This window comes from Juglans regia, chromosome 6 (assembly GCF_001411555.2).
Source record: "Juglans regia cultivar Chandler chromosome 6, Walnut 2.0, whole genome shotgun sequence".
Taxonomy (NCBI): Eukaryota; Viridiplantae; Streptophyta; class Magnoliopsida; order Fagales; family Juglandaceae; genus Juglans; species Juglans regia.
In genome coordinates, this window is record NC_049906.1 from 8,814,772 (window position 1) to 8,886,860 (window position 72,089).

General features: G+C 35.6%; 2 protein-coding genes, 1 long non-coding RNA gene and 3 pseudogenes across 7 annotated transcripts in view; 4 read left to right on the plus strand and 2 right to left on the minus strand.

Moving 5' to 3' along the window:
• Positions 1-12,256: 12,256 nt before the first annotated feature.
• On the plus strand, positions 12,257-15,019 carry LOC108983768 (annotated as a pseudogene).
• An 805-nt stretch (positions 15,020-15,824) lies between these two features.
• Positions 15,825-18,951, minus strand: LOC108983765 (annotated as a pseudogene).
• Positions 18,952-25,367: 6,416 nt separating this feature from the next.
• LOC108983766 lies at positions 25,368-26,852 on the plus strand (annotated as a pseudogene).
• Positions 26,853-29,167: 2,315 nt separating this feature from the next.
• On the plus strand, positions 29,168-41,134 carry LOC118348718 (NAD-dependent malic enzyme 62 kDa isoform, mitochondrial-like). 3 transcript variants are annotated; one of them, XR_004801694.1, is made up of 4 exons: positions 29,168-29,617; positions 39,544-39,602; positions 40,330-40,390; positions 40,727-41,134. XR_004801694.1 is itself a non-coding variant. In XM_035690907.1 (3 exons), exons 1-3 carry the CDS (start codon positions 29,600-29,602, stop codon positions 40,933-40,935), a joined length of 288 nt encoding a protein of 95 aa, XP_035546800.1. In that variant the 5' UTR covers positions 29,190-29,599; the 3' UTR covers positions 40,936-41,134. The 3 variants fall into 3 exon arrangements, 1 of the variants encoding a protein (XP_035546800.1); XM_035690907.1 differs by lacking the exon at positions 39,544-39,602 and having other exon boundaries at positions 29,190-29,617; XR_004801693.1 differs by lacking the exon at positions 29,168-29,617 and having other exon boundaries at positions 39,517-39,602.
• A 5,815-nt stretch (positions 41,135-46,949) lies between these two features.
• On the plus strand, positions 46,950-48,848 carry LOC108983640 (UDP-glycosyltransferase 73C3-like). Of its 2 annotated transcripts, XM_018955343.2 has the most exons (2): positions 46,980-47,983; positions 48,068-48,794. In XM_018955343.2, exons 1-2 carry the CDS (start codon positions 47,185-47,187, stop codon positions 48,673-48,675), a joined length of 1,407 nt encoding a protein of 468 aa, XP_018810888.1. In that variant the 5' UTR covers positions 46,980-47,184; the 3' UTR covers positions 48,676-48,794. The 2 variants fall into 2 exon arrangements, with proteins under 2 accessions (XP_018810887.1, XP_018810888.1); XM_018955342.2 differs by having other exon boundaries at positions 46,950-48,848.
• A 19,124-nt stretch (positions 48,849-67,972) lies between these two features.
• Positions 67,973-72,089, minus strand: part of LOC108983645 — a 24,548-nt gene continuing 20,431 nt past the window's right edge. For both annotated transcript variants that reach the window (XR_004801695.1, XR_001994908.2), the window contains exon 6: positions 67,973-68,382. This is a non-coding gene — a long non-coding RNA (uncharacterized LOC108983645). The remainder of the gene's footprint in view (positions 68,383-72,089) is intronic.

Genomic DNA, 72,089 nt, shown 5'->3' on the forward strand with positions numbered 1-72,089 from the left:
GACAACCGCCCCTGCACAAACAAGACCTAACCGGAGAATGTGGCATAACTTATGTAAAGAAAAAGAAAAAGACAAAAGAAAACAGTAAGTATAGATGGATAGAGTCGCAGTAATAGATTTTTCCAGGCATAACTTATGTAAAGAAAAAAAAATCAAAGAAAAGCAATAATAGACTTTTCCAGGCATAGCTTATGTAAAGAAAAAGACAAAAAACAAAAGAAAACAGTAAGGCTATGTTTGGCAAATGAGGTATTCTCATTATTATTTTTTATTTATTTTTCTATTATTCATTATTTTTTATCTATTTTTTATTACTATTTAATATTTTATTATTATTTTTTTATTACTTTTTTACTACTATTCACAAACATTATCAATATTTTTCAACACTTCTCACTACCCAAACATACCCTAAGTATAGATGGATAGAGTCGCAGTCCTAGACTTTGCCATCCATAAATAATCCGAGTTCTTCTACAGTTACCAAAATTTTCACCCGAATACTTGTTTCGAATGATGTGTCATGTTACGTAATTTATTTAATATTAAAAATTAAAAAAAAAAAAGACAAAATATGATTTGAGCTGAGATGACCCCAAAACCCATTTTGCAGATGACCCCAAACCCAACCAACGGACTCCCTCTCCCTCTCTCTCTCCCTTCGTTCGGCACTGACCTCCACTCTACGCGATAGCAGCCCTCAATTTCCGACGTCATCTTGCAGCGCCCCTCCATCCGGCCTCGCTTCCCCAGAAATCCAAACGGTAAATAACATTCCTTCCCTCTTGTGGTCGCTCTAAAAAGTTATTATCAAACATACTGGTAGAATATTAAAGATAAAGATTTACGGAACCAATCCACGGCGTGGGGTTAAGGGCTTTTCTTTTCAAATGAACTTTTGAAGATGTTGCTTTTTGCATTTGAACTAGCTCTTTTAGTAAGCTTATTCTGGGTTCCATCACTAGAGGGGATCCCCCATATTTATTAACTACATAAAAAAAATATAGATTTCTTTCTTTGGAAATTGTTGTTAGAAGTACTCTTTGATAAATATATTTATTTGATATCTCTCGGGTAACATGGTATAAAGGTAACTCCAGCAGAGATTTAAGCTCTTCATGGTTCAACTCATGCGGTGTAATAAAATCATTAGATGGAACTTTGCATCCATCTGAGTTGGGATGTTCATTAATTTTTCTGATCTTTATTGCCAATACAACCTCATTTACAATCATGAAAGTTCATAAGCATTTGATAAGAAATCTTTGAAACTGCACGTACGAGAATATGAGCATTTGATAAGGTAGCATCACACCTGCGTCAATCATCTAGTTGATCATTTATGGGTGAAATGCTGCTGGTGGACTTAAATCATTTTAATCATAGCAAATATATAGTGCATTCTTCGCAATGAATTTTTATTTAACATTATCGAAAATTCTTCCATGTAAAAATTTAAATGAGTTGTAATGATTGCTTGGTTTTGTCTATGCATACTATTGTTAGGCCTTGAAAAAGATGGTCCCATGAATTTTAATCATGATACTAGCAACACAATTAATCAAGTGGCTTCCATGGAGGGCACGACAAGTAGAGTTCTGAATCCATTGGTAGTTTGGAGTAAGGAAAGACTGCCATCTAGAAGAAAAATGCACCCCATTAAAAAAAGTCTTAAGAAACCAAGCACGAGAAGGAGATTGTGCCATGGCGAAGTTGAGGTTTCCTTTTATTAATGTTGTATACAACAAATATTTAACAAATTCTTATAATTTTTTTTTAAATATAAATTATTATATTTCTTCCCATGCACGGCGAAGTAGTCTCTTACCAAATGAATGCAATGTGAGCTGGCACACAGACTGAAGCTCCTCAAACTCAGGTACTCCTTTTGTTGTCTATGATTATCTTATTTTGTATTGATCATTGTTCGGGTTAAATGGATATAGGATCAACAGAGTCAAGTTTGGACACATGCACCAACTTTTTTTACGACTCCTTCAACTGATACGGATTATTTTGGTGATGGACGAACTGCCCCTTCCTCAGTGATACTTCAAACTACATTAGTAGTTTAATAGATTTTTTAGTGTGTTGGTTTTTTTTACATATTTTTTTAATGCCACTCATAAGACACACCTGATCAAGTATATACTACAGATTATTATGGTATTGGACCGACTGCTCCATCCTCACAGGTATTTTAAACTACATTGTGGTATAACATATTTTTAGTGTGTTGGTTCTTTTAACATATTTTTTTTATGCCACTAACAGTACACACCTAATCAAGTATATGCTACAAATTATTTTGGTATTGGACGGGCTGCTCCTTCCTCACAGGTATTTTAAACGACATTATGGTTTAGGGGCATATTGGCATATTTTTAGTGTGTTGGCTTTTATAACATATATTTTTTATGTCAATCAAAGTACATACCTGATCAAGTATACACAAGGAAGGCTCTTCATATTAGACTAACTGCTCCTTCAATAAATTCTTATTTGTGGAGATTACATATTTTTTGGTGGAGATGACATGTGGCTATTGTAAATTCCAGACATTGTGGCCATGACTTTTTTTGTAATACATTTTTTGGTAGAGATGACCTGTGGCTATTGTAAATTCCAGACATTGTGGCCATGACTTTTTCTGTAATACATATTTATTAGATGACATTTTTTGGTGGAGATGACATGTGGCTATTGTGAATTACAGGATGTATATATTTGATGCACCGCTTAACTTTATCTTTCTCTAGTGATTCTAATTTAGGTGATTATATGGGTGTATGAGATTTTTTTACTTGAGCAGGTTCATATTTTGTTAATTACAGGATGTATATATTTGATGCACCGCTTAAAGTTGCTCTCCTCTTTGCTTTGCCAGCCTTATTCAGTAGTAGTAGTACTCTTACCTTTATTGATTAATTATTAATGTCATAATGGTCAGCAAATGCACTCGTCTTATTGTATATCTTTGGGAGGAAGAAAACATGCTTCTGCTTGTCTTACTTGAACCCTAGAATCAATGCATTGACAATAAGACTGTTCATCCGGGCCGGATTTTTTTCCAGCCCGGTCCGGAACCCGGATACCCGGATACCGGTTCCGGATTTCGGCCCGGATCAAATCCGGATTATAAAATCCGGACCTATACGGTCCGGATGCGGGTGTTTAAAGCGGGTTCCGGATTGGATCAAATCCGGATTATAAAATCCGGACCTATACGGTCCGGATGCGGGTGTTTAAAGCGGGTTCCGGATTTCCAATCCGGAACCCGCATTTATACGATTCTATACACTAATCGCTCTGTTTTCACTCTCTCTCTGCATTTATTCGATTTCGCTCTGTTTTCACTCTCTCTCTCAATTTCCTTAGGTCATCGACTCATCGCCGTCCCTTCTCTCTCGCTCTCTCTTCTCTTCGAGTTTCTGTTTCTCACTTGTGGCTCCGTTGTCTTCTCTTCTCTCTTTGCTTTGAGTTTCTCACTTATCGGTCGTGGCTCCGTCGTCTTCTTCTATCTCTCTCTCTCTCTCTCTCTCTCTCTCTCTCTCTCTCTCTCTCTCTCGTGCTAAAACCCTACCTCCTGTCACTCTTCCCCTGCCGATCGAATATTTGTTCCTCGTGGCCGTCGTCTTCTACTTGACAAAAACCAAATTATGTTCTCTGTGTTAGTTCTTGACAAACCGAAGGTTCGTATTTACACTTTCAAAGCTGATTTTTTTTTTTTTTTTTACAGTGTTTAGATCTGTAAGCATGTGGGATATGATTAGGGTTTTTTTTTGGGTTTGTTTTTAAACGTGGGGTTTTTATTTATTTATTTGGGTCTGTTATATGCTATTATTTTGCTAGATCTGCTATTTTTTTTTGTCTTGGCTTGATTTCTGCGATTGGGTTTTTGTTCTCGCTGTTGTTTTTGGGTTTATTTTGATGTGGATGTTTGAATGGAGTAATATTTGTGTAGTATTTTTATGGGTTATATCTGGGTTTGTGAGATCTAGATCGTGGGCATAAGTTTTCTTATAACAGAGTTGATACTAAACTCGTGTCCTAGTAAAAAGGTAGCCTTCTCAAACATTTGTTCTACTGCTGATTATATTATTTATCTATAATGGCTTCTCTTTGCTTTGATTGGATGGTGCAACATGTGGATTGGACATTGGAGAAGGCTAGCTGAGTATCAGAATATGGAAAATGAGTATATCTTTCATTTACATTTGCAGTGTTTAAATACACATACAGGATAACAAACTTGTTTGAATTTCTAATTTAAATGAACAACTATTTTGACTGAGTCTAGACTAGAGAAACTATCGGACTTATTGACTAGCTGTACAACTGTTTACATTTCCTGTGCATTGTGTTGAGGTCCTTAATTAGGTTTTGAAATTAGTTTCACATGATAAAATAATTTCAGGAAAATGGTTTGAGCAGAGAGAGAGATTGTATATAAATGATGTTGATATATACCCTATATGTATTTACATGTCGATAGCTAGGGTTGATTAGCTCATGGGTTTGCATTTTCTCCTTTATTTGTTTGTCTACTTTTTGTGTAGTAGATTAGCTCCTGAATATGAATTCATTCATGCATCTTGCAGAATCCAACTCTAGAACACTATACCTCTTACAAAGCATCAGATTTGAAGTACACAGTTCTTGCTATGCAAGATTTACAGTTGAACACTGACTGTTGTCCTCTGAGTGCTATACGCATGAAATACAGGCAACAGAAGGTATACACGGAAGAACTCATGCTTGCTTTATAAAATAGTTCCTTTGGACTTGCCTTTTTTACATAAGTATCATTGACTATGTTGAAGAATTAGCTTTAAACACATACATGGAAGAACACTTTTTGACTTGAATTTGTTTTCTTTTTTTGCAGGATCTCTCAGTCCAATAACTTGAAGTTGCTGTTTGGTTTGAGATTAAATCATTCTTACTGATTTTGTACTTCCATATATTGTAATTTTGTATTTTCCAATGTAATGTAATGTGTAAATAACAAAATAGTGTAATATATAGTGGATTGCATGCATTTTAGTTTTTCATTTTTATATATTTTTATTATTCTGGAAAATGGTAGTATTATGTTTTTTAATTACTCAGAAATTTTTTTCATAAATATATGCTTTTATAAAAAATTATGATTTTCAACACTTTTTAAAAAATGTTTTAATAAATATAGAAGAATTATGCTTTTCAACATTTTAATTATAGGCTTTTATAAAAAAAAAAAAAAAAAAAAAAAAAAAAAAAAAAAAAAAAAAAAAAATTATGCTTCTAAGCCCTTAAAAAAAAAAAAAAAAATGGGTACAACCCAGAACCCGGATTTCCGGGTTTTAAAAACCCGGATTCATCCGGGTTTCGACCCGGGTCTGACCCGGATCAACCCGGTCTGGGTTTCGGCCAGGGTTTGAAACCCGGGTTCCGGTCCGGATATACCCGGGTTCCCGGGTTGGAACCCGGATGAACACCCCTAATTGACAATGCGTTTCACATCCAAGAAAAAAAGAATTCATCAAACAACTACATGAAAGGTCAGATCTGCATAATATCATCCAGAAGACCAGCCAACTTTACAAAGAGTGACATGCGAGTAAAATTAAAAGGCTGAAAATTAAGCCAAAAAAAAAAAAAAAACTTCATACAAAATCATAAACAAATTACATCTTGGTCACATTGTTTACACAAAATTTCCCAAAATAAAATCATAAACAAAGTACCCACAATATTGAAATTACTATAAACAAGTTTTCTCTTGCGCCTCTCAGTCTCTATTTATAGTAGATGTCGAGTTGTTTCAATATCCATTGCAAGTTGTATCTCTTGAAATTCAGTTTTTAGTCGATTGATTCTCTTTTCACCATACGGTGGTATTTTCGGGTCATACCAACACCCACAAGAATGCCCAACCTGCAAAATCAAAGAACACATATTAGCAAACCAAGACATTTATAGCAGGAATTGTGGCATTTTATGCATTATAAAACTCATAGCACATACAACATGTCTAATCTCGCCCAATGGCATTGAATCCATGGTTGCAAACTGGCTAACTTTGTATAGATTGAAATCAAGTTAGCCCCAAACCAAATTCCAGAGACCAAAAGCTAGCTCAAGTTTTTCTCCACTTGATTCAATGCTAGGATTCCAGAGACCCAAACCAATTCAGTTCTATGATTCATGCTTTCCTAAATTAAACTGTTTTTCTCCATTTGAAATACATCCTAAAACTTCCTAAATGCCAAATTGCCAATGTATTTCAAGTTATATACTTTCCTAAATTTTAATCCAATTTTATAAAACTAAACTGTTTTTCTCCACTTCAAATACATTCTATAATTTCCTAAATGCCAAAATGGCACAAGTTGAATACTTTCCTAAATTTTAATCCAATTTTGATCAAATCTTAATCCAAACATTTGTTTGCCTAGACATGTTTAATTGGATTTTACTATAAACTTAATTATATACAAAGAGAAATTAGTTTAAAATTCTAATTCTAATCATAGTTATAGATGTTGATTTTGTTAGAAATTTAGACGTGAATGTGCTTAATTGATATAATTTATTTTTATACTTAAGATATAAAATTGTGTTAATCGGAAAACAATCCTTTAGATTATTTCAATCAATCTATATTAAATATGTCGAAATGGGTTGAAAATACAACCTAGAAATAGACTTCTCAGAACTATGGAAGAAATTAAAATGGAAGTGGAAGTCTGAGGAGGAGATTTGGTGGTATATATAATGAGAATGATTTGGATTAAAAGAAATGCTCTAATATTCAAGGGACAATTCATGCAAGAAAAATTAAAACAAAGAAGAAATTCCATTATAGATAGATATAGAGTAACAATCTCGGTTTTTAAGTGAGGGAACCAGACCACGGTGTTAATGGAGATCTGCACCAAAGTAACAACCAGCGGCGACGATAGGCTTTGTGGTGAGGGGGTTGGCCTCAGGCTTCGGGGAGTCCAACAGAGGGGAGGCGGCAAAGGTCTTAGGGTTTTAGGCTTTGGGATGGAGCGACAGTGGGTCAACGGTGAGGTTACAATCACGAATCTGAGATATGGAGGCGACCGTGGCAATGATTCAACTCAATGGTAATGCTCCATGTGTTCGGAAGTCAAGCGGTTTATGATTTGGGAGGGATGGTGGAATTGTGGCCTTCAGTGAGGGAGGGATGGATGGAATGGGATGTACAGAGGAAATATGAGAGGATGACATTTTATTGAAGGAGCAGAGGAGATCTACAAGAGGATGATATTTCTGGGAGAGATCTGAACGGGATGAGATAGTCTTCTACAGAGGAAATTTGATTTGGGAGGGATGGAGAAAAACGAAAGAAGACGGGAGACCCACGAAAGAGGACGTATTTTTGTTGTTTTTTGTTTTTAAATTCAAGTTGGTCTTTTTGTAATTAAAGAGCCACGTGGGTGACTCCACGTCATTCGGGATGCAAAGTTCGGGACTCTTCTTTGGGAGCTCTAGCATTTCTCATCCCTAAATTCCTTTTGATAAGAGCATCTGAATGTATTAGCTAAATGTTAAATGTCACTTGCTAGTTATAATCACTTTGACGTATCATATCGCGTATTAATATTTATTTAATTTTTTTTATTTTAAAAAAAATATCTTACACTTAACATTGATGCGTAATTTGGTACGCAAAAACAATTGTAAAAAGATTTTTCTATATTAAATTTATTGAGTATTTAGTCATTAAAAAACAAAAAAAATCACAATAAATTAGCCAAATTCCAAATAGCTACAATTACAGTTACGTTCAAAATAATTTCTAAATTTGAATGTTCTTGTACATAGACCAAATTCTTATTTTATAAATTAGGCATTTTCAATGGATTAGCCAAAATTAAAGGATATTTTTTATGAATATAAGAGAAATTTAACTTTTAGTTATTCCATTTACATAAATCTCTACATTGAAATAGCTATTTTTTTCATTATATAACAATAAAATAATATAACATGAATTTGGTTTTAGTTATTCACATCAAATCTCCACGTTGAATTATCTATTTATTCATTATATAGTAATGAGTAACTAATAATTTTAAAAATATTTAATTTTTTTAATTATTGATTTATTTAATTTTATTATATTTTACTATTCTATCTATTATATATGAATTAATAATCATATTCTAATTAAATTAATATATCACTAACTCAAATTAATATATCAATTGTGATAAAATATGTGATAGAAAGAAATTAAGAGAGAAATAATTGATAAAATATGTATTTAATGTATGTATAGTAACTTTCAAATTTAGAAAAAAAATTTAAAGTTACAGTGACTAAATTTTAATTATTTGGAATTTAGTTAATCTATTGTGAGTATATTTTGTTCTATAATAACTAAATATTCAATGAATTTAACTTTTAATTAATCCATTGAGAATGCTTTTATATCTCCCTCCAACAAACCAACATGTCCAGTTTGTAAAAATATTTGTTGAATAGATACTTTATTCAAGTGCATGAGTTCATGAGTACTCAGTTCAAATTTGGTAAGAAAAAAATATAGTTGGATGGGGTTATAGAAATTTGGTAGAAATAAGTAAAATATGATAAAATAAAAAATTAAATATTTTTGAATTATTAATTACTCATTACTATATAATGAATAAATAGATAATTTAATATAGAGATTTAATGTGAATAGTCAAAATCAAAATCATTTTATATTATTATATTGTTATATAATAAAAAAATAGTTATTATAATATAGAAACTTATATGAATAGAATAGTTTAAAGTTAAATTTATTTTACATTTATAAAAAATATACTTTAACTTTAACTAATCTATCGAGAATAATCTAATTATTCTAATTTTGAGAGAAAGCCAGAGAGGAATGACGGGACTAACACCAATTACTACCGTGAAACTCAATACAAAAGGAAGGGCGGTACCGTTTGAACTTTAAACCCGAAGAGGCAAGCGATTTTCTCCGTTTAAATCGAATAAGGGTTTTTCTTTCACTCTGTTTTTTAGAAAATTGTTTTTCTTTCTTTCATTTTTTTTCTTCACTCTCTCTCTCATATAAAATGAGCCCACGTCAGTATACTTTCTGCATTCAACTATTTTTCAGGTGTGGAGGTGCTGAAGTTTAAAGGAAAATTAAACAGGGTGAATTTATCTGTCGTATATGTGTTTATGGTATATATAGTCTATATATATATATATTATATATGCTTGTTCATAATCCTAAGAAATAAAATAACTGATACCATAAATGAATCATAAAACTTAAGGATATAAAACTTAAAAGATTCATAAAACTTAAGGGTTACATTTTTAATATTGTAAATTGACCATGAAATATTTATTGATAAAGTAAACTCTTTTATATATGCATGCTCCATTTTATATATATTTGATATACATTTTTTAATAATTGTGGTAGTGATTATGTATAATAAACTATTTAGAGCTATAAAATTCAGCATAAATAACGGTTTGTGCATTGCATGAGTTATAGACTCGTAATAATAAATTGAAAGAGATGATTTAAGGAGGAATATAAATTAAATTTGTAATCATAGAGTGCACAAGTGTCGCATGAGATCTACATAAAAAAATTATGTTTTTAATAGTGATTCCATCTTTTTCAAAATGAGTGCGCACAACTCATTATTGTATCTAACATGAACTGGTAGAGATTTTAACTGATATTTCATCTTGCATATATTGGAAGAGTCTTGGTAGGTACAAGCGAGTTCACGCACCAAACCGAGTACCAATATTTACATGACTTTTTTTATTGAAAAGAAAAGTAAAAGAAAAACAATTTTGAAAAAAGAAGAAACTTCTCAATCTTATAAAAATCGTTTTCATCTTCAATTTACATCGTTTCGTTAAACATACACCTTATATATTAACATCAGTATACAATTTGGTACACTAACTTACTTGCAATAAGATTTTTCTATATTACAAAGAGTAATATTATATACCATTTTAGAGCATTTAATCCTCGTACACTCTATTTGAAACACCATAAAACTTACCTTGAAAAAAAGTTTTTTCATGAAATTTAAATTTACTTACTTTTTTATCAAAATAAATACCTACAACTAAAAATAAATATGTACAACTACACTCAAACTGTTACATATCATCACCAATAGAAAAAAGAGAAATCACAAAAGTTTTTAATAATATTATATCTTTAATGTACTGCATGATCTTTCCTATATAATAAAGAAAAATGCTAAAGGTAATCGGCTTGGAAAAACATAGGGTAATGCCGCCCATGTGACAATAACAAAACCGATGGTGTTTCATGCAGCTTCTCCCGAACTCCTCTTTCCCCCATCCGAGCATTGCATTTTGTTCATTTTTCTCTCCCAAAATCCCCTTTCCCTCTCTTTTTGCTTTCTCCCTTTCAATTGCTCATATTCATATTCACATATCACAAGACCCATGAAGACCCACGACTGACTTCTCTCAAGATTTGTACACAAATTTTCCTTTTATTAGCAAAACACTCTGAAACATGCACTTCTTTGCAAGTTCATATTTTTTTTTCTTTGTGATTTTGTCCAAAATTGGATATCAAAACTACCTTTCTCATTTCAAATTTGAGAAAACATAAACATTGGTGAAATGACATCCATTATAATGGAAATATATAGGTATTTGTAACACTTAGACGTGCAATCTTTGGCAGATCATCATTTCCGACCTGAAATAGTCTTCTTCACAATTTCTACTGAGACTAAAAACTCAAGGGATGATAAAGTTTTCATGTCGTCTAGTCGGAGTTATTTGGGTTTTTGAAGCTGCAAAGATGATGGTCATAGTGATTGGGGAGGAAGTTTTCTTCGTGGAAGAAAATAAGAGAAGTTTAGAAGAGGAGGAGAAACAAGGTAGATGAAGTAGAGGAAAAAGAAAGTCTGTTCGTGTTTTTATTTTTTTATTTTTTTATAAAGGGTGATGCTACAAGCCCCAGCAGGAGCCCCTAGCGGGGGCTATAGTATATTTTATATGTGTTTTGTTTAAATAAATTTTTATATAAATATTTTAATATTTTAAAAAAATAAAATAAATTTAAAATATTATTAAAAAAATATTTTCTTAATCAGAAAGTAAAAATATATATATTAAAAAAAATACTTTATTAATTATGAAGTAAAATAAAAAATTATAAAAAATATTTTTTATAATTTTTTTTTACTTCATGATTAAGAAAGTATTTTTTAATAATATTATGATTTTTTTAAATATTTAAAATGGACATGCTACAGCCCCGCTGAGGGCTCCCGTTGGGCTTAGTATGTACTTTTCTGTGTATTTTTTTAATTTATTTTTTAGATAGATTTTTTTACACTTTTAAATATTTAAAAAAAAAATAAATTTAAAATATCATTAAAAACACTTCCTTAATCAGAAAGTAAAAAAAAATTATTAAAAATACTTTCTTAATCACGAAATAGAATAAATATTATTTTTTATTCTACTTCGTGATTAAGAAAGTATTTTTTAATAATATTAAAATTTTTATTTTATTTTTTAAAATATTTAAAATTATTAAAAATATTTATATAAAAAAATTAAAAAAATTAAATAAAAAAATATTACAGTCCAGCAAAAACTTCCAGCGAGAGCCCAGCTAGACATATAACATTTTCCTTTTATAAATCGTCTGACATGACATAAAAATAAATTGACAATTACGCCGCGGTTTCTCACCGTGGCTGGACGCATAAGGATCGTATAATAAACGATGTGAAGACCTTGACCTTGACCTTGACACCTAAAGTTGCGTGATCTTCTTCGCCAGTTGCCGCCAAATTTGAAAGTGCTTTCATCATTGAATCCTTGTGGTTTTTGCTGAAAGAAAAATGTTTAGAATTTTGAAAATGGGTCCTGAAAATTTTTTAATTTCTTAAAAAATATTTATCACGATTAAAACAAAACATAAAAAAAATAAAAAATAAAAAATTGAAATATACTATTCAAGACATCATTCGAGATATTATTTCCACGACTGTAGCACCGCTCAATCTGATTTGTATGTTTCAATCCATGCACCCAAAAATAAGTTACTGTATGGTTTATATTTTTGTCTAATTAACCATTTGATTAAATTCTTATCCCTTCATAAAACGATTGCTGCTAATTCTTACTACTGAAGACATCACGTGTGAAACTTTGACCCTCTTCACCTGGCCTCACTTTCTATTCGAAGACTCCTTTGCAAACGTCAAACATTCTGGCTGTCCTGTTACGGAAGACGAAGACGAAGACGCGGTGGATATGTCGTTCAGGAGAAAAGACAGGAGTAAGGTATGAAAGCCCAGAAAAGTGAGACTTCTGAACAAAATTGCTTGCACTCTATTCAAACATTCTGTGTCGGTTTGGTCTTTGCTCTCCATTTTGCTCAATCGGTATACCTCTGTTGCAAAAAATTGCCTCTCGATTAATTGTTTTCAATGCTAGCGGTGATTTCTAATCTAAGCCGAGGTCGTGAGAATCAGACGTGCTCGGGCACGAAATCATTTGTCTGCTCGAATTAAAGATTGATAGTATGTACGCCTTTTTATCTCCTCCGTTTTGTAAAGATTTGCGATAGGCTTACCCCTTTCTGTTCTCCCATTTGGATTCATGAGCATATGCTTCTTGTTCTTTTGCTAGCTAGGTTTTTCTTGTCTGGTTCTTCCTCTTAGTTAAGAGTACTCCTCACGGCCTCTGCGGGTCATAATGTAAGTGACGGTGATAGGGGGGAAATTTTACCATTAACGATTTGCAACATATCTTTATAAAAAGTGAGACTTTTGAACAAAATTGCTTGCTCTCTATTCAAAGTCAAAAAATTTATTGTCTCGCATTCTCTTCCTTTGAATTTCTTTGCCAATATTTGCTCATTCTTCCATGATCTTATTTACTTGATTTTTCTTCGTCTTTATTTCTTTAATGTCTTCCCTTGACGTCCAGAGCATCACGCGTGTAATTCCAGCACCCGGTGGAATTCCAAACCAGACGGAAGCCTCCAACTCCAACTCCAACGAAACAATATGAATCTTAAAACTTTCCTCTGCCTCCTCTGCCTCTTTATCTCTCTATGTCACTCCTTCGCAGCCCCGACCTTGCTATTTCAGGCATGGCATGCAACCCACTTTCTTTCTCTTTCTGTATTTTCTATGTAACTGCATTCACGCTTCGTAATAATTGTTTATAATCGTATGGTATGATAGGGGTTCAATTGGGAATCCAGTAGTAAAGGAGGATGGTACAATTCACTGAAGAACTCTGTTCCTGATTTAGCTAATGCTGAAATCACTCATGTCTGGCTTCCTCCTCCCTCTCAATCTGCTGATCCCCAAGGGCAAGGTATCTCCAATTTCTTGTTCTTGCCAAGTTCATTTCATAACTGGTCAGAGTTTGGCCTCACTTTTTTGGCCCAGGTTTATTTGATCACATATTGTTACAAATGATGCCATGTTTAGTTGACTCAATCTGTTTTTCTAGCTAGAAAATAGAGAGTATGTGGTCTGAATTTGGGTTGCCGGTTGCGTTAATTGCTTTTGGATTGGCCTACTTGAAGGTTTTCCAATCTGCTATGTGACTTATATCTGATTCTCATGAAAGTATGATTGTTAAAGTAAAATGCAAAGAAGAACAAATTGCATATAAATAAGATGTAGAGCTACAGACAGCCAAAAATTAAATGTTTATTTTTATCATCTATATGATCCTGTGCTTGGTTTTTTGACAATAGAGTAGCTAAGAGATGCTCAATCTAAACTTGTTATATTCTAGGATACTTGCCGGGAAGGCTATATGATCTTGATGCCTCAAAATATGGATCTAAGGATGAACTGAAAGTACTGATTGCGGCTCTACATGAGAAGGGAATTAAAGCCATTGCTGACATAGTGATAAATCATAGAACTGCTGAGAAGAAAGATGGCAGAGGATATTGGTGCATCTTTGAAGGTGGGACTCCAGATGCACGTCTTGATTGGGGCCCATCCTTCATTTGCAAGGGTGACACAATCTGTGTGGATGGTACTGGGAATCTTGACAGTGGAGAGGGCTATGACCCTGCACCTGACATTGATCATCTTAATCCACAGGTACAAAAAGAGTTGTCAGAATGAATGAATTGGCTCAAGACTGAGATTGGATATGATGGGTGGCGATTTGATTTTGTGAAGGGCTATGCCCCTAGTATTATAAAATATTATGTGGAACAAACCAAGCCAGATTTTGCAGTAGGGGAAAACTGGAATTTTAATCGTGGTGTTCTAGCTGAATGGGTTGGGTCTGCAGGTGGGGCTGTCACTGCATTTGATTTCACAACCAAAGAGATTCTGCAAGCAGCTGTGAAAGGGGAGTTATGGAAGTTAAAGGACTCCAACGGAAAGCCACCAGGATTGATTGGAATAAAGCCAGAAAGTGCTGTGACATTTATTGACAACCATGACACAGGGTCTACTCAAAATATTTCGCCATTCCCCTCTGATAAAGTCATGCAAGGATATGCTTACATTCTAACTCATCCAGGCACCCCAACCATTGTAATTTCCATCTTATTTATTCGTATAATTTTTTGTTCTGAAGATGGCTAATAATTCATCATGGTATCATACCAACTTTGTTGACTGAAAGAGATTGTTTTATGCTTTGCAGTTCTATGATCATTTCTTTGATTGGGGATTAAAGGAGGAAATAAGCAAATTGACTGCAATTAGGTCGAGGAATGGGATCAATACCAGAAGCATTGTGAACATACTAGCATCTGATGGTGATTTATATGTAGCTGGGATTGATGACAAGATCATCATGAAGATTGGACCAAAGATGGATCTTGGAAACCTCATTCCCTCAAACTTTCAGGTTTCTACCTCTGGCAAAGATTACGCTGTGTGGGAGAAAAAGTGAAGAATAGAAATGATTTTGTGCTGAATCAATGTCATAATACCCTGTTACTAATATTTTAATGTAGAATAAGGTTTGGCCGCCCATGAGCTGCTCAATCTTAAGCCCTTAAGGGGTGACCAACATCAGCCACCCCTGTAGAATTGTTGCAAATTCAATGAATATTGTTAGATAAAGAGACTATGAAGAGACAAGGGGAGGCAACATGTGTAATACATCCCTATAATAAATAGCAACTCAAAAGTAATGAAAACAATAGGATCCAAAATATGAGATAAACTTAAAACAGCCTACTACTTGTTTTTTTTTTTTTTTTTTTCATAGTTATAAAATGTAATTAAAGTTTACTAAGGGTTCACCTGCTCAGAGGTTGCACGGTTAGCTTTCTCAGTTGTTTTAGTTTTACCAATGACCATCTCTCAAGACTCAAAACACTTTCTCGAAAGGCAGCCGCGTGCCCACATTCAACCTCCCCTCCCACTCCTTAACCAGAAGATTGTGGAAAGGCTGGCTGCATTAATAAAGTACATGCGGCTCCAAATAACCTAAACTGCAAACCAACAATGTTGTAAATTAAGGTTTAACATATCCATTCATATCTTCATTGCCCACATTAGATATGTATAAAAATTACAGAACATACTAATCAAATTAAAAGGGCAAGATCCAAGAAGAAAGTATGCAAATACTCCGGTTCCAAAATTGTTCCATTTCTCATGTAATGAAAATTAAAAGTCCAAATAAATAGAACTTTGTTTTTTTTTTTTTTTTTATCGGTAAATAAAATTTTATTGATCATAAGAATAGGAAAAACCCAAGTATACGGGTCATATACAAGAGTAACGCCTTGGAGTGATATTCTAGTGATACAACTTTGTATTATAAGTTACTGCTAGCAGCTATCTAGTATTGTGAGCGTTGGCCAACTTCTTTGTTTTCTTCACAGCTTTAGGCACTTTACTCTTCCGAGCCTCCCTCTTCTCCTCTTTGACTTTCTTTTTATTCTCTTTTCTAGCAACTTTCTTATACACAGGAACCTCTAACTCAGTTTCTGAGGAGGAACTCTCTTATGTATCGCTTGAGTTCTCTTCATCACTAACTTCTTGAGACTCGATTACACTCGTGGGAGGACTAGACCGAGCAGCTGGATTAACAGAGGAGTCTTTACCAGGGTCTGCTTCCTTTTCAATGGGAGTACGCTGAGCAATTGAAAGAGCATGCTTGAGTCCCGTGAGAGTCTGATAGTACATATCTCCCGTGTCTTGGCCACTGGTTATCCGTTGCACATCCTCCTCAGCATTCTTTACATGTTCTAGGGTCTTTGGAACGAATGACTATAAAATCATACAAAACAAACAGAACATTCAACCATTTTTACATAATCACAATTTAATGGGGTCCATTCTATCACTGAGTATCTTTCAATTTTTCAGAAATGCACATACCCATACATGCAAAGATGTGCACACACTCACCAGCTTCAAGTATCAAATCGAACCCCAACTTCAGTCCCCATAAAAACCTTCAGTCCCCATGAAAACCAAGACGAAAAGTAATTTCCATTTCATGGATTTATGAGTATTATGCAAATCAAATTGAGGGAAATGTCAATATCTTAAACATTAACATAGTGTAAGGATGTTTTTCAAAGATATAGGCAGTGGTTCTATTCAGGAATGCTTTGCCTGTGTACACATGAAACTTGCATTCCCATACTTGAACCAGTCAATTGATCCAGTAGCTGAGGGAATTGATAGTTATAGGAGTCAAAAATATATTGCGATATTAATTTAATGTATTGAAAACCTTGATTAGCAAATATTGGTGTACCACATCAAACCAGCTTCGGTCAGAACTGGCCCAGGCTGCCTACTTGGCAAAAAGATGGCATGTTTAATGTTTATGGGATCTGCTTAAAACTGCTATGTAATGGTGATAGGTGATGAATAGAAACTCCAGTAACATGATATACCACTGCCAAGAAAGTTACCTGCACAAAGACAGTCTGCAATTTCATCCACCACAGATATGTCTCCTCTAGCCAAAATTTTTTATTGCACCTTAAATAAGTTGGAAGCAGTCACGATAAAGATCTCCTGGTGGTCTTGTGTAAATTTGACAGTACAAAGCAACAAACCTTTTCCAGATAACTATCCACAGCTTCATCAGCAATAGAAGAATCAACTATGAAATCAAACAGTTCTTGGAATTGTCATAATACACCATGTTTTTTAAAGAAATCATGCATGTCACCAATAAGCAATTAACTCATATTGCTGATACTGTGCCAAAACAATAAAGTCCGATTTACTTGAGCTATGCATCTTCTCATTAATAAAATTTCTTCTTTACTGATAAGAAAAACTCATATTACTGATTATAAACGTTTTTGTTGGATACTTTCATAAAGAACATACCGAAACATGAAGACAATCTTCATGAAGGAAATCGAGGGCATGGGGATGGTCAAGATCAACTGATTGAGAGACATCTATAATATACAAGTAACCCTGCAAGTCACAAGATAAATCTAGATGTTCACCAAGTGTAAACGGAATCAATTCAATATTAGGAAAGAAAATGATGAATATATGTGTATGCGCGCACACACACACACCCACCTCAAAATAAAGTATAGTGCTCGCATTGCAATAATCATCTGAAAAAGAATGCAGAAAACACTTATCATTTAAACACAATAGCAAAATAATACATGATCATGATCTTTTTCAATTGCCAAAAGAAAGGAGGGGGGGGGGGGAACCTCGTAGAAATCAGGTTCCACTTTTACACAACCCAGAATTCCTGAAGAATGACTAAAAGAATATGGACACACCTCCACATAACCTTCACAAAACCTGTCAAGAGATAAAGCAGCATCCTTAAGATGAGGTGCAGCCCAACCTACTTTTCCTGTGCAAGCATAAAGACCAAAATTTAACTAGAGATGTAGCTATACGTTTGAAGCTAAAACCCAATTCCATCCACAAGAGACCAATTAGAAGAAAAAGAAGAAATATCTACAATAAACACTTGGTTTAAATGACTATGAATGTATTCAGTCTGTATCAATGATAACTACCAGAACTACAGACTACTAGCACATCTATTCATCAACACGATACTTTTTTTTATAGGAGATTAACTGTTTTTTTATAAGTGATCATCAACACAATACCTACGAACTCCATGACCAGAACATGAAGTCTCAAAAGAATTGGAGTAGGGCAGTGAATTCCCGCTGCCTTTAGCCTGCACTTCACAACGACCGTATTAAATACTAGATAACAGGACCAATTCTCAAAAACTGGAACAACTTCAGAATATGCCACAAGATCGCATTTCTACTTCAGTAGAACTTGAATGTGTCTCAATTACTTTCCATTAAAGTTCAATATCCTAATGATATGTGAAATCATCAGGAACAATGTGTTGGCCTTACCTCATAAGGTTCCTCATCTCTTTCTCAGCCCATGTTTTTACCATTTTCCTGGGGTTATGCTTGCAGTATCCATATTTGAAATGGTAGTCACCTTGTACATAACGATCTTTGTCCCTGTTTTTTTTAGGTGCAACAAGTTAAATTCATTACTAACCCACAAACAAGTACAAGACCTCTGATCCATGGACTATATTGCAAGCAAAATTCACGAGCAAACTAAAAGTGCTGCCTAGACATACTTAAATACAAGAACAAAAGTCTTATATACTTTGATTGCCAGTTCCTGACCAATAGATCTGGTAGCATGATAAACATTTGCCTGTCGCAAAAAGGATAAGAAAAAAAAGAAGGATTGCATGATAAGGACATCTAACCCAACGATACCGACCTTGTAAGAATGAAACAAGAACATACATGAGGTATCGGTACAGAAACTAAAGGTAGCAGCGTCTACATATTTCTTTTCCAGTTGAAATGCAGCCGTTTATATCATGAAATACACCTCGATTTAGCATCTTGGATAAAACCATGCGAGTTCTAGGATCAATGGCTTGGAGGAATTGGACGTTAGTCAGGTATTCCATGTAATCTAGTTTTTTATGCATCCAAAGCAAAAATATTAAGCTACAAACAATCTTCAAAAACATGTTATAAATTGAAATGAGGGTTGGTCAGAAAAATAATGCAGTTATAATTCAACTATGTACCCAACACAACCAAGGTATGATAACATGAACTATTTAAAAAACTAATTCTTAAATGGCAGAAAAATGGTTAGATTATTAAACATCATTGTAGATTATGCTAAAGTACCAAGAAGAGAAACTATACACAACCGAGGGTCATGTAGATAAATAGCCCAAAAAAAATTTCTAAGATGTTCTTCACCACACCGGAGGGATGCATAACGAATAGCAACTCGAAGCAAACAAAATAAGATAAACTATGACAACCTACCATTTGCATAATGAAGTTTACTAAAGTTTTTCTTGCTCAACAAACCTTGTAGTAGTCTGGGAAGTCGAGCAACATATTACGCCCGTCACAATACCAATAATTAGAGTTGACGGGAAATTTCAGGATTTTTAAGGCTCAGTTTGGATACAGAGGTCTCTCAATTTATCTCATTTAATTATTAGAATTTTTTTTAAAATTTTTACATAAAATATAATAAAAATTTTATTTTTTTAAAATTTCAAAATAATAATAATATTTTAATAATATTTTATTTAATTTTCAACTTTTATTTTTACTCATCTCATATCAATTTTGTAATACCCGGGCGTAGCACCAATTCTGTATTTTTATATATATATTTTTTTTCAGGTTAGACATATGAAAAAGCCCACTTATTTCTTTTTTTTTCTTTTCACTACCAGACTTGATCCTAGCTGTTTTTGAAATGGCCAAACAGCCCAAGCCCAAAAGATTACGCAGACTCTCAGTTCATCATAAGCTGAGTTGTTTTCTCAGCAGACTGAAAGATGAAATCAAGTTGTCTCTACTTATGTTTAATCCTCTTAATTTAAATGCTACATTTGGGTTAGCTCGGGTGCAAGAGGAATACGTAAGTAGTACTCGGAAACCCATTAAGCTGAACAATGAAAGAGGAATGGTACTATTTGGTCATGGACCTAGCAACACGACTTTTGGAGGTGAAGGTAGTAGTAGAGGGTCGAGAACTTTTCAGAGAGCAGTGTCATCACTGTCTATGTTTAAGAAAATGGAACCCAAATCACATATGCACAAAGCCCCAAATTTATTTATTACAAGGGTATGATGGGCTGGAAGATGGTGGGAAAGAGGAAGAAGTAGCTATGGAGTTGGCTAAGCTGCAGCTATGGTCCGACGAGTGAACCTATAACCCGAGATCTCACTAAATGCTCTCACGGGAACTCCTAGTGCCAAGACAATGAGGTTGCGAGGAACCATTGGGGGGGAGCAAGTGGTGATTCTTGTGGACTAGGGGAGCACACACAATTTCCTCGACCCTTCGATTGTTAGGAAGACCAAGTTGGCAGTGGATGAAAAACAGAAAATTGTTGTGAGAGTTGCAAATAGACAGCTTATATACAGTGAAGGGTATCACACAAAAATACAAGGTACTTATTTCAACTCTCCTTGTTACATTTTGTCTCTTGGTGGTTGTGATGTGGTGTTAGGAGTGGAGTGGCTGGAAACGCTTGGGCTAATTATGTTGGACTTCAATAATCTTACAATGAGATTTATGTATGGTGGAAGGGGAGTTAACTCGGTGGGGCTGACTTTTCACCTTGGAGGAGAGAAACAAATCCTTGTTTAATTCCATTAATAAGGGAAATTGGTTGTTGTTACAATTATTAGTAGGAAAGGAAGAGGGAAATGTTGGTTGTTTGGGGAAGAGATGCAGAATTTGCTCAAAATGTTCCAAGGGGTATTTGAGGCACCAAAAGGGCTACTGCCCTCACGTGCACATGATCACAAAATCACCCTCAAGGAGGGTACCAAGCCAATTACAGCAGGACCCCATCGATATCCTCATTATCAAAAGGAGCAAATCGAGAAAATAGTAGCTGAACTACTGGATACTGGAAACTGGGGTGGTACGACCTAGTGCCATCCCTTTTTCATCTCCGGTGTTGTTAGTATGGAAGTCGGATGGAAGTTGGAGGATGTGCGTCAATTATAAGGCGCTTAACAAGGAAACGATAAAGGATAAATTTTTTATTCCCGTTATTGATGAACTACTAGAGGAGTTGCATAGGTCGGTTGTATTTTCCAAGTTGGATTTAAGATCCGGTTATCATCAAATACAGGTAATATCGGACAATGTGGAGAAAACGACATTTAGGACTCACGATGGACACTATGAATTTTTTTTTGATGCCCTTTGGGTTAACAAATGCACCATCAACCTTCCAAGGATTAATGAACGATGTGTTTTGGCCTTATTTGAGAAGGTTTGTCCTAGTATTTTTCGATGATATACTAGTTTATAGCAAGGGTTAGGCTGAGCATTTGGGTCACTTAGAGAAGGTTTTGGAGGAATTACAACATCACGAGTTATATGCTAAGTTATCAAAATGTCAGTTTGGTGTGTCGGAAATTTTGATTATTTGGGCCATGTGATAAGTGAAAAAGGGGTGGCAGCCAATGTCAACAAAGTAGCAGCTCCCCTTGCTGATTTACTCAAAACAAATGCTTTCTTGTGGTCAACCGAGGCAATGGAAGCCTTTAATAACCTGAAGGCAGCGGTTACACAGTAACCAGTCTAAGACTTCCCGATTTTTTCACAAACTTTTAATATTGAGTGTGACACTAGTTGGCGTGGAATGGGTGCAGTATTAATGCAAGTTGGACAACCACTAGCTTACATGAGTAAGGCCTTAAAAGGAAAGGCATTACTGCTCTCTACTTATGAGAAGGAGCTGTTGGCCTTAGTAACAGCAGTGAGGAAATGGAGACCCTATTTGTTGGGTCAATCATTTGTAGTTAAAACCGACCAACAAGTTTTAAAGTTTATATTGGAACAACGAGTTGGTACTGCAGCCCAACAAAAGTGGATCAGTAAATTGATTGGTTATGATTTATCTATTGTGTATAAGAAGAGAAATGAGAATGTGGTAGCAGATGCCCTGTCACGGGTGGAGGATCATAATGTGGATTGTGGGGGCAGTTCTAGCTATGATTTCATTTCCTACGGCTGATTGGGTAGAGGAATTAAAGGCCAGCTATACAACTTCTCAGAAATTACAGCAAAATAGCAACCCTCCAAAGGGTTACCAATTGCAGCAAGGGATCTTACTTAAAAAATGCAGGATTGTGATTGTGGTTGAATCATCTTTCAAAAACAAAGTAATGCAGTACATACATGACAATCCAATGGTAGGGCACTCCGGGTATTTGAAAACATATCAAAGGGCTAAGAGAGATTTCTTTTGGAGTGCTATGAAGAAGGACATCAAGAGGACAGTCAGAGAGTGTTGGGTTTGTTAGGCCAATAAGTATGAGACTTCTTCCCCCGCTAGTCTCTTGCAACCCTTACCTATCCCTAAATAGGCAGTGGCGGACATGTCAATGGATTTTATCGAGGGATTGCCTAAGTCCCAGGGGTTTGATGTCATCTTGGTGGTGGTTGATCGTTTCATCAAGTTTGGTCACTTTATTCCACTGTCTCTTCCATATACTACTGCAACAGTGGCCAACTTATTCCTAAATCATGTCTTTAAGTTGCATGGTTTACCAAGAACTATTGTCTCAGACAGGGACCCAGTCTTTGTGAGTTCATTTTGAAGAGCCTTCTTTTCACTACAAGGATCGACCCTCAATTACAGCTCAGTGTATCATCCACAGTATAATGGACAGACTAAGGCCTTAAAGAAATGCTTAGAAAATTATTTAAGGTGCTACGCTGGGGTGAAACCCCAGAGTTGGGTGCAGTGGTTGGCAATTGCGGAGTGGTGGTACAATACCTCATACCACACCACCACAAAAATGACACAGGCCCTATATGGTTATGCACCCCGGCCTCTGTTAGCTTACATACCGGGAACAAAAGCAAACAACAAAGTCGACCAAACACTACATAACTGAGATAAGGTGTTACAAGTGCTTAAGGAGAACTTAGACCATGCAAGAAACCGTATGAAGATTCAAGCAGATAAACATAGATCGGAAAGACACTTTGAGATTGGAGATTGGGTTTACCTAAGTCTTCAACCTTACAGACAGAAATCAGTGGCTAATCATAGAAACATGAAACTTTCCCCTCGATTTTACGGCCCATTCAAGGTACGACAGAAAATGGGAGAGGTTGCTTATTGTCTGGACTTGTAGAAGGGTTCCAAGCTCCACCCCACCTTTCACGTGTCATGTCTCAAGAAGAAGATTGGAGCCCAAACGCAGCCCTTAGCCACTCTGCCTCTAGTTGATATACAAGGCGAAATCCAACCCGAGCTCAAAGTCGTTGTTGAACGAAGCATGAAGCGCCATGGGGATCGCACGATTACGAAAGTTTTAGTGAAATGGGTCGGTGCATCGGAGGAGAATAATACTTGGGAGAAGCTGTGGGAGTTGCAGCACCTTTACCCTTACCTTGTGGGCAATGTGCTATGAAGAAGAGGGCAGTTGTCAGGAACCCTAGAGAACTGATGAGATGAAGTCAAAGATATGGGTTTAGAAGTGATAAGTGTTGAGTTGAAGTGTTTGAGATGGAGTCAACTCTGGACGGCGTCGTTGGAGTGAAGAAGTGGAATAAATGAAGCTCCAAAGCTCACCGTTTCATGGGGAAGGAATTTAATGTCATTTTTTATGGTCTATTTAGCAATGTCGTTTTGATTTTGAATATGTAACGCATCGTTTGGGGGAGTGTCCTAAACGGTGCACTTTATTACTGTCATTTCCATTTCTTTTATGGGATGTAAGTTTATCAAAGGGGAGAGTTTGTTAGAGTGGGAATATAGTCAGACAGTGAGGATAGTGGTTAGTGTCAAGAATATTTGGTAGTGGAATTCTTGGAGGAAGGGAGACCTCGAATGCTCCCAGTGTGGCAATACACTACGACTCTTTGAGGAATTTCATCATACACCTTGCATGCATTCCTTTCTTACATCGTGTTCTTGGCATTCCGTTCGTACATCCATTCCTCAATACAACCTGCATCTGTTCTCATCGCAACATTCAAAATATCATTTTTATACCATTCCTTATTACAACACATAGGTTGCTCATCAACTAGGAGGGGTCCTAACATCTCATCTCAGTATCTAAACATTACGAACACAAACATATTTTTAATTTCAAATATTCAACTTTTTCATCTAATCATTACTTAATCATTACAACTTTCTTAATTTTTTTAACAAAACACAAAAAACAATTCTAACCTTTATAAATCCCAAAATAAAAATTATATTATAATAATATTTTAATATTATAATATTTTTATCAAATTTTTTCTCTTTCCCTTCCCAAAATTCTATAAAATATATTAGTAAAAAATTTTACTGTTATTCACAAATAATTTCATTACTATTCATAGATCATCTTATCTCACCTCACTATCCAAGTGAGATGACTCTTGATAGAAAATGTTGATTGCGTGGCTATTGACCACCGTAGCACATCAAAGTCTTAGGAATTTTAGGCTATGTTTGGGTGTTAACCTATCTCAAACCAATAATTGATGGGATCTATTACTTTTTCAACTTCCCAAAGCCGGCCTAGTTTGGATAATCAAATTATCTCAACTCATCTCATCTAATCATTACAATTTTTTCAAATTTTCAAATAAAATATAATAAACAATTTAACTTTTTTAAAATCAAAACAAAAATAATATTTTAACAATATTTTTTTCAACTCTCATCTCATATCAAATCACTATCCAAACCAGTGATATTGTTAACGTTGATCTGGCATGACCTAATATGATGATAATTGCGCATTTCTAAAACTTTTAAAATGCTGACTATACATAATATGATATGTTTCATCTTTATATTGTTGATGAGGTACTGAGGATCATGATAATCTTGATAGAATGATAATTTTGAAATTTGATCATATCTACAGTTCTAACTTTTTAAACCAATCAAACATACAATTTTTGGAAAGATGCAGACCATAGAAAACTCTAAATCGTAATTTTTCCTTAAAATTATTAGTATTTCCACTTGTATGTGCTATTTGGTTATCCCAAAAAGATAAATTCGTTTTGGCAAGACACCATCTTCTGAAGAGCAGGTCAAGCTTCTAAATACAACAAAAACACCATGTCCCATAAAATTTTGAGGTAGACAAGTGAAGGCCACACGGACAGCCAACTTGATTCCTTAATATATCTTTAATGGCGACGCGTACGTAGTACATTTGCTCTCAGGTCACCACAACTCCACGAAGCACTGACTAGTACTGCTTTCGCAGGAAGAGCCACACACCAAATTGTATTCGTATAAGATTTGAACCTTATAAGTAATCTGGTTAATTCTTTTTCAATTGATCCAACAATCCCAATATTGCAATGGCATCACGTTTTTCCGGCACCGGCCACCAACTAATTCACTTTATGATGATCCCATTGATGTCTCCGAGACACATTATTGTCATGACTGACATGGCCAGGCTATTCACACAAAGTGGTGTCATCATCACTATTGTCACCACAACCCTTAATGCTACCCGACTCCAGCCAATCATCGGCTGTGTCGTTGAATCCGGCCTCCCTATCCGACTTTTCCAGCTTCAGTTGCCACTCCATGAGATGGGCTTGCCAAAGGGATGTGAAAGTATCAATGTAATCCCTTCACGCGACATAATTAGAAACTTCTTTGATGTTGTTAGTAAGCTTCAACATCCACTAGAATAATTACTTGACGACATGGAACCGAGTCCGAGTTACATATTGGCCGACAAGAATCTTCCTTGGATAGCTGATGTTGCAGGAAAGTTTAACATACCAAGACTTTTATTTGATGGTACAAGTTGTTTTAATCTCTTGTGCTGTCATAGTTTGCACGCATCTCAGGTCCACATGAGTGCCTCCAATTCTAAACCCTTTGTAGTGCCAAGTTTACCTGAAAGAATTGAGTTAACTAAAGCACAACTACCATTGGGCTTGAATCCCTTCATACAAGACTATCATGAAGAGATAAGGGCTTCTGAAGAAGGAGCATATGGCATAGTGATCAACAGTTTTGAGGAGTTGGAATCAGCATATGTTAAGGAGTATCGCAAGCCAAAAGGAGATCATAAAGTTTGGTCTATTGGCCCGGTTTCACTATACAACAAGACGGGCTTGGAGAAGGCTCTAAGAGGTAGCACATCCTCCATCGATAAAAACAAGTGCCTGGAGTGGCTTGACTCGTGGCCTCAAAACTTTGTTGTTTACGCTTGTCTTGGATCCAGTAGCCGCCTCACATCTTTACAATTAATAGAGCTTGGTCTAGGCTTGGAAGCTTGCAAAAGGCCATTTCTCTTGGTCATTAGAGAAGATCATGAAAAAGATGAGTTGGAGAAGTGAATATCAGAGGATGGTTTCGAAGAGAGGATGAAAGGGAGAGGTCTCTTGACCCATGGTTGGGCTCCTCAAGTACTAATATTGTCCCACCCTGCAATTGAAGGGTTTTTGATTCATCGGGCCTAGAATTCAACACTAGAAGCAGTTTGTGTTGGTGTTCCAATGGTAACATGGCCTCTTTCTTCAGATCAGTTTTTTAATGAGAAGTTGGTTGTGCAAGTTTTGAAGATTGGTGAGAGAGTGGAGAATGAGATAACAGTTCCTACAAGGGAGGAAGGGAAGTTTGGAGTCTTGGTGAAAAGGGAGGAAGTTAGGGCGACTATAGAAAAGATAATGACCAAAGAAAAAGAAAGGGAAGACAGAAGAGGAAGAACAAGAAAGCTTGCAGAGATGGCAAAACAAGCAACTGAAAAGGGAAGGTCTTCATTCCTATACATTACATTGTTAGTCGAAGATATAAGGAAACTAGTCATGGGTAGTCAAGGTTAAAGTCATATGCACATAATTAATTGACAATGGATATGTCTGTATGCTATCTCTTGGTCACAGGCACCCATGCTTACACAACTTAATCGTTCACATAATGCATTACAAATATTGGTGGAAGTTGATAACATAATTGTTGATGTCGTGTTTCACAGCCCGAGCAACTCCGTGCACTGGGTTGATCCATTCCTGTGTAAAGAAGAAATGAAGGCTCAGGCTGGTGGGGGATACCTCTGATGCCTAAGGTAGTTTGAGTTCTGAATTCGTGATCTACGTGAGCTTCCAATCTATGTATGTGTAAGTAAAGCTTTTTGCCCCTGAGGGGGAGATATTTATACCTGGTAGAGGCGATTCTTTGTCAGGTTGATCATGGTGGTGCCACTCCTTACCCAGGTCGTGTCCTCTGCCAACTCCCTGCCATGTGATAGGCCATCCATGCCTGATCGTGGCGACCGCTAACAACCCTGGGTCCTTGTTGTTGTGTGCCTGCATCCATCCTCCATTAAATGTCGCGTGGCCTCGATTAGGTGTGCCCACCTTCCAGGCCTGTCCAACTGTCGGTGCTCAAGGACCTTGGTTATCCCTGACCCTATGCGTGCAAACTATCGGCCAGTAGACGTGTCAAGCCTCCTGGCTTAACCCCATGCCCCGTGCATGTTACTTTATTGCTTCCTTGTAGGCTTTTTGGGCCGAACCCGCCCTTCATGGCCCGGCTCGGACCATCCTATTCTCTCATATGGATTTAGTCTTATCGGGTTGTCCTTAGGACCACCAGTACCGCATGGGCTAGGCTCGCGTGGTCGAGCCCATTACTGGGAACAACTCCCCTCACAATAATGTACAACCCGAGATCGTCTGTGAGTAAAACAGACTTGGTAGCTAGCCAATACTTTTGTTCAATTTGAGTTTTGTATAATTTATGTTTCTTATTTTCTATTCAGTTTACTTACGTTAAAAAACAAGGTTTGTTTGTTTTTGTTCCTACATGACATGAAACTAGTCTTTGGATCTTAGCTATAGGCTAGGTCTTTTGAACGTGAGATTGCCACTTAAGTAATTGATCAATAACTTGCCTTGCCTTTTAACAAATGCTGGTGGAGAGTGTGGAAGCCAATTCAGTATGTGAGCCTTCTATTAGCAAATGCTCATCCTGTATATATCTATTAATTGTTAAGCAATGAAAAATGGTGCCGTCAATGACATGTATTTGATTACTCATGACCATGTAAAGAGCTACTTGAAGTAGTACTGCTTTACGAGTCATTTCCCCAGAAGAACTTGGTTTCCCTTGCAGGATTCTATATTATTTTCTAAATTCAAGTAAAATAATATTTTTCTCTCTAGAGGCTAGGGCTCTCATGTGCCCCCGCCTCACCTTCTTCCTCTCTCCTCTGTCTCTCTACTACTAAACACCTGCAATAGTCCGATTTCTTTGTTTTTTCTAGTTCTATTTTTCTATACTCAATTTTCCTTAAGCTTCCGCCATGGAGAATCCATCTCCATCAAACCATAACCCCATCACCCCAAAATTGAAAGATAAGCCGGATGCTCCACCAAAGTCCTATGCCGCCATTGTCAAAGATACTAACCGGCTAGATTAGCTCTCCTCGACCCCTATTGGAAGATATCTCTTCCAATCAAACAACCACAAAGTAAAAATGGGAAGTTGATGGTCCATTTCACTGCTCTGGAGGTTCAGCAATCAGAGGCCCCTCTCCAATTTGCACTAGTTGCAAAGTTTTCAAAGGGACACTCGCAAATGGATGCCATACAAAATCATGTCACTTTAAAATGGAATCTTCAATATCCCCCTATCATGGGACTGATCGATTCATGCCATGTATTGATTAAACTTGAATCTGCAGAAGACTTGGTGAAAGCCTGGACCAGGGACTCTCACATCATGTAAGGTGCCATGTCTAGGCTCTTTAAGTGGACTAGAGATTTCTCTCCCAAAGAGGAGTCTCTGATTGCACTGGTGTGGATAAGATTCCCCTTACTCCTCTTGAATTTCTGTGTTTATATGAAAGTTATGGTCCAACCCTTAGGAAATTTTTTGGCACGAGATTTACCTACGCTTACACATACCCCTCCCTCATTTGCTTGAGTGTGCATTGAAATCGACCTCTCTGTCCAAAGGGAGGATGTGATTTGGATTGGTACTAGTGACGATGGCTTTTGGCAAAAAATGAGTACAAAAGGTTCCCAAGCTTTTGTATATATCGTCGGCTTCAACAACATGTTCATGAGTATAGGAAGCGGTCGGGCGAGGAACCCAAACAGAATTTAGCGGTTGATGCTCAAGCACCTATCACTGAAAAAAAAAAAAAAAAAAAGAATCCCCAAGCATAAACCAGAGGTCATTCTTGAGACTAAACAACCTTAGCCTAGCTCTATTTGAATCCCCCAAGAGGCCCAACCTAGTTCTAATAACGATAATATTCCTGAGAACCAACCTGTTTTTGACCCCGAAATTGATCACCATCTTGAACACACCGTCGAGGCTAATATGGTGTCAAATCCCTCTTTACCTCTGTTGAATGCAAGGTCTGAAAAGCCTCTTGAAAATTAGGACTCTACAGATGTTACTAACCAAATCTCTAATGGAAATGAGCCTACTAAGGAGATACCCATCTTTAACTCCTCTGCTATGCTTGCTAATGATCTTAATCTGGACTCTAGTATAGCTATTATTGAAGAAGATCCACAGCCTTCAAAAGCTCATTTGTTGGATTCAAAAGCTATGGTGAATGCTCCCAAAAAGAAAGGTAAACATGTAAAATGCGTAACACGTATTGTCCCTAATACAAAACTCAAATTATATCTTAATGAACTCTATTCTTATCTGGAACGTACAAGCATAGCCAATCATGGTACCATGCTTCATTTGAAACATTTGATCTACACTCATAAGTTGTCTTTAATTGTTTTGCTTAAGCCTATGATCCCCTTTGTTAAAGCTGCTGCTATTGGTAAAAAATTTGGTCTTCCTCAAGTTTTTTCTAATGAAGATAAAGGGGGAAAATCTAGGTTTGTGCTAAATCTGATATTTTTATTACTGTACTTCATTCTTTTGAACGAAATTTCACTTTCTTTATGCATTGGTGTGGTTTTACCACTATATTTTCTATTGTGTATGCATGCTAAATGTAATTATTTGCTTAGGAGATCCCTTTGGAATTTTCTTACAAATATGTGACCCTCAACCACCCATTGGATTCTAGTAGGCGATTTTAATTTTATTCAGTGTGATGATGAGAATTTCGATGGTGTTCCAACTCCTCAATCTGTCAAGGCTGACTTCGTTGATTTTATTGAGAACAATTCCCTTTATGACATGCCTTTTCCTGGTACCAAGTTCACTTGGTCATGTAGAAAAGATGATATATATACTTGGGAGAGACTTGATCGTGCTCTTGTCAATCAACCTTGGTCCCAACACCTCCCTCAGGTCGCCCTTTCTCATAATGAGAAAAACCATTCGGACCATTCCCCGCTTTTGTTGGAGAATAAAACGTTTCCAAATTTGGTCCATCATCCTTTAAGTTTCAAAGGATGTGGATCAAACACCCTTCTTTTTCTTGACTTTATTTCCTATAATTGGAACTTAACTTGTCATCTTAGTGGTCTTCATAATCTTTTTTTCAAACTCAAGCATCTTAAAATTGCCTTAAAAGACTAGAATTTCAATATTTTTGGGAACATTTTTCAAAATCTTGCTGAGTTACGAGATAAAACCCAGATTGCTGAAATTTCTCTTCAAAACCTTGGTTTGGAATCTAACCAAATTATTTTACAAAAATTTCAAAAAAGCTATGATGACATCTTGCTCTAAGAAGAGATATTTTATAAACAAAAGTCAAAGAGTTGGATGGTTATCTGAGGGTGACAAAAACACCATTTTTTTCGATCAATATTGCCGACCACAAAAGGCGCAAAGCTGTTGCCACTTTTCTCATCCTTCCAGATGGTACTTTTTCTTCGGATCATCTCACCATTCATAATACTGTTGTTCATTATTTCAAGCTCAACTTACGGCCAAACCAACTCATAAAACCAGCTCTTTATTGGACCTTATTCCTAATCTTATCTCCAATACTGATAACAATTTTATGCTCCGTCTTCCCTATTTGGAGGAAGTCAAAGAAGTTGTCTCTAGTATCCCTATTGATTATGCCCCTGGCCCGATGGGTTCTCTTCCTCTTTTTACTTTGCTTGCTAGTATGTCATTCACCCTGATCTTCTTGTGGCTGTTCTTGAGTTTTTAATGGGGGCTACTTTCCATCTTCTTCTAAGCACTCTTTCATTACAATGATTCCTAAAGGTGACAATCTCACTTCCCTCTCAGACTTCATACCTATTAGTTTTTGCCAGGTCTCTTAAAATATTATTTTCGAAATCCTGGCCACCTTCCTCACCTTCTTGATGCCCAATCTCATATACAAGCATCAAGGGCTTTCGTGACGGAGCGCACTATCTCTGATAGCATTTTCCTAGCTCATGAGCTTACCCATAGCCTTGGTAGGAAAGTTAGAGGTAATAATGTCCTTCTTAAGGTGGACATGGCCAAAGCCTTTGACAGGATCAACTGGAATTATCTTTCTAGTGTTCTAGCCTCGTTTGGTTTCAATAGGGACGTTATTATTTTACTTCAACGTTGCTATACTGACCCTACTTTTTCTATGTGTCTTAATGGTACGCACAAAGGTTACTTCACTTCCAGTATGGTTCTTCATCAAGGCAATTCTTTATCTCCTTTACTCTTAAATTTAAGTAAAGAGTCTCTCAGCAGAAGTCTCACTAAAATCATGAAGACTGGTCACACTACTCCTTATGTTGTCCCTTGTCCTTCTATTTCTCAAATCCTTTTTGCCGATGACTTTTTAATTTTAACAAATAGTTCTAAAAAAATTCTTCTCTCTTTTATGGGATTTATCCATCACTACGAGGTCATCTTTGGTCAAAAACTCAATCCTTCCAAAAGTATTTTCTTAGTTCATAGGAATGTCTCTAGAGCCAGAATTCATGTTATTAAGACTACGACTGATTTAGAAGAGGGTAAGTTCCCTACCTCATATCTTGGGACTCCTCTTTCTTATGGAAAAATCCCCGTTTTTGCCTATGATCCCATCATCTCTAAAATTCGCAATAAGGTTGCTAATTGGAAAGGAAGTCTTTTGTCCTCTGAGGTAAACTCACCTTACTCAAATTTGTTCTCTCTTCTATTCTCATTAATATTCTATCCGTTCTCAACCCCCAAAAGAAAGTAATTGATGCTATTTATAAGGCTTTCGCCACATTCTTCTAGGTAGGTAGATGGTCAGCCTAAGAAAAATGGGTATCTTGGTCTCACATTTCTCGCCCTTCACCTGAAGGTGATCTTGGTATTCGTAATGTCTTTGATATTCTCAATGCCCTTCATTGCAAACTTGCTTGAAATTTTTTTTGATGTAATTCCCTTTGGGCTAATTCCTTTCAGAACAAGTATATGCCTAACAATTTTTCTCATACTCACATTGTGGCCAAACCTTATCACTCCAGCACCTAGAAAGTCATACAAATTCATTCATATTATTCATCAAGAGAGTCAATGGAGAATTTGTGAGGGTACTAAGCTTTTGGTATGATAATTGGTCTGACACTGTTTCTCTTTTTCAGAAAGGTGTTCGTGTTTCTTCCCCTAATCTATAAATCAGAGATGTCTGTACTCATTCTGGGTGGAACTAGGATGAGATTTTTAGTTTGGGTAACCATTCTCTCTTACATGAACTTTAGACAGTTTTCCATATCGCTTAAGCCTGGCTTAGACATTAAAAGTTGGAAACATTCTATAGATGGAATTTTCTCGAGGATGCATCTCCCATATTTCTTTTTGCCACCTTCATTTGGAACAAAGTTATTCCCTTAAAAATCTCCATTTTGTTTGGAAACTTTGGCACAATGGTATTCCCCTAGATGACAATATTCAGCATTGTGGTATCTCTATTGCTTCTAAATGCAACTGTAATGTTGTTGATTCTTTGGAAACTGTTTCTCATTTATTTTATGACTACTCTCTTAGTGAGACTATTTGGTGATACTTTTATAATATTTTTGGCTACACTCCCACTTCTTTCCCTAACTAGAAAAGTCGTGGCATTCACTAGTGGTATTACTTTCTAGGCAATACTCAACTCGACTCGATTGTCTCTCTTATTCTTACTTCATATTTTGGGAGATTTGGCTTGCCAGGAATAAAGTCAGGTTTGATGGCACCCAAATCAACAGTCTCTCTATTATCTACAAGGTTAAAGCATTGTTGAGAGATCTCAATTTTCTTATCAAACCGAAAACTATTGTGTCCAGCACTAGTGTTACCACGATGGACACCTTCCATCTCCCTATCCTAACAATTAGATCCAGAAGACCTATTTTAGACAAATAGATTCGTCTTGCCCTTGGTAGTTTTAAAACATAAATGGCGTCTCCAAAGGCAACCCTAGTCCTGCTAGCTATGGTGGAGTTTTACATTCTCCTGATGGTGCCTTTCTTGTTGGATTTTCTTCCTTTTTGGGCATTAGTACTAATACTTATGCTTAACTTTTTGCTCTGAAGTTGGGTCTTACCTTATGTTATCAACTAAGTATTACTGATCTTATTGTGGAGTCAGACTCTTTTCTTATTTTTAATTGGGTTAAGAATAATTTGCTGCCCCCTTGGTCCTATTTCAATATTTGGGATGACATTCTTTATTTTAGAAATGCTTTACAATTATATATATTCCATATATATAGAGAAGGCACTACCTTAGCTGATAACCTTGCTTCTTTTGCTGCAATGGACAATACGGTAAACTTCTCCTCCCTTTATGAATTACCTAACCGCGTGATTGGTATATTTTCTTTGGATCGTGTAGGAACTCTCACGTTGCGTCACTAATTTTGTTTTCTTTATTTTTCATTTGTAACTAGTTTTTATTAAGAATTATAGCTACCTTTTATAGGAGCATGGTTTTGAGATCTCTTTAATCCCTTTGTTTCCCTTTGTATAAAGTATTCATCTATCATAAATGAGTGTTAATTAATAAATTTGAGTTAGTGTCTTTTTTCAAAAAAAAAAAAGAGGTACTAACCCCTGCTAAGAAAGGAAAGATGTAAGATTTTGTGGTGGGCTGTTTTAATCGAATATTGCAGCGAGTTAGAGATGACGATGCTTGATGCATTAGACTCGCATTAACCATGGTTTTGAATTAAAGACTGGGTTCAGTAGTACTGATAATAGTTTAATTGGCAGCAATTGATCTGATAAGCCATGCATATAGTCCAACTTTGATAAGATAGAAGCTGTTTTTTCTTTGTTTGTTGAGATGCTTGTGATAACATTGCTCAGCTGGAATTCTGTGATATCTGGCTGTTCCCAGGCTGGAAGCTGGTCAAGTCACGCCATGGATGATCATCAGTAGTTGTTCTGTCAAATATTAATGACGATGCATGCAGCTTGGTCATGACGACCGTCCAGATTCCTTTACCCTACTACATGAGTTTGGATACCTTTTTCTTTTCCACCATGTAATATTTATCCAATTCACCTGCATAATTAATAGAGCAGATGTTTAGTTCACCAAGCTTAAACTTTGAACCTTTGATCTCCTCTTCCACTGTTTTGATATCATATATGCTCTTTGTTAGGCCTATACTCATATAAATTATTAATTAATATATAGTTAGTATAGTTACAAAATATAAAAAAAAATTAAACAATTATTATTAAAAAAATAAAATTATATTATTATTTTGACTAATTCAATATAAAGTTATAATTTAAATGCTTTTGAATTTATGAAAAAGAATAGCATTATATGTAGTTATAGTTTTACTTATATTTTTATTTACAAGATTTATTTTACTAGTTTTATTTTAAAATTTAAATTTTATAACTTTAAGCGTATCAATAGTTGACATGTATAAAAATAAATATTTTTATAAATATATTTAACATTTCACTACTCTTTTATGTATTTTAACATTTCACTTCCCTGTTTGGAAAAAGTTAAAGAAGTTGTCTCTAGTATCCCTATTGATTCTGCCCCTAGCCTGGATGAGTTCTCTTCCTCGTTTTACTTAGCTTGCTGGTATGTCATCCACCCTGATCTTCTTGAGGCTGTTTTTGAGTTTTTAATGAGGGCTACATTCCATCTTCTTTTAAGCACTCTTTCATTACAATGATTCCTAAAGGTGACAATCTCACTTTCCTCTCAGATTTCATATCTATTAGTTTGTGCCAAGCTCCTACAAGATTATTTCCGAAATCCTGGCCACCTGCCTCACCTTCTTGATGCCCAATCTCATATACAAGCATCAAAGGGCTTTCGTGACGGAGCGCACTATCTCTGATAACATTTTCCTGGCTAATGAGCTTACCCATAGCCTTGGTAGGAAAGTTAAAGGTAACAATGTCCTTCATAAGGTGGATATGTCCAAAGCCTTTGATAGAGTCAACTGGAATTATCTTTCTAATGTTCTAGCCTCGTTTGGTTTCAATAAGGTCGTTATTGTTTTACTTCAACGTTGCTATACTGACCCCACTTTCTTTGTGTCTTAATGATACGCACAAAGGTTACTTCACTTCCAATATGGCTCTTCATCAATGCAACCATTTATCTCCTTTATTCTCCATTTTAAGTGAAGAGTCTCTCAGCAGAGGTCTCACTAAAATCATGAAGGTTAGTCACACTACTCCCTATGTTGTCCCACATGGTTATCCTTCTATTTCTTACATCCTTTTTGCCGATTACCTTTTAATTTTAACAAATAGTTCTAAAAAAATTCTTCTTTCCTTTATGGGTTTTATCCATCACTACGAGGTCATCTTTGGTAAAAAACTCAACCCTTCCAAAAGTATTCTCTTAGTTCATAGGAATGTCTCTAAAGCCAGAATTCATGTTATTAAGACTACTACTGATTTCGAAGAGGGTAAGTTCCCTACCTCGTATCTTGGGACTCTGCTCTCTTATGGGAAAATCCTCGTTTTTGCTTATGATCTCATCATCTCTAAAATTCGCAATAAGGTTGCTAATTGGAAAAGACGTCTTTTTTCCTCTGGGGGAAACTCACCTTACTCAAATTTGTTCTCTCTTCTATTCTCATTCATATTATATCCGTTCTCTCTTCTATTCTCATTCATATTCTATCCGTTCTCAACCCCCAAAAGAAAGTGATTGATGCCATTCATAAGGCTTTCACCACATTCTTCTGGGGAGGTAGATGGTCAGCCTAAGAAAAAATGGGTCTCTTGGTCTCACATTTCTCACCCTTTACCTGAAGGCGACCTTGGTATTCGTAATGTCTTTGATATTCTCAATGCCCTTCATTGCAAACTTGCTTGAAATGTTTTTAGATCTAATTCCCTTTGGGCTAATTTCTTTCACAACAAGTATATGCCTAACAATTTTTCTCATACTCACATTGTGGCCAAACCTTATCACTCCAGCACCTGGAAAGTCATTTGCAAATTCATTCCTATTATTCATCAATAGAGTCAATGGAGAATTCGTGAGGGTGTTATAAGCTTTTGGTATGATAATTGGTCCAATACTGTTTCTCTTTTTTAGAAAGGTGTTCGTGTTTCTTCACTCAATCTGTAAATCAAAGATGTTTGTACTCATTCTTGGTGGAACTGGGATGAGATTCTTTACATGAACTTAGAGAGTTTGGCATATCGCTTAAGCTTGGCTCAGACATTAAAATTTGGAAACATTTTATCGATGAAATTTTCTCAAGGATTCATCTCCCATATTTCTTTTTGCCACCTTCATTTGGAACAAAGCTATTCCCTTAAAAATCTCCATTTTGTTTGGAAACTTTGGCACAATGGTATTCCCCTAGATGACAATATTCAGCATTGTGGTATCTCTATTGCTTCTAAATGCAACTGTAATGTTGTTGGTTCTTTGGAAACTGTTTCTCATTTATTTTCTGATTGCTCTCTTAGCAAGACTGTTTGGTGATACTTTTATAATATTTTTTGGCTACACTCCCACTTCTTTGCCCAGCTGGAAAAGTCGTGGCATTCACTAGTGGTATTACTTTCTAGGCAATACTCAACTCCACTTGATTGTCTCTCTTATTCTTACTTCATTTTTTGGGATATTTGGCTTGCCAGGAATAAAGTCAGGTTTGATGGAACCCAAATCAACAGTCTCTCTATTATCTACAAGGTTAAGCCATGGTTGAGAGATCTCAATTTTCTTCTCAAACCAAAAACTATTGTGTCTAGCACTAGTGTTACCACGTTGGACACCCTTCCATCTCCCTACCCTAACAATTAGATCTAGAAGATCTATCTTAGTCAAATGGATTCGTCTTGGCCTTGGTAGTTTTAAAGCATAAATGGCGCCTCCAAAGGCAACCTTAGTTCTGCTAGCTGTCACTACAAGAAATAAGGCTTTTTGCGGCGATTTCATGTATGTTGGAAATAAAATCGCCGCAATAACCTTTAATTGCAGCGATTTTTTATATCGTTGCTAATTTTTCCCATCAAGTTGGAAAATAGTCTTTTGCGGCGATTTTTATACTTTTTCCAACGAATAAATTCGCTGCTAATACTAAATTGGTCTTTTGCAGCGAATTATCAATTTTTACGACGAAACATTCGTCGGAAAAAGTAATATCATTTTTTGCGACGGTTAGTTAATCGCTGCAATTACAAAAGTGGTTAGTTGCAGCGATTTTTGTGTTTAACAATCTCCACAAAAGAGTATTTGCAGCGATTTTAAAATCGTCGCAAAAGTAATGGCTGCAAACAAGACTTATTTGCAGCGAATTTCAGTTTCGTTGATATACCATTACATTAATTTGCGGCGAGATTTTAGTTATTTGCGGCGATATTAAGACGCCGCAAATATGTTATAAAATTAAATTGCCCGCTCTTCTCCATTAATTTCCCTCCAGGCGTTCCCCCCCCCCCTTTCCTCCCCTTCTCTCTCCCTAACTCAGCCTTTCTCGAGCACAACCCATGCCGGTAAGCATAGTCCGGCGCCAGCGACCCCACCACGCCACCGCCACCTCAGCTCGACGGCGACCCCCTCCTTCTCCCCCAGCCCGCGCCGATCTCTCTCTCTCTCTCTTGGATTTCTTTATATTGCCGCCACTAGGGGCGCCGTTCGCCACCACCCTCACGTCGACGCCGTCGCCAGTCCAGCAGCGCAAGGCCCTCCCTTGCTCTGTTTGCAACCCAAGAGCTTGGTATGCATTTTGTAGATTTGCTTAATCTAGATTAGGATTTTGATTTCAGGGATGATTTTAAGGTTTTGATTTTCTATTGTTGTAGTAAGTGCTTTTCCATTGTATTCTCTCATTTTTTCAAGTTCTTTTTTGTTTTATTAGTCATTTACAATCTAATCAGTTGAATGGTGCTGAAGTTTTCCTTGAAGGCTGTACGCTTTTGAGAAGGGGACTAAATTCAGAATATTTGGGTTTAGATAACTTAGTATCATCACTGCTATGAACATACTGTCACAGCACTGGTTCTTTTCTCATTTTTATCGAAATGAAATTTATTGGGCATGGCTACAAACAAGCCTTGTGGTTTCTTATCCAAAAAAAGAAAAAAAGAACAGAAAACTTTGTTGTCTGACAAATGTAAATCACTGGTTGGCTGAACACACGTGCACACATATATTTATGTGGTATAGATGGCAATTGTTGCATTATAATGTGTATATAGTTCTGGATGACAGCATACATTTTGATGCATATGTGGGGTTCATTCATCAGGGATGACTTACTAAACCAAATTTTATTTCATGGCATAACTAAATTTAAACAATTGTCGTTGCCAAAAAAGGGTGCTACCAAGTTTTTGTGGGCTGTTTATTTCATTCTAGAAACAAAACCAATTTATATAAACCTTTTTTGTGGCTGAAATTTGTGTCATTTAATTCTATGGCATTAAATTCTGTACCTGGATATGGCATTTTGGTCCTATTTGACATTAATATATAGTGTGGTCCTGTTTAGGCTAAGCAAGGGTAAGTTTCTTGTAGTGAGGGTTGTGGGTATTTTCCATCAGCAATACACCTAAATGAAGAAATACTAAGATCATGACTTATTGAAAGTTCCCAAATAAAGATCTTTGTTCCATTCCACTTTCATAAATGCCCCAAATCTTCCATATATCAGCCAAAGTGATGTTTTCCATTTGTGCTGCAGCAGTTTTACCTTCATTTTTAGCTTATATCTTCACTCTACAAGGCTGTAACTTTGGCTTAAATTTCATTTGTTGGAAGACTAAGTTCAGTTTAGTTTAAGCCTCCATCATTTTTCCCTCTCTTAGCTCACGTTTAGCACCTAAAAAGATAGCAGCAAACACACTTCCAAGTTCCGAAATTTTCTGCAACAGATTCTGTCATGGTGTCTTCCAACCTCATCTGTCCTTACATTTTTCCCCTAATACTTGTTTAGTTGGGTGTGTAACCAAGTGGAGGGAAGGTAGAAGCATGCATAATTCATGCAATCTACTGCTTGAAGATGTGAGATGATTTTCTGCCTTGTTTTGTTCCATGTTGTACAGTTTAAGCAACAAGGGTCTGCTATAGTTTTAACTATACTTCTTCCTCTATTTGAATCACTTTTCAATTATGTTTAGGCCTCCATTTTTATGTGTTAAACTAGTAGAAATCAATTATGTTTACAGATGTGAATCTTGTCATGGTCAGGCTGAAAGGCTTCTTGACTCTACAAAAGAAATGGAAGACTCAATTGCTGTGAATTTAAGGTTGGGAGAACTGGTTCTAATCTTTGTGTTTTGTTTATGTGCTGTAAAATTCCAACACCAATTTTAATTGCTTCTATTTTTTAGTTCTCAGAGGCTTGAGGTGTTACTAAATCTCTTTTTAGCATAATTGGTATGAGGTGTTACTAAATCTCCCTCTTAAATTCATGACAATTTCATCAAAGTCATAGCAATATAGTGCTTTAGAATCGCATTGCTGGCCTCACTGAGTTGTTCTAATAACAGATATAACAATCTAGGGAAAGCGCTAGCCATATCAATGTTATAACCTCAAAAAGGCTGGTAAATATTTTAGAATCACTTATAAACCCAGTTTCACTTAACAAGTAGCCAATGTATGCCTTAGCACTCATGACTACTCTCTTAAATTACACTATGTGAGTCATTCCATTTCCCACAGGTTCAGAATGCTTCAATAAAGATCTTCAATAAAGTTAAAAGATCTTCAGAATGTAAATTTAAATAATGAACTTTTATATCCAGATACTTGAATCTGATGTGCAGTATTGAAGTTTTGCTCGATACATTATTGTTCAGTGCTGAGATCATTTTCTATTTTTGCTCGATACATAATGTGTTTTCCACAGTCCTGTTTGACCTCTATTCTCCTTTTGATTCTTTAATGATCAACTCAACTCAACTAAGTGTGAAGCCCAAGTAATTGATTTGTTACTTATTAATTTTTTCCTTTTTTGTATTCCATCAATAGGTACTTCCTGTGATGATTGATGTTGGAACTAATACTGAGAAGCTGCTAAAAGACCCATTGTGTAAGTCTTTTTCATCCATTTGTGGTGATGATATTGTAGTTGTGCCATATATTTTCCCCCCCATAAAAGCAGTTGTTCACCATCAACCATGCTAACTTTAAGTTAGTTCAAGAAAACAGACTTGCTACCCATGTTTCTTAAAAAATGCATGCCCCCATTTTTTAAGCAAAAAATGATTTTTAATCATGGTTATGTCAATTTACCCTGCTTTGTATTGCATATTAAGTGCACTTGCATCCATAAATTCACCTACATCGCCCCTCCCCTCTTTTCTGATCATCATCATGAATGTATGAGTCCCTTCAAATAGATGATCAATTTATACTTTATTTCCAGATTTGGGTCTTCAAGAACATCGTCTTGATGGTGATGAGTATGTTGCTGTCATCGATGAATTCATGAATGCAGTTTTTACTCGTTGGCCAAATGTGATTGTGCAGTTTTTACTCGTTGGATGTGCATTGTATTTTTTATTCATTCTGTTTTCTGCAATTTTTTTTAATTACATGAAATCATTTCCGGCGAGTATAGTTCGCCGGAAATAATTTTTAAGCAAAGAAGATTATTTGCGGCGAATAAATATCGCCGCTAATAACATTTTACGGTGACATGTATTCAAGCTTAAAGTCGTTTGCAATAAAATGATATTTAGCCCTATGTATTTGCATTGAAGGTATGGTTTGGATATTTGAATTTATTTTTAATAATTAAGGATGTGATTATTAATGAAGTTGTAATTTTTTTTTTATTAATGGCCAATGGTGGTGCATGCTTAAAATATATTTGAAAGAAAATAGAAAAAAACATGCAATTTATACTTTCAAGAGGCAAAAAAAGGGACTGGTACCAGCGGTCCAGCATCCTAATCGAGAATGGATGGTTCTTTTATGTTGTCTTTTGGTCTTTTGGCCGCAGGGACTCATGCTTACGCTATTCCCTAGTGTTCATGAAAATGCATCACAAATTGTGAAAGATAATGTACAAGCTGAAATTGCTGTGTAAAATGTTCCTTTCAGTAGTCAAGAACAGTAATGCTATATATATATATATATATATATATATTATGCAGTCACTTTAAAAAGAGTGTAATCTATTATTAAAATATTAATTTATTTTTATGAAGATCTCATATTTATTTATTTTTTTAAAATAATTATACGATATTTGTACACACAATTGCAACTATAATTTCTCAGTCAAGAAAGTTTATTTTGATGCTTATATTCTTTTCAGCCTCAATTAGTTTGAGGAAAGTCCTATTTTTCTTTTCGAGCAGTGCAAGTAGCACCGCTCATTATTACTGTTAATTATTCTTATAATTTTTTTTAAATTTTTTTATTCATATTTTTTAATATATTTAAATATTTTTAAAAAATAAAAAAATATATCAATACATTTAAAATTACATTATTAATCATTAAATAAAAACAAATACTCAACGGTCAAATGGAGCTGTAACTATTAAGTCGCATGGTAGTTTTTTTCTTTCTTTCCCACTGATTAACTGGTTGAGTGCTGGCAGCGTACCGTGCTCGTGTCCCAACTACCCATTTCAATTTGATGCTCTGTATCTTAATGGGGATGATGAGTACAGTACTGAATTCATGGCATGGGAAACGTGCCTTAGTTTATCATTCCCGTTCCCTTAATGCTTATGTATGCTCTTACGTCACAACCAAACCAAACAACTGAACAAGAAGGTGGCACCAAAGCTCACGAACACTGCTGTATATTGGCAGCAAGGCAAAGGTATCAACCAGAAGAAGATTGCTTCTCAGCCACAAACATTTTACGGCGACATGTATTCGCCGCAAATAGTCTTTTTCAGTAGCCCAACTTATTTGCGGCGATTTTAACCGCTGGAAAACATTATTAATGGCGATTTTTGAATGCGCTGTAAATAATATCAAGATATTTGCAGCGATATTTTGTGTATTAGCAACGATATAAAACGCTGCAAATACTTTTTCGCAGCGAAATAAGACTGAAATCCCAACGTTATTTGCGGCGAAATTAGTATTATTAGCAGCGAAAAAAATCGCTGTAAATAAAAATTTTTGGCGACGAATTTTGTAATTCTCTAGCTAATCTTTTAAAAGGCTCTACAATTGCGACGAAAGTCCGGCGCAACGTAAATCGCTGCAAATACTTATTTCCAGCGATTTTGGGGGTTATTTGCGGCGAATTTAAGCGTCGGAAAAGACCCTGTTTCTTGTAGTGTGTGGTGGAGTTTTACATTCTCCTAATGGTGCCTTTATTGTTGGATTTTCTTCCTTTTTGAGCGTTAGTACTAATACTTATGCTAAACTTTGTGCTCTGAAGTTGGGTCTTATATTATGTTATCAACTAAGTATTACTGATCTTATTGTGGAGTCAGACTCTTTTCTTATTTTTAATTGGTTTAAGAATAATTTGTTGCCCCTTGGTCCTATTTCAATATTTGGGATGACATTCTTTATTTTAAAAGTGCTTTACAATTTGATATATTCCATGTATATAGAGAAGGCACTACCTTAGCTAATAACCTTGTTTCTTTCGCTGCAATGGGCAATATGGTAAGCTTCTCCTCCCTTTATGAATTACCTAACCATATGATTGGTATATTTTCTTTGGATCGTGCAGGAACTCTCACACGACGTCATTAATTTTCTTTTCTTTCTTTTTCATTTGTAACTAATTTTTATTAAGGATTATAGTTTTTATAAGAGCATGGTTTTCAGATTTCTTTAACCCTCGTACTCCTCTTTGTATAAAATATTTCTATATCATAAGTGAAAATTAACCTATAAAATTGAGTTAGTGTAGGTTTGAGGCTGAGATGAGAATTTTGTGTTTTGTTTTAGGGTAGATTTGGGGGGTAAGATGAGAATTTTGGCTTCGTTTGGTTTTTCAAATACTCTCAACTCATCTCAATTCATCATTACAACTTTTTCAAATCCCAATACAAAATATAATAAACAATTCAATTTTTTCAAATTTCAAAATAATAATAATATTAAAAAATAATATTTTAACAATATTTTATCATCTCAACTCAACTTAACTCAACTTATTTCAACATCCAAACACAACTAAGTGTTTTGTTTTGAAGTTTAAAATATTAAGTTTTAATATTATTATTGTTTTGGGATTTGAAAAATGTGTAATGATGAGATGAGAAGAAAATTTTGTGTTTTATTTTATGCTCCAAATCTGTCTTAGTGTTTAAAATATTATGTTTTAGTATTATTCTTATATTGAGATTTGAAAAAGTTGAATTAAGATTTGAAAAAAATGAATTGTTTATTATATTTTATATGAAGATTTAAAAAAAATATAATGATGAGATGAGATAAGATGAGAATTTTATATCTCATCCCATTCCAAATCTATCCTTAGTGTCGTCTTTTTTTTTTTTTTTTTTTTGAAAAAAAAAAATACTAACGGGCGCTGAGAAAGAAAAGATATAAGATTTTGTGAAGCAAATATTGCAGCAGTTAGAGATGAAGATGCTGGATGGATTGGACTAGCATTAACTATGGTTCTGAATTAGAGACTGGGTTCAGTACGTAGTTAGTACTGATAAGAGTTTGGCAGCAATTGACCTGAAAAGCCATGCATGTAGTCCAACTTTGATAAGATAGAAGCTGTTTTTTCTTTGTTTGTTGAGATGCGTGTGATAACATTGCTCAGCTGGAATTCTGTGATATCTGGCTGTTCCCAGGCTGGAAGCTGGTCAAGTCACGCCATGGATGATCATCAGTAGTTGTTCTGTCAAATATTAATGACGATGCATGCAGCTTGGTCATGATGACCGTCCAGATGCATGCCTCTACCATTTCGATTTCACTTTCAAGCGGTTGCCCACTTGGATATATACCTACTACATGAGTTTGGATACCTTTTTCTATTCCATCATGTAATATTTATCCAATTCACCTGCATAATTAGAACAGATGTTTAGTTCACCAAGCTTAAACTTTGAATCCTTTGATCTCCTCTTATACTGTTTTGATAAATTGAGATAAATGTTTAAAGTTAAATAAAATATTGTTAAAATATAGATTTTTAATATTATTTTTATTTTAAAATTTGAAAAAATTAAATTATTTATTTTATTTTATATAAAGATTTTAAAAAATTATAATGATTAGATGACATAACATGAGATAAGATGAGAATAATGGTGAAAACAAAAAGTGTCATTTGGATAGTCAGTTGAGATGAGATGAGTTGAGATAAAAGTTGAATAAAATATTATTAGAATATTATTTTTCAATATTATTATTATTTGAGAAATTGAAAAAGTAGAGTTATTTATTTTTTTTATGAGAATTTATAAAAGTTATAATGATGATATGAGATGAGATGAGATGAAATAAAATATTTTCACTAGGAGCTTGAATGATATGCATTGGAGTAATCAAACAATAGGAACTTGAAATATGGGCTACAGTATTTGGGAGTGTTTCTTCATAGAGATGTGTTAGGTACAGTCCGCTTAAGCAGTCGCTACGTACGCTACTGTTTGTCATTTGTCCATATCAACTTAGGTCTTGAACACGAGGCGTTGCAACAACAATAGATGAGGTCTTATTTCTTGGCACACAACGAAGTGTCATTACACAAGTATGCAGTAGTTCATGTATATAAATTTGTTTAGTAAAATATGACAATTTTTAAGTGATTTTTTAGTCTATTTTCATTAATCCGGTTACAAGTGGATCTTCAACATGGTTAGTTTTAGTCGATATATTGGAAGTTGGCAGAAACTTTATGAACTTTATGCTTGTAGAGTTGTTGGCATTTGTGGAGCTGGTTGCTTAAGGCATTTGGAATGTAGTTATTGCTGGTCGTTGTCGGAATTTTTGTAAATGTAGTTATTACTGGTCGTTGTTGGTACTCAACCTTTGTGATCGTTGTTTGTATTTGGCATTAGCCATTGTTACATTTGTGGTCACACTTTGTATATGTGGTCACTGTTTGTACCTGTTGTGACATTTATTTCCAGACAAAAGCAACAGGTGGATATTATACAAGCAATGTACTTGTTTTGTGCTTTTAATGAAGAATGTCGTTTATTTATTTTTAAAACAACTTGAGCTTGCTTGGACCCTGGTTCTTAAAGTTAGTCTGTTTATTAGGTGTTGGAAGCGTTCGATATATACTTTAGTTTCACACTTTATTAATGTATTGATATGTAAAGAAGAGCAACTCTCGCATATTACAAATTTTAGCTTACCATTACAACAACAAATTTGATGGAAAATAAGTTATATTAAAGGGATCATAAGTATGGTATAGTTAGAAATATAAACTACACGGTACAACTTCAACAAGACTATATATTAATGTAAAAGGTTTACAAGTTAGCAATCTGGCTACACTATAACACAAAAAGTTAACAACATACAAAAAGTCTCTAACACAAATTTTTAGATGTGTGTGAATAATATTGAGATATATTAAGTATAAATGAGATAAAATAAAGTGTGTATTTGTTTACAGAGATAAGATGAGATTAGTTTGATTTTTTTTTTAAATATTTATACTGGTGGGATCCATAAATAATTATATTAATTTTTTATAGTAAAATATTACCAAAATGTTGAAGCACGTGCTTGAAAAGTAACACCGAATGAAAACAATTTTCCGGCATTTTCCTGGCGTTGCTGTATAGTCTAATAACTGTACAAAACAGTAATCACCAAGGCTCAGACGACAGACCAACTTTTTTCCTAATCAGACCACTCTTTTTTCTTTTTCCTATAGTACAATTTATAAATAGTAATAAATTAATAAGAGATGAAATTAAATAAGATAAGATAAAATAAAAAATAAGTGTTTGTTTTTAGAAATAATCTAAAAATAAATAATAATTTGATTAATATAATTATTTTGATAAGCAACGTCGTCTAGCTCACTGCAATTTTTTTCACTGGTTTTCATGTGCTCTCTAAATATTGAAACCTCATATATAGTAAGTACTATAATTTTCACATCTAAATATTGGAAAGAAAGATCATTAATTAGCATACCATTCTATATACATTAATTATCAATAATCATAACGGTGAAGTCATATGTTGTAGTACTGTCCTTAAAATTGTTTTTATTTCCTCTGGACTCTGCAGTTGTTTATCCCTAAATATAATATATAGCATCGTTTTTTTTTTTTTTTTTATTATTTTTTTTAAATAAGATGAGATAAATTAAAATAAAAATTGAAAGTTAAATAAAATATTATTAATATATATTTTTTTAATATTATTTTTATTCTGAAATTTAAAAAAGTTGAATTTTTTTTTTTATTTTGTGTGAAGATTTTAAAATTTTGTAATGATTAGATGACATAATATGATATAAGATGAAAATAAGGATGAAAACAAACGAGGCTAAAGTGTCATTTGGATAGTAAGTTAAGATGAGATGAGTTGAGATAAAAGTTAAATAAAATATTATTATTAAAAATTAATATTATATTATGATTTTAACTGATTAGAGTTATGGATTGGATTGGATGGTTTTAAATTTATAAAAAATATGAATTTTAACTAAATTTTGTAGATGACGATGAATTCAATGCTAAATTGCTAATGCTCTAGCTATATCCAAAACACGAGGCCCCACAAAATATTTACATGCACGAGATAACTGAGGTCACATAATGGGCACAATGCATAGACTTTATCGAAGTTAGCGCACTGATAAGTACTGTACGTGCAGGAGGCGGCTGAGCACAAATTGTCTTCGCATAAGATTTGAACGTTATCATTTGCTTCATTTTCAATTCCTGCGGCAATCCGAATACGGCAATGGCACCACAATATTCAGGCGCCGACCACCAGCTTCACTTTGTGATGATACCGTTGATGTGTCCGGGACACATTATTCCCATGGCTGATATGGCTAGGCTGCTGGCACAACGTGGTGTTATAATCACCATTACCACGACAACCTTAAATGCCATCCGAATCAAGCCGATCATCAGCCGTGCCATTGAATCTGGGCTCCCAATCCGAATTGTCCAGCTCCAATTGCAACTCCATGAGGTGGGCTTGCCAGAGGGATGTGAAAGTATCGATACAATCCCTTCACGCGGCTTGTTTGGGAACTTCTTTGCTGCTGTTAATAAGCTGCAACAACCACTGGAAGAATTACTTGAAGACATGGAACCGACTCCGAGTTGCATATTGGCCGACAAGAATCTTCCCTGGATAGTTGATGTTGCTGGAAAGTTTAACATACCAAGACTTTTATTTGATGGCACAGGTTGTTTCAATCTCTTATGCTGTCATTGTTTGCACACATCTCAGGTCCACATGAGTGCCTCCGATTCAGAGCCCTTTGTAGTGCCAGGTTTACCTGAAAGAATTGAGTTAACTAAAGCACAACTACCATCGGGCTTGAATCCCTCCATGCAAGATTTTAAAGATCTTCATGCAAAGATAAGAGCATCTGAAGAAGGAGCTTATGGAATAGTGATCAATAGTTTTGAAGAGTTGGAATCAGCATATGTTAAGGAGTATTGCAAGGCAAAAGGAGATAATAAAGTTTGGTGTATTGGCCCGGTTTCACTATCCAACAAGACGGACTTGGAGAAGGCTCAAAGAGGTAACAAGTCCTCCATTGACAAAAACAAGTGCTTGAAGTGGCTTGATTCGTGGCCTGACAACTCTGTTGTTTATGCTTGTCTAGGAACCCTTTGCCGCCTCACACCATTACAACTAATAGAGCTTGGTCTAGGCTTGGAAGCTTGCAACAGGCCATTTCTTTGGGTTATTAGAGGAGATAATGGAAAAGAAGAGTTGGAGAAGTGGATATTAGAGAATGGTTTTGAAGAGAGAACAAACGGGAGAGGCCTCTTGATTCGGGGCTGGGCTCCTCAAGTATTGATTTTGTCACACCCTGCAATCGGAGGGTTTTTGACCCATTGCGGCTGGAACTCAACGCTAGAAGCGATTTGTGCTGGCGTGCCAATGGTGACATGGCCTCTTTTTGCTGACCAGTTTTTTAATGAGAAGTTGGTTGTGCAAGTTTTGAAGATTGGTGAGAGAGTAGGGAATGAGATAGCTGTCCCCGTGGGGGAGGATGGGAAATCTGGAGTCTTGGTGAAGAGGGAGAAAGTTAGGGAAGCTATACAAAAGATAATGACTGAAGGAAAAGATAGGGAAGAGAGAAGAGAACGAGTAAGAAAGCTTGCAGAGAAGGCAAGGGAGGCAACAGAAAAGGGCGGATCTTCATTCCTTAACATTACATTGTTAATCGAAGATATAAGGAAATTAGGCATGGGCATTCAAGCTTAAAGTCGTTTGCAATAAAATGATATTTAGCCCTATGTATTTGCATTGAAGGTATGGTTTGGATATTTGAATTTATTTTTAATAATTAAGGATGTGATTATTAATGAAGTTGTAATTTTTTTTTTATTAATGGCCAATGGTGGTGCATGCTTAAAATATATTTGAAAGAAAATAGAAAAAAACATGCAATTTATACTTTCAAGAGGCAAAAAAGGGGACTGGTACCAGCGGTCCAGCATCCTAATCGAGAATGGATGGTTCTTTTATGTTGTCTTTTGGTCTTTTGGCCGCAGGGACTCATGCTTACGCTATTCCCTAGTGTTCATGAAAATGCATCACAAATTGTGAAAGATAATGTACAAGCTGAAATTGCTGTGTAAAATGTTCCTTTCAGTAGTCAAGAACAGTAATGCTATATATATATATATATATATATATATATTATGCAGTCACTTTAAAAAGAGTGTAATCTATTATTAAAATATTAATTTATTTTTATGAAGATCTCATATTTATTTATTTTTTTAAAATAATTATACGATATTTGTACACACAATTGCAACTATAATTTCTCAGTCAAGAATGTTTATTTTGATGCTTATATTCTTTTCAGCCTCAATTAGTTTGAGGAAAGTCCTATTTTTCTTTTCGAGCAGTGCAAGTAGCACCGCTCATTATTACTGTTAATTATTCTTATAATTTTTTTTAAATTTTTTTATTCATATTTTTTAATATATTTAAATATTTTTAAAAAATAAAAAAATATATCAATACATTTAAAATTACATTATTAATCATTAAATAAAAACAAATACTCAACGGTCAAATGGAGCTGTAACTATTAAGTCGCATGGTAGTTTTTTTCTTTCTTTCCCACTGATTAACTGGTTGAGTGCTGGCAGCGTACCGTGCTCGTGTCCCAACTACCCATTTCAATTTGATGCTCTGTATCTTAATGGGGATGATGAGTACAGTACTGAATTCATGGCATGGGAAACGTGCCTTAGTTTATCATTCCCGTTCCCTTAATGCTTATGTATGCTCTTACGTCACAACCAAACCAAACAACTGAACAAGAAGGTGGCACCAAAGCTCACGAACACTGTATATTGGCAGCAAGGCAAATGTATCAACCAGAAGAAGATTGCTTCTCAGCCACAAATATTTAGGCCCGGAAGAAGATTTTTTTTTTTTTTAAGAAAGAGTTAATACCACATGTTTAAAAGTGATCCATTCTCAAATTTATTAAGAATAAATCTTCAGATGAATACCTTAGTTATAAATCAAGCATATAAAAAATACACAACAAGCAATATGCCACAAAAAAACCAAACCTCTCCAAAATAAGACTAACAACTAGAATAAAATAATAAGACCAACAACTCAAAGACCTCTCAGATAAAGCAATGACAATTTATCCGTACGAAACAATCTTTTCAGATGTTTTGGAACTCTCAATAAAGAGCGTCAAACATAGGTCGAACCTTAAGTTCTCATTTTAGCTAAATAATCAGCCGGTACATTTCATTCTCGATAAATATGATTTATACCAAAATCTCCACCTTCAAACAAACCCATAGCCTCCTCCCAAAAGTCTTCTAAATACCACACTCCACAACGCTTCTTTTGAACCCAGGATACACAAACCAAATAATCAGATTCAATGTCCACATGAAGCAAGCCCAGAGAACGGCAATATTTCAGCCCAATTAATAATGCCTTTAACTCAGCAAGATTATTAGAACCTACCAAGATAACAAGAAAATGAAAGCACCATATCACCATTCAAATCTTGAATTACCCCTCCTGCGCCCAAGCTCCTTGGATTGCCAAGGCTGAATTCATCAATATTTAATTTGAATCTATCATATATAGGCTTCACCCAATAAACCAATTTAATTGGCGTCAATTTATTCGGACTAACTGGATTGTTCAATTCTCTCAACCTCTCCTCATCGACAAAAGCAAGCTTTGTAAATTTAGGCAAGCTATTTTGCATTTTCCTTATCCACACACAAATAGACCCCCAAAGCACTTTCGTTGAGATGCATTTATCTTCCATCCTTGCCTTACATCTGCGTTGCCACAACTTCCAAATAATAATAGAAGGAAGCAGGCCCAAAATACAACCCACCTGGGACTTTGTAGACACACGTTGAAACCAAAGTAACACCAACTCAAACCAATGTTTATTTGGGTCATAAGGCACACCTAAAATAACCGAAAACCTCTTCCAAATCCCAGCAGCAATATCACCTGCAGCAAGAACATGATTTAAATCCTCATATCTTCCCTGTACACAAAAATTACACTTAGAAGTAATAGGAATACCAACTCTCCTCAATCTATCATCCACACTTAAACCATTATGAAAAGTCTTCCACATTAGTATGGAAATTGTTTTTGGTATAGCTTCATGCCACACCCATTTAGCCCAAGACGCAGCTGGTGCAGTGACCCAAATATATTGCCAAGCACTTTTGGTGGAGAAGCAGCCATCCTTATTATGAAGCCAAACAAGTAAATCTTGACTAGATTTATGCGCACCCAAGTAACTACAAATCTCCTCTGCTTTTTGTACTCCCACTAGCCTCTCTAAAATTTTAACGTCCCAACCATTAGAGATTTTTAAATCAGCCAATATCAGCTTTGGCACATCAACCACATGATAAGAATTAGCAAGAGGACCTTCATTCAACCAGTGATCCCACCAAAAAGAAACATTACCGTCCCTTACCCTCCATTCCGAATTTTCCAAGACCTCCGGGATGCACTTCACCACCATCTTCCAAAACCTTGAACCTTTTTTGGAATCTAAGGATAGACATAATATGTATCGGCATACTAGCTAACACATACTTCAACAAAATCAACTTGCCCCCAGCTGAAAGACATTTTAATTTCCACCCCCAAAGTTTCTTCCTCACCCGATTAAAGATAGACTCTAAATGTAAGTTCATAAGTCTCCCATTGACAATAGGTGCACCAAGATAAGTCAATGGAAAAGTACCTTCACTAAATCCAGTGAAATTGAGTAACTCCCTCTCCGCCCTGCAATAGCATTCTTCGCAAAATACATGGTTGTTTTCTATTTACTCACCCGCTGCCCAGACCAAGACTCATAAGTCTCAATAACCTTCATCAATTCTTTCAAAGATTGCTTCCCTTCATTAGCAAAAATCACTACGTCATCAGCATAAAGAAGGTGAGAAACAAGAGGCGCACCTCTTGGGTGAAATTTTCTTTTAATATTTCCACACAAAAAAATTTTCTTTAGTAAGCGAGAAAACACTTCTTCCATAATGATAAAAAGGTATGGTAATAACGGATCACCCTATCGCAATCCTCGACTTCCTTGAAAAAAATCCCGAGCCGTACCATTCATCATAATCTAATACCAAGGCGAATCAATACAATTCCTGATCAATTCATTAATAGAAGGAGAGAACCCAAAGGTTGCCAAAATATGCAAAAGAAAATCTCACTCCACCCTATCATAAGCCTTAGCCATATCCAGTTTCAAAATAACATTACCACCCATTGCCTTCTTATTGAGCGATTGCACCAGCTCTTGCGTAAGACTGATATTATCAAAGATACTCCTACCTGGAATAAATGCACATTACTCAGAGGAGATCAAAGAGGACAATAAAAGCACAAGCCTTGCCACCAAAAGACCTTAGTGCAAATTTTGTAAAAAATGGAACATAAGCTGATAAGCCGAAACTTGTCAAATCCCGTCGGCTGAGCCATTTTAGGAATAAGTACTACAAAAGAAGCAGTATAGAATCTGGGAAAAGAAACCTCTTGAAAAACTTTCGTTACCGCCTCCACCACCTCCAAACTAACAATATCCCAACACGCACGGTAAAAACCCGACCCAAAGCCATTAGACCCCGGGCTACTATTTATGGGTAGACTGAATACTGCTTGTTTCACCTCCTCTTCTGTGGGAGCCGAACAAAGTCTCAAATTATCATCATCCGAGATCACATTTGACACATAATCACCCAGATCCGGAAGCACTACACGAGTAGACTGCCCCAAGAACTCCCTGAAATAGTCACAACCCCATCATGAACTTCTTGAGGGGACTTTAACGTTAAGCCATTGGGAAGCCGCATCTCCATGATCTTCGATTGCCTCCGTTTATTAAGGATAACATGAAAGTAACGCGAGTTTTGATCTCCATGTCGCCACCAACCGACTTTAGCACACTGAGCTAACCGCACTTCTTCACAATTATTCCAGGTATCCAACTCCATTTTTGAAGCCAACAGATCAAGTTCCACCTCTTCATCATAGCTCAACTACAACTGACTCTCCAACCGCTCAATACGATCCTCCAACTCCTTAATATGCCCACTCGTTCATCCAAAAACTGCTTTGCTCCATCCTTTCAGAGCTACTTTCAATTTTTTTAGTTTTACTGCAAGTTTCAGGAGACCACTGTTGACCTCAGGTTGATCCCAAACCTCTCAGACGCATCTAGGAAAGTCCACATGATCCACTCACATCTGTTGAAAACGGAAATGAGACGGCCCATATGACCATAGGCGCATGGTCTGATGAGGTGCGAGGAAAATATCTCATGAAAGAATCCGTAAATGCTTGAACAAAATTCTAAGTGGCCAAAGAACAATCCTAACGAGCCCAACTACGAGAACGCCCGGTATGTCCATTATACCAAGAGAAACTCTTACCCAAGTATTTTAACTCCAGTAATTCGCAAGAGTGAATCCAAAAATTGAACTCCTCTATAGCCACCAAAGGACGTGGACAACCACCTCGTTGTTCCTCATTAGAGACAATAATGTTAAAATCCCCTGTTATTAACCATGGCTCAGTTCCGTTGCTCTCCTTTGCGAGATCTGGCCACAACTCCCGTTGTTGATCATACGTACATTTAGCATAAACAAATAAAGCTTTACATTTCATCATACCATCATACACGAGAACAGTAATCTGTTGAGTTCCGCAGCTAACCATACTAACATTGACATCACTCATCCAAAAAATCCACAATTTACTGTCCCAAGCACCATTCGATAACCCATAATCAAAACCCAACACCCTTCTAACACCATCCAATAATTTGTCCCATAGAAAGGGCTCCGCTATCGCAACAACTTTCGGTTTATACATACTTAAAATCTTTTTCAACTTGCTCTTAGAAGATCTTACCCCTCTAATGTTCCAATACAATATTGGACTTATCATAAATTCAATTTAGAGGAACGAGTAATCACCCTTTTGCTGCTACGAACTTTCATGCCAATATCCTCACCATTTTTCTTCCCATGATCCTACGTATCAGAATCAGAACAAACATCTTTACTAGACAAACCTTTATCGACCATTATTTCTATATCAGAGAAACTGGCCAACTGATCAGCCATAACACTGCCATCCTCAATCAATGCACTCTCTATGCCCTACCCAACTAACGTTCCACCTTTAATATTTCAGAATGATTCTCCACTAAAGATAATAAATCCTCCTACGTCACTTCCACAAGACTCAAGCGCATATTACTATCCAAGACCTGCATATTCAACTCCTCAGGAACAGAGTAAACCACTTCATTAACAGGCGACACCACCTCCGTAAGGACAATTGGAACCGTCTTCGAATTATTCAGCACATTAAATTCCACTTCATTTTGAGCCACTATCACCTCGCCAAAGCTCTACATTACTGCCACCTCAGAAACCACTGGAGCCATCACCTCCAGAACAGCGGACACCCCTTTCGTAGAGCCTTGTGGCTCCACCTCCTTTGCCTTCTACCCCAGAAACCATTCCATGCGATTCCACGAACTGCAAAATAGCCACTTCCTCATTTTCGCTATCAATAGGCTGAACTTCACTAACTAGTACCAAAGCATCCGAAACCTTACTTTCCATGCCTAAATCCGCCGCTTCTTGTGACTCTGGGTTCGAACCTGATGGATCTGAAGAGTTCAGCTATTTCGGCACATCTCTATATTCCAGACGAACAAGTTTCTTGTCTTTCTCCTTCCCTATCTTCCCTTCTTTGCATGTCTTCAAGTTATGCCCCTGTAATTTACAATTGGTGCAGAATGCAGGTAACATTTTGTACACCACCTCCTGCCAATGACTCTTAGGACAAGATGGACCCCAATCCAGAATGATGAGAGCGGAAACTTTGCAGCATCTAGCTCTAAACACACCCTCGCCCCGTTAGTTCTAGTTGCACACAGCGTAGAATTATCACACTGTATATACTTCCCAATTGGCGCCGTGAGACATTTCAGGATTGATGGATGGTAAAAATTTGGAGCCAAACCTGGAAGGAAAATCCAGACTGGAACAACCGACGGCTCTTCCTCTTCAGAAAACTTAGGAGACCACTGAAAGGGACGATACGCCACTCCGTCAATGTCGCAAATTTCCCTCGAAAAGGCCTTTTTGAAATCCTCCTCCAACGTCAATCGGACGAACACGTTATGCGGCTTTCTCATAGATGAAACAACGGCAACTCCAGACAAACCCCATCTGTTTTTTATAAATAATTTGATTGCATCCAAGGGTGGTCACTGTCAAAGAAACTTCAGGACCAAGGAAAACCTAAAAGGTTCAGCTGACTTCAAGATTTCCTCCTTCGAAAACAAGAAATAAACTTCTCCCTCCATTGTTTTTGGAGCCCTTGATGGCAGAAGCACATTCGAGATCGGTTGAGGGGCTGTAGAGAGGAGCTCAGCAGATGATTGAGGGGTGGCCATCGGCATAGAGCCACCAGGCACGGAAGAAGATTGTTACAAAGTGATTATATAAAAATAATCTCATAAATTGATATGATTTGATGTGATTTGTTAAATTATAAAAATTATTTTTATCATAAAATAGATCTAACGAATCAGATGAAATCACATAAATAATTTAAAGAAATGCCGTTTTTTTTTTTTTTACAACAAAAAAATGTTCTACAATAAAATATATAATGTCACACCCTGTTTTTGTGGGTGAATATTTTAATTTGAAATTCATAATAATAGAAACTTAAAACAATAATTTTTTAAAAGTAAATGACCTAAAAATCCTTCTAAAGAAAGTAAACTCTACATGAGTAATATTCTCTCAAATATCACAAATTCACTTATCTTACCTGGCACTTATCTCACATTTCTTTTGTAATCTTGTGACATACCATCTATTCCAACTGTCACAACCATCAAAGTCATCTAAAAAAAAATTAGAGATAAGCTAGTAAGTCCAGTGACTTAGTAAGCAGTAAATCTATACTAGTGTGTAAACATGAGCCAATTACAGAATACAAAATAAAACAGTCTAAAAAATAATAGTGGTGTTTTAGAATTATTTCATTACAATAATAATTTAGTAAAAAAACATTCGGTATAAGCATAACTGAAATAGCATCAGAAATTTAAATACAGACCATGTTTAACCAGTGGCAAGATTGTGCATAACTGTGGTTAGTCAAGTAGAACAAATGCCACTTTATCTCCAAAGTTAGTGCATTCATAACAAAGGCCACAATTGTACACCTATGTAGGAGTGTAACTGGTCCGTTTTAGTCTGGTTTTGGATATATTTTAAAACTGAACCGATATATACTGGTTTTGAGGTTTGAAAAATCGATATCGCACTGGTTACACCCCTAAACCGGTATTTTCAATTTTATCAATTTCAGTCCGATTTTTTTAGTATATTATATAGTATATATATTATAGTATATAATAATATAGTGATAATATATTGTAGTATGTTATAATATATATATTATAATTGTATTATAGACTATAGTGATGTATTATAATATATAATATAATGATATATTAGAGTATATTATAATATATAGTGATATAGTATTAGTATAACTATAAATACAATAGACTGTAGTGATAATATATAGTTATTTATATAGGATTTTAAAATTTAATATTATATTAATTAGTAATTTATCATATAATACAAAATTATTTTATATATAATTATATATTATATATAAAAATATATATAATATAAAAAATTAATATATATATATATATGAATCGGTCCGGTACGGTGTTTAAAAAAGGAAAATCGGAACTAGACCGATTTTGACCCATTTTGCCTCTCTTATGGACCGAACCGAACTCAGGACTGAATAGTCCGGTCTAATTTACTAGTTCACCGGTTTTTTCTTTCACCCCTACACCTATGTCAAGGTCAGAATAGAAGCCACATTATATACCTGTGGTAAGACCATAAGAGAGGCAACAATTATAACCCTTGGCAGGGCCCATAACCAAAGTAATACATAATATTATTCCTCGAGAATTTCGTATACAATTCAATAACAGAATAATATACTTAACAGATAATATCGTAAAATCTATTAAAAGTTTCATACTTCATATTCACATTTTACACAGTAGAAAAACAAAGTACAAAAAAGTTGCTCATGATTATACATGTCATGATAAAATGTCAGATTTTATTTCTCAGATAAAAAGCGTAGTGTAGAAAATAATCGAGATTGGTTTCATAAAACAAATATCACGCATAGGAGCACTGCTTACCTAACTTTTGCAGTGTACTATCTAAGCCTTGAATCTGAATAGTAACATTATAATAACCTAATTCAAAAAAATATCACTACATATTAATAACTCATACCAGTAGAAAACCAGCCTAACTAACAAAATTCTATAACCCATACCATAACTTGATAAGAGCCACTATTAGCCCATAGACAAATAGTGTGTAATGGTGCCTTGGGTTTATCACGGCCCAAGCATTAAATCCAATTAGTCCAACCTTATTGAATTGGCTTAGATTCGATTCCAACACGCATCACATTTACATTTATACTCCCAACACATCGAAACACTAGCTCACATCTTACAACCATTCCCTCATTCGACCATGACATTATCAGGAAGGAACCTTCCAAACATCAACCAAGCCATGAAATCACTCAACTACAATTCCAACATCCAACATAGACAACCCAAACTTCTAGTAAGCACCAAACATACAAGTCACAAAACTTAAAGGGTGATTACAAGGCTAGAGCTTGAGGGTACCATACCAGCCTCAGAGCGGCATCCACTCAAATTCAGGAGCAAGGTGATGTCGCCTAGAGATGGTTCGTGGTGGTCTAAGACACTTGGCGAGATGAGGCGATGTAGTTAGCTCTAATGGCCTCCACTCGTCTCATGGGTTATACTACAACAAAGAGTGAGCAGAGAGAGAGAGAGAGAATGGCCTAGTTACAGCGTGTGGTGGTTGAAATAGTAGGGACCAGAGCAGCACGAACCCGAGATGGAAGGCGTGAGATTGAGCACTACAAAACATCGTAAAGGATGAGAGAATGAGAGACCAATATACAAAGGGAGACTGAGGGAAGGAGAAAGAGTAAAGCTTACTGGAGACAAACTCATGGTCAGACAACGCAACTTCATGTGGCGGAGGAGCCTAGTGATGGTGCACAAGAAAGAGGGTGAGAACAACTTGAGTGAGACAGAAAGAGAGATGGAAGAGAAAGGAAGAGATTGACCAAGGTGAGAGAATAAGAACATGAAGAGAGAGAGAGAGAGAGAGAGAGAGAGAGATATATATATATATATATATATATATATATGAACGGTGCTTATCAGTGGCATGACTTAGTACCAAGAGATGTGAGGGAGAGAAGGAGAGAGAAAGTGAGAAGGAGAGACGTTGAGGATAGGGATGACAATATGTGACATGACCCGTGAACTCAACATGAACACAATAAAAAATTAGTGGGTTTGAGTTTGATGTTAATGAGTTCGGATCAAAACGGGTTGACCTGTTCAGACACGATTTATAAACGGGTTAATAATGGGTCAACTTGCTTAACATAAAATCAACCTATTTTGACCCGTTTAAGATTTATTTCAAAATTAAAATTTTATTATTGCTAAGTTATAATATTAGTATTTCTTAATATGCTTATATTTTTATTATTGAGATTGTAATTTTATGCCTATGTTCATATTTGTTATTATATGGTTTGTAATATTGGTTTTATTATATGTTAAAATTTGAGAAATATTGATCTATATATATATAAAGATATTGTGGTTATTAATAAATATAGATTTTATTTTTTATGTGAAATTATGTTAATCAGGTCAAATAAGTTATGCGTTTTAATTCAACCCATTTACATGAAAAAAACAGGTTTAATTGAATCGTATCGTGTTAACATATTTCTAATTAATTATTAAACGGGTTAAAATTGGTGACACAACATAATCCATTATCTAAATGGGTTGAGTTAGAGTTTGAAAGTTTGACATGTTTAGCTTAATGGGTTGTGTTCGGGTTAACCTATATAGTCGAATATTCATGATTTGACACGATAAGAACACAACCCAAAAACACGATTTGTCACTCCTAGTTAAGGGTCTAGGGAAGAAATAAATAGGGTTTAGCCCTAGTGCTACTGACCAAAATAGCGTCAATTTCTGTCATCCTTTTATTAAGCTAGTCGGGCTAGGCTTTGAATTGATTTGGGCCTGGGACATTTAAATGGGCCAGGTCATGACATATAATCCATGGAATTACCATTTAGCATAGATTCCAATAATTTGAGTAGTGCTAACCATATAAGCATAAATCTCAACAACCCGATTGAGTATATGTGCCTTACCAACCTAATATATATTCTGCTCATCCAAGCAAATGCATCAACAATCTTAGCATATGAGGCAATCATGTGCCAACCATCCTGAGCATATGTGCCGACCATCCAAGTAAAGATTCCAATCATTCGAGCAAATGGCCAAATGGACCTGTTGACATAGCTTAAAAATAATGCAGAGAAAACTTCCTTATGTTCTCATTGAAAGATTTTGGTATTTATACAGAGAGTAGCAGTAAAATAGAAAAGCTATACTGAAAATAGAAAGGGAATATTGTTCGTACAACTTGAGAGAATTACTAACTAACATGTCTACGGTTCTATTCTAGAAGGAAGGAGAAGAAATATTGGTATGTTGTTGTACATGGCGTGGTGCATGACTCTGGCATTTTGTTATTGCCGAGCTGCCCTGTATGCATTCCATCTGTTTGTCAAAATGTGATGTAGATGAGTCACTAAGTCTAATACGCCCAGTTGAGTCCAATGAGGTGTCAACCACATTGAGACTTGATAGAAAATAATGAAACTTTTCTGCAACAACTAGTTTGGTGAGCACATCAGCTATTTGATTATTGGAATTGCAAAAGGAGACTTGTAATGTCTTGGAAGCCACCCTATCTCTAACAAAATGGAAATCAATATCCATGTGCTTGGTCTTGGTCTTGGTCTTGGTATGATATACTAGGTTTACCGACAGATAAGTAGCTCCTATGTTGTCACACCACAAGGTAGGAGCCTTACGCAGGAAAATTCCCAGATCACGAAAGATTGTTTGTAACCAGATGGTTTCGGTTGCAGAAGATGCAAGAGATTTATACTTTGCCTCAGTTGATGAGCAAGCCACAATGCTTTGCTTTTTGGAGCTCCAAGAAATAAGGTGACGAACCGAGTAGATGCAGTACCCTCCAGTTGATCGACGGTCATCGGGGCAACCCCCCCAATCAACATCAGAGTATGCATGAAACTAAAAAATGGACTGAGTCTTGAAAAATAGCCCAAAATTAATTGTAGATTTGAGATACCTTAGGATACGCTTGACTGCACTCCCGTGAGAGGTTTTGGAAGTATGCATAAATTGACATACTTTGTTCACTGCAAAAGAGATATCAGGCCAAGTTAGAGACAAGTATTGAAGTCCTCCAACAATGCTTCGATAGAGAGTAGCATCTTCAAAATCAAAGGGATCAAATTTTGACAACTTAAGAGAGGCTGCCATCGGTGATGAAATGGGTTTGGCAAGAAGCATTTTGCTTCATATGAGCAGATTCTTAATGTATTTCCTCTATGACAACAGCAAACCAGTAGGCATATGATCAACCTCGAGGCCAAGAAATTAGGAGAGGGTGCCAAGGTCTTTAACTGGGAAGATACAGCTCAAATCATGAATAAGCTTCTCAATGGCAGATTGATGTGAAGAAGTAAGCACTATATCATCAACATAGACCAACAAATAAATTTGAATACCATTGTAATTGAGAATAAAAAGATAGGGATTTGCCTTGGAGGAGCTGAATCCATAGTCAAGTAACCAAGTGCTAAGTTGAGCAAACCATGCTCCTGGGGCTTCCTTGAGACCGTATATGGCTAATTTGCATATGAAAGTTCGGTGTACTGAATCCACAAAAATATGAGGTTGTTGCATATAGACTTCATCAGTTAAAGAACCATGCAGAAATGCATTTTGAATGTCAAGTTGTCTCAAGGATCATTGTTGTGTAACTGCTATAGAGAGAATCAATCGGATTGTGGAAGGCTTGACCACAGGGCTAAAGGTCTCATGGTAGTCCAAACCATGCCGTTTATGAAATCCCTTTGCAACTAAACGAGCTTTCCTCCTGTCAAAAGAGCCATCTGCTTTACTTTTTGTGCGGAAGACTCACCCGCAACCAAGCACATTAGTCGTGGGAAAAGAGGGTACTAAAGGCCATGTTTGATTTTGCTGGAGAGCTGTAAATTCTTGTTGCATAGTTGCACGCCATTCAACAAACTTAGAGGCAATTGAATAACTTAATGGTTCATCAGGAACCAAAACATTGATAGTGAAACAATACGGATAGGGAAAAGGTATGGTGCCATCCGTAGAGTGCGGGGTCTAGAGGAGTTTGTTTGGGCATGGGAGAACGAAGTGGTATGAGAATTGAAGAAATGTATTTTGAGGAGAAGGAGCTGGAGTAGTTTCTGATGCAGGGGATGAGTGAGGCGATGAAGAGGAAGGTGAGGGTGATGACTTCTAGAAATTGATGGGCTTGGGCCAGGTCCAAGGATGGAAGGAAGGAAAAGTGGTAGTGAGGCCTTTTCGGGAATAGAGGGGGAACTGATTATAGTGGGTCGTGTGGTAGAAAAGGGAAAAGAAACCTCATTAAAAACCACATCTCTAGATATGTACATTCTATTTTTGCTGACATCTAGACACTTATAGCCCTTATGTGAATGGTTGTAACCCAACAAAAGACATGAAATGGATTTAAAACTGAGTTTATGTGAGAGATAAGGTCTGAGGTTGGGCCAACATTCACACTCAAAAACTTTTAAAAATTTGTAATCAGGCTCACAATTATACACAAGAAAATGAGGGGATTTATTTTTAAGAATTTGTGAAGGAAGAAGATTTATTAAATAGACAGCAGTCTCAAAAGCATCAGCCTAATAAGTGAAGGGTAAAGAGGAATGAGCCAAAAATGAAAATCTAGTTTCAACAATGTGTCGATGTTTCCTTTTAACAAGTCCATTTCATTGATGCGTGTGAGGGCATGAGAGTCGATCTGTAATATCAAATTTTTGACAAATGGCAGTAAGAGGTTTGAATTCTCTTCCACCATTTGTTTGAAGAGTGATGAGTTTGGTATTAAATAATTTTTCAATGTAAGGTAGGAATGTTACAAATATATTTGCAACATTCGATTTTAGTTTGAGAAGAAAGAAGCAAGTGTAATGTGTGAATTGATCAACAAAAATAGTATTTATAACCATTTCTAGAAACATAAGGGGATGGACCCCAAACATCAGCACAAATTAATTGTAAAGGTCTAGTAGAAATAGACCGACTATTACAAAAAGGTAATTGATGAATTTTAGCAAGTGGACATTCTAAACAATAAAAGGAAGAATTATTTGAAGTGAGTGGTAGACATTTTGAGTGAAGAACACGAAGACGAGAGCAAGAGAATGGTGTCCTAGCCTTCAGTGCCACTGAGCCAAACTTGTCCGTTCACCAAGGTTAGTAGATGGACTGGAAGATGATAACAACTTATAAGGAAAAACATAGAGCCCATTATGAGTAGGCCTTGTGAGAAGCATTTTCTTGGTCTTGTTGTCCTTCACATAAAAATGAGATGAGTGAAAATCAAAATAGCATGAATTATCAATACAAAACTATAAAACCAAAACAAGATTTTTTGTAATGTTTGGAACATGTAGTAAATTGTGTAGGGAGAAACTGGAGGAATTAACAGAGAGATGAGAATCACCGATATTTTGGATGGGTATACCAGAGCCATTGCCAACCCTTATTGAGTCACTACTGGTGTATTGTTCAGATGAAATATTCAAGTTAGACAAATCATTAGTAATATGATGTGTGGCAGTTGAGTCGGAATACCAAGCAGAATCAGTCAAGGAGTCAGGAGCAGTGTAATGAGTTGAAAATGACTTTGGAGCTTCAAACTGATAAGAGTGATCAAATCGAAAATGACACTGTAATGCAACGTGTCCAAACTTGTTGCAAACCTGACATGTAGGCCGATCTTTGTTGAATGGTTGCCAAGAAGGTGAGTTAGAGGAGAAATTACATCCTCCACAATTGTTGTTGTTGAAGTAGCTGCCCCTACCTCGACCTTGCCTCCCAGCATGATAAGAACCACGATCCTGAGATCCAGAGAAGCTTAAATTCACAGAAGGCTCAAGAGAGGAGATAACACTCTGTTTTGGTGAGACATACGGCTCTCATGGATGAGCAACAATTGAAATAATTCATGAGAAGAAATGGAATCTGCTCGGGTTGTAACAGGGGTAATAAAAGATTCAAAAGATGGACCTAGTCCATTTAGAAGGTAGGTGACTACCTCTTTATCAGGACGAGAGTGCCCAGTTGCAGCTAAGGAGTCCACTAGGGATCGTACCTTACCAAAATAGTCAGAGATGTTTTGGTCTCCCTTTGAAAGATTTGTGAGCTGAAATCATATCTGGAATTCCTTGGCTTGGGAGTGAGAGGAGAACATAGAGGCCAAGGACATCCAAAGTTTGTGAGTTGTTGTTGATGACAACACATGTCCTAAGATGGATTCACTAAGAGAGGAAAAAGTATGCTTAAAACAAGTTGGTCTGTTCGTTTCCATGAAGAAAAGGTTGGATTGGTTTTTGGGATATTAGATGTAGGATCAGTTATAAATTTAGAAGGAGAAGAGACAGAGCCATCAACGAAGGAGTAGAGATCCTGCCCCCGTAGATAAGCCAAAATTTGTACATTTCATAGAAGGTAGTTATCATTTGATAATTTTGTGGTGACTATATGGGAGAAGGAAGAAAGCATGGGAGAGGAAGACGATGCAGCCATGATAACAAAGTATTGAAGATTAGTCTCGACAGCTTTGATACCATGTTGACATAGCTTAAAAATAATGTAGAGAAAACTTCCTTACGTTCTCATTGAAAGATGTTCGTATTTATACAGAGAGTAGCAGTAAAATAGAAAAGCTATATGGAAAATAGAAAGGGAATATTGTTTGTACAACTTGAGAGAATTACTAACTAACTTGTCTACGGTTTTATTCTAGAAGGAAGGAGAAGAAATATTGGTCTATTGTTACGTGGCATGGTGCATGACTTTGCCATTCTGTTATTGCCAAGCTGCCCTGTATGCATTCCATCTGTTTGTCAAAATGTGCTGTAGATGAGTCACTAAGTCTAATAGGGCCAACCATCAAGGCATATAAGTTACTCTCGTAAGGACCATATCGAGCATAAGTGACGACCATCCTAACATTTTCAAAGTAATATTGTCAGTCACTCAAACAACGTTAAACCTTACAATCATTTTTTATTTTTCATTTGATTTTTATTTAAATGACTCTTTAATACACAAAAATAAAGGCGCGAGAGAGAGTTGATACTCAACTCACCTCTCCTCTTCCACAATTAGGTGAAGACTAGGGGGGTCGGAAACCCCAATTGAAAACCTTTCACCACGCCAGTACATGACTCTTTTGTGAAGCGCTCTCTCAGAAGTTTCCACTCCAGCCCCCAAAAGCAAAGAGGTTTCAAGATACCAGATGACCAAGCGAAAGTGAACATCCTTGAGTAAATCTTTAGAGAGGGTATCCTTTGTTTCTACTCTTTCTCTCTTTTAAGAAAAACTAAAAATTTAAGGGCCATTTGGATACAGAAAATGCTTCATCTCATCTCATTATTTTAATTTTTTTAAATTCTCACACAAAATATAATAAACAATTTAATTTTTTCAAATTTCAAAACAATAATAATATTAAAAAATAATATTCTAATAATATTTTATTCAACTTTCGACTTTCATTTGAAAACATCTAAAAAAATATATATCTTTTTTTCTATGGACCGGCCCCTTGACCTTCGACCAATCATTCAATGTCTACTTTCCAAAATAAATGACCATATATTTAAATACTTTTAAATGTTATGAAATTTTGAAGGTTAAAACCACTTCGCTTTCTTTATTCATAATATTTTGTATTCTTTTGATCGAACTACACCAATGTTAAATGACTATAAATAAAGAGAAATTCTATTTGCAGTCCTCAAGTGGGGACTGCATGTGTAGGCACATTATTAAATGAGAGAAAATATAATTTTAGGAGGGATAATTTTGTAATTTTAAAAAATTTTAAAATCAAAATAGCCTAGGCTTGCATTGTAGTCCCCATTTGAGGACTGTATCTAGCATTGCTCAATTTAAAATAATAGATGAAGATCATGTTTAAGCAACTGCACACAATCAAACTATATATAACCTAGAAAAAAATAGAATAAAACTAAAAAACTAATCAATGCCCCCACACATTGCATAGGTGCATGTCATGCGACTAGTCTTTCAAAAAACCTAGATTGTAGTAACTTCAAAATCTCTAAAGTTCCCCTTATATGGGTATTCTTAGTACTAACAAAGGCCAACTCACGTGTAATAATTATATATATCTCTATAAGAAAATTTTTATTTGTAATCAATCATTTCTTGCGAATATGATTATTTCTTATTAAAATGAGTCTATTTTTATTACAAATAATTATTTTTATTGTAAATAATCTATCATAAATATATTTTTTCTTTTGTGCGTAAGGCGAACTCACATGTACGTAAAAATTGAAAGTGAAGCTCAAGTCAGGACCTACGTGTGCCCACCATATATATAAAAATGGATTCAAAAGAGAAATGATGTCCTCACAATCCATTCATAAGTATTTCACAATTTCATAATAAAATAATATTTTTTTTAAGAGAAGTGACAAGGCATCCAGTACTTTGTTTCAGGCCTAGTTTGGATATTGACAAAATATTACTATTTTTTATTATTTTATTATTATTTATTATTATTATTTATTATTTTATTATTTTATTATTATTATTTACAAAATATTTAAAAATATATCACTACCCAAATGCAACCTCAATTTCTTGTGCTAGCCCTCACGATATATATTTATATATTTATCATGCAAGGTCCAAGAGTGTGTCCGACTTTGGGGCATTTTGCGGTATCAGGTTGTCGAATCAAATTGAAAACTCACTAGTTTCATATGTAAAGGGTTCAACCCTTATTTTCTACATGTCTATCTCTCTTGTTTACAGCTCTTATATATAGACTGCTTTCTAGCACTGCTTTCAAATGTAATCATTTGGATCCTAAATCTGAGGTCTTCACTTCAATTGCTCAGTTCGAGTGATCTGCTGCATTTGGAAATTTTATTGGAGAAGTATTGGTTGTTGTAAATTCACTATAACAAATTTTGGATTTTGTGACAGATGAAACCGTCACAAAAAATGAGCAAACCATCACAAATATCTTTTTGTGACGGTTTGAGACCGTTACCACAATCGTCACCTAAAATGAGTCATAAAAAGTAATTTGTGACGGTTGGAAGTCTTCCGTGAGATGTAACGTATGAATGTGAAATTTTTTTGTAACAGTTAAAATCTATCACAGAAAATAACATTCGCACGTAAAAACCAACGTTCGAACTTTAACCCAACTGATTAACATTCAAACGTAAAAAAATTAGACGTTCGTTGTTTTTGTTTCGCACAATTAATATTTACGTTCGAACGTAACGAACGTTTGCTCGAAGATGCTTGAATGTAGCATTCAGATGTTAATGACAAAGCATTTGAATGTAAAATGTTTAATGTTCGGATGTTGGGTTGTCGTTCGAACATATCTATTCTAATCATTCGAACATTTAGATCATTTATGGGTGGAAAAGTTCAAACGGAGTGACTTACGTTCGAACGTTTTGTTGGAATTCGGTGATATTATGTTCGAACGTTGGTTACGCAGTACATTCGGAGTGACTGTCGCCGAGATTACCCATCATATAGATATTCTAAACGAGAAGGTCACGACATTGATTGAGGAGTTCCGCAATACATGATTTGTGAACAACATGTTGATTTGAGTTTTGTTTGCAAAATTTTATCGTATTTTGTACTTTATTTTTATTATATGTAATGAACAGTATTATTTAATATATCTATTGTTTTTGAATTTCAATTCTCAATCTTTTTTAATTTGAAATATCCAACTTTAATATTAAATCAATTAACGTTCGAACGTGAATCACTAACGTTGAATGTTAGCACCAAAATTTACACGTTCGCACGTAAGTAGTCTCAACATTCAAATGTCCAGGGCCCGTTCGAATCTATACATACATTTGAACGTGAATATGTATATGTTCGAACATAATACAATTTCTCGGTTGTCTTTACTGATGGTTTCCACAAATTGTCACAAAAAAAATTTTTTTGGTAACAGTTTGAAGACTGTCACAATTGCCAAACTGTCACAAAAACTCATTTATGTTATAGTGAGTCATCTCGCTCACACTAGCTAGTCTTTCTTTTTTTATTCATGATCTTCTTCCTGTCTATCTCTTTCTTGAAAAATGCACCTATCCAGGGATGTGTAAAGCAACCGTAGATCAACATAGGTATGAACAAAGTACCATGCCGCCGACTCGTAAATCTACAATAGCGATAACTACTTTTCAAAACACTCATGTAGTTGCTTTCAAGTTCTTTCTTTCAAAAGGTGCAATTAATGTGTCATCCGTTGTCTTGTCTAAGTTCTCTTTCACATTGAATACTTCATGAATGGAATCTCATGACTTGTAAGTAGAAATCTAGACGAGTAGCTTAATTTCTTGCTTGTTTGAGGTCTCTTTTGGTTGCTAAAGGCATCCTCACAGTATAATCCATGCTTATTATTAGTAATTGTTGATGCAAGAAAATTTTGCTTAACATGTTGGAGGGAGAGAAAGAGTCAATCCGGGCCTACTGGGGTGACTTGTGCCTCCATCGGTGTTTGATTGGAGCCACCGGAGGTGTTCCGGTGTGGCTGTACGGTGTCGGTGCATACATTCATGGCAGTGGATAGAACATGAGTGCATAGAAAGTAAAGAGAGATGGACACAAAGATTTACGTGGTTCGGCACTAGGCCTACGTCCATGGGGGGTTTGTGAAGAGGAGTTTCCACTATAATGTATTGGTTTACATTCACTCATGGTCCCTCATATCTTACTGTACAAAGAAAGCTGGAGATCCGCTTGTTGGAGAAGAAAATCCCTCTGGAGCTCTCCTCTCCGGGGTTGAAGAAGAAGCCAAAGAAGAAGAAGATGAGAGCGTCTTTTTAAAGTCGTCTGATCCCTCCCCTTTATCTAATCCCCTTGCCATGAGGTGACTTGACCCTTGGCATGTCTGATTTGCTCTCCTTAGCCTCTGACCCCTTTGACACTTGCATGCTCTCATGTCCCTCCTTATCTCTTTCTTGTTTCCCCCTCTTGTTTATCCCTTCACAGAAGCCCGCGATTCTTAAAGGCAACTTGTTCTAACAAAAGTCATTGAGAATCTTTAAGATAAAATATGCCACAAAAGTCGTCAACAAGAAAACAAAATAATATGCTTGTGTTAGATGAGGATCTAACGAGATGAATCGTGACAATCATGAAGATGAGGATGTGATGAGATCATGATCGTATGAAAAGATGATGAGATGATAAATGATGAGATAATGATGTATGTGAACGTAAATAGATGAATCGTAAAGGCTATGAAGACGATGTAATGAGATCAAGATGATATGAAAAGATGATGGGATGATAAATGATATGAAATGATTACGAGCTAAGCCGACCAAATCGGTAAGGATAAAAGCAAACACCTTGGCCTATCTAGTGAAGAGTGGATGCTTTGCAAAATGATGGTAAAAGCCCCCGTGGCTATTTCTCCCTAATTATTTAGCCTATCTCTCACAAGTAAGAGACAACATAATTTATGAAGATATGATGCTTGCAAGGTAAACCATCAATAAATGTAGTACTAGAAAATGCGAAAAACAATACAAATATTTTTACAATACTTATCTTAATGTTACAAAAATAGACATCTACTCGATAAATGCAATAAATGGTATATCAAACCTGTAATTTTAAACTTCGAGAAAACATCATCTCTTAACAACATCTCATCACAAAACCTCTTGCAAATTTTAAAACTAAATTAAGGAAAATAACAGTATACAACAACAGATATCAATAATGATAACAATAATAAAACTAATGAGGATGATCTCAAAACTAATGGTGATGATAATATGAAAAGAGGATGCAATGATGATGTGATGAGATCATGATGATAGATGAGGATGTAATGAGATGGATTGTGACAGTCATGAAGATGAGGATTGGATGAGCTCACGATGGCATGAAAAGATGATGAGATGATAAATTGTGAGATGATGATGAGTATGCTGATGTAAAGAGATGAATCGTGATGGTTATGAAGATGATGTAATGATAAATGATATGAAAAGATGGATGAGATGATGAGATGATAAATATAAATGGTAATAAATGATATAAATGGTGCCAGGTTGGTCCTTTGGCCCACCCACCCTTATATATATATATATAATATTTATAAATATAAATATAAATCATAATATCATATATATTAAAAAAACAAAGCCCTAACTATAATACCACTTTTTCTCTCTCAATCTGTGTTCAATCATTTGTAGCACCCCCCACCTCACTCTTCACCCCCTCACCCTTCTCTTTCTCTTATTCCTTTCAGACTTTCAAGCCTCAATGACCACCATCCCTTCTCTTTCTTTTTTCTTCTCCTCCATATTTCCCATCTTCTCCTCTTTTTAACCAACATCTCAATTCTTTCCATTATCGTGGGTACTTATGGCAATCCCGCAAGCTACGACAGTAAGACCACAGTTTGGTCATGGGTCTCTACCACTCAAAATCACGGTATTTGTCGTGGGTCTGTATGTTAGAGACCCAATGTGACTATGAGTGATGAATTTGCAAGTTTAACAATCCACTACTACAACCATGGGCTATAAAGATCTGTGACCCGAGACCACGGCATATGGGTTTGTGCACGTTTATTACTTAGTTTCGTTTATTTTTTTTCATTTTTATGAGTTTGTTTTGGTTTTTTGTGGATTTGTGATATTTTCTAATATGTAAATTTGTTTGTTTTGATCTGTAAATTTGTTGGTTTTTGTTTGGATTTTTATTGGACCATTTGTAAAAAATATGGTGTTGAGCCGTGTGGTCTGACAATGGTGGCTCCAATCTGCCTCCCGCTATCCAGACGAGGTCACCCAACCACGGGGTTAACCCCCCTCCCTTCCCAGTCCATGCATGTAACAATTCTAGTGAATAGTGGATACTTTGCAAAATGATAGTAAAAGCCCCCGTGCCTATTTCTCCCTAATTAGTTAGTCTATCTCTCAAATCACAAGTAAGAGACAACATAATTTATGAATATATGATATTTGCAAGGTAAACCATCAATAATGGTAGTAATAGAGAATGCGAAAAACAATACAAATATTTTTACAATACTAAAGATAGACATATATTGGATAAATGCAATAAATGGTATATCAAACCTATAATTTTATAACTTCGAGGTAACTTCATGTCTTAACAACCTATCATCATAAAATCTCTTGCAAATATTAAAAATAAATTAAGTAAAATAGTAGTATGCGACAACAAATATCAATAATGATAACAATAATGAAACTAATGAGGATGATCTCAAGACTAATGATGATGATAATATTAAAAGATGATGCAAGGATGATGTGATGAGATCATGATGATAGGTGAGGATGTAACGAGATGGATCATGACAGTCATGAAGATGAGGATGTGATGAGCTCATAAGGGTATGAAAAGATGATGAGATGATAAATTGTGAAATAATGATGAGTATGCTGATGTAAAGAGATTAATCGCGATGGTTATGAAGATGATGTGATGTGATCAAGATGATATGAAAAGACGATGAGATGATAAATATAAATGGTGATAAATGATATAAATGGTGCCAGGTTGGTCCTTTGGCCAACCCAACCTTGTATATATATAGATATATATATATATATATATATAAATACATATATATATATATATCTATAAATATAAATATTAATCATAATATCATATATTAAATAAACAAAGCCTTAACTATAATATCACTTTTTTTCTCTCTCAATCTCTGTTCAATCATTTATTTCCTTTGTAGCAGACCGCCCCCTCCCCCTCCCCCTCACCCTTCTCTTTTTCTCATTCCTTTCAGACTATCACGCCTCATTTGCCAACATCCATGTTTCTCTCTCTTTTTTCTTCTCCTCCATATTTCCCATCTTCTCCTCCTCTTTCTAACCAACTTCTCAATTCTTTCCATTATCGTGGGTACTCATGGCCATCCGACAGGCTACGACGGTAAGACCATAGTTTGATCGTGGGTCTCTACCACACAAAATCACGTTATTCGTCATGGGTCTGTATGTTAGAGACCCATTGTGATTATGAGTGACAAATTTGCTAGTTTAACAACCCACTACTACAACCATGGGCTATAAAGATCTGTGACCGGAGACCACGACATGTGGGTTTGTGAACGATTATTACTTAGTTTCGTTTATTTGTTTCGTTTTTGTGAGTTTGTTTTGGTTTTTTGTTGGATTTTTTATATTTTCTAATATGTAAGTTTGTTTGTTTTGATCTGTAAGTTTGTTGGTTTTTGTTTGGATTTTTATTGGATTATTTTTGTAAAAAATGTGGTGTTCAACCATGTGGTCTGACGGTGGTGGCTCCAATCTGCCTCCCGCTATCCATATGGGGTCACCCAACCACGGGGTTAACCCCCCTCCCTTTCCAATCCACGCATGTAACAATTCTAGTGAAGAGTGATGCTTTGCAAAATGATAGTAAAAGCTCCTGTGCCTATTTCTCCCTAATTATTTAGTCTCTCTCAAATCACAAGAGACAACTTAATTTTTGAAAATATGATGTTTGCAAGGTAAACCATCAATAATGGTAGTAATAGAGAATGTGAAAAACAATACAAATATTTTTACAATACTAAAAATAGACATCTATTGTATAAATGCAATAAACGGTATATCAAACCTATAATTTTATAACTTCGAGATAACTTCATCTCTTAACAACCTATCATCACAAAATCTCTTGAGAACATTAAAAATAAATTAAGTAAAATAAT

Coding starts and splice junctions, on each gene's coding strand:
- LOC118348718 (XM_035690907.1), top strand. Junction 40,391..40,726: donor GCTGCTAAAAGACCCATTGT/GTAAGTCTTTTT, acceptor CTTTATTTCCAG/ATTTGGGTCTTCAAGAACAT.
- LOC108983640 (XM_018955342.2), top strand. CDS start 47,185: ATGGCACCACAATATTCAGGCGCCGACCACCAGCTTCACTTTGTGATG.